The sequence below is a fragment of the Nelumbo lutea genome, chromosome 1 (genome assembly GCF_056320005.1).
Source record: "Nelumbo lutea isolate HS-2025 chromosome 1, American lotus-T2T, whole genome shotgun sequence".
Lineage (NCBI taxonomy): Eukaryota > Viridiplantae > Streptophyta > Magnoliopsida > Proteales > Nelumbonaceae > Nelumbo > Nelumbo lutea.
This window is the reverse complement of record NC_142684.1, coordinates 28,468,124-28,540,212: the sequence shown is the minus strand read 5'-3', so window position 1 is coordinate 28,540,212 and position 72,089 is coordinate 28,468,124. Positions and strand designations below refer to the sequence as shown.

The following is a 72,089-nucleotide window of genomic DNA, read 5'->3' as shown; positions in this document are numbered from 1 at the left end:
CGTATGTGGACGACATTCTACTCATTGGGAATGATGTAGGTATGTTGACTACGATGAAATTATAGCTTTTACAGCAATTCTCCATGAAAGATCTTGGAGAATCCTCCTATATACTAGGTATTCGACTCTATAGAGATAGATCGGAGAGGATAATAGGATTATCCCAATTTGCTTACATTGACAAGATATTTAAGTGATACAATATGGAGAACTCCAAGAAGGGAAATATTCCTTTCAGAAACGGAGTCACTCTCTCCAAAGGGATGTCTCCCAAGACTCCCAAGGAGATTGAGGGCATGAAGGATGTTCCCTATGCCTCAGTCTTAGGGAGCATCATGTATGTTATTCTGTGCACTGGTCCTGACATCTCTCAGGCAGTGAGTGTGGTAAGTAGATTCCAAGCCAACCCAGGGTAGGAGCATTGGACTACTGTAAAAAGCATACTTAAGTACCTTTGAAGGACAAAAGAGTTTTGTTTGGTATTCGATAGTAGCTCACTATAGATCCAAGGGTATGCTGATGCCGACTTCTAGTCAGATCTACATGATAGAAAGTCTACATCTGGGTATGTTTTCATGATAGGTTCATGTGTTGTTTGTTGGAAAAGCAACAAAAAGGGTTCCTAAGTAGCGAAAATAACAGTCCACAACCCAAACCGAACACATTGTCGTAAGTGAAGCTGCCTAATGAATGAATGTGTTCATTCTTAAATTTGGAAATCAACACATCACTCATTCCACTATTGTGTGACAACACTGGATCTACAGGAGATTGGTGTTAAAAGGTAGCATCAGCGGAAAATGTGGCAGACCCATTGACTAAGCCACTGACACTGAAAGTGTTTATGAAACACATGGAAAGTATGGGACTCCGGATTGTACCAGATTGGACCTAAGTGCAAGTGGGAGCTATTAGACAGTGTATGCCCTTGGCTCCAATCAGAATAATGCACTTATGACATTTAGTGTAAATGAATAAAGTACATATTTGATTCGTTTTATTGTGTTGTGTTTCTGTGTACCCTTAAACTGGACACATATGAGACTCATGCTAGTTTAGAATCTTCACAGCCATTGGATTGATCTGGAGAGATCTATCCTGCTAAGGCTGACACTAATGTGCCACCAAGTTGGTTGGGGTAGGTTGTCTCAGTTGCTAGGGTGAGACCCGAGGTACATGCAGTGTGGGTTTACTTGAAACCCAAAACTGGACCAGAATTCTAGTACTGCCCTGGACCTTGGAGATTAGCGGGCAAAACTGTAATGTTAAACCTGACCCCTAGACTCGATTATTATACTGCACTAGGTGTCGGATTGGGCTGTCTTTGATATGCCAATCAATGAGATCCTTAGAGGGGGTCAAAACCTGGGTTTGTTGGGACAGTCCAATAATTCATCTGAGTGGGTGATCATAGTGACAGGATTAGCCCCTTTGTTGGACAAAGTGAATGATTACGGATGCACTCTCTCTGATGGAAACCAAAACTGCCGGTAGTTGATTTCAATCATTGAAATTTGTTTTGCAAAATATGCTTATATACGGATATACATATATATATATATATATACTATGGTTTCAAAATGTATGCAAAAGGTTTTAATTCTTGAGATCCATGTGAGTAGAGAGTGCAACACTATTCCTTGCAACAGAGGCAGAGGTCCTCTCTTGTCGGGTAGTGTTTGATCATTATGGGCTGAGAGGTTAAGTATAAAACCATTGAGGGTAATACCTGATGGGCTAATCTTGCATCTGCCCATAGTCCTTGGGTTTTTATTAGGTGGCTTGGCCCAGGGTCCACTTTGTAAATGTTGAGCCCATTAAGAGCCTATAGCGATGGGCTCAGGGCTTTGCTGATTTTTTCAATGAATTCGGCCAGGCCTTGTAACAGAGGATAGGCTGAACCCATGTAATTGATGTGTAGATCAATGTTTGGGTCCACACTATACAAGGAATTCCAACTAGGCAGCAATTTGGAAGTTAAGTGAGCACACAGACTTAATGAGCCTAAAACAATTTGAATTGGTTTAATTTGATTAATTAAAGAGGGGCGGATATGGGATTTATATTAGTAGATAGGATAAGGAGTTATCCCTATCCACTCATACAGTCTAATTCCAAAGAAAGATTTGGATTAGGAAACTCTTAATAAGATTAGTAGGGCTGATTGTTTTCTGCAGATAAGATAAGGGTTTATCCTTATCTCTTAAAGAGAGTCCAGATCCAAATAAAGATTTGGATTTAGAAACTTCTAATGGAATTAGGAGAACCTCTCTTGAAGGCTATAAATAGAGGAGGAGGGCGAACCCCATTAACACAATTCAGATTATAGAGACAAGAGAGAAGGCAAATTCAGTGAGACTGACGCCATCTTCTGCACTTGTGTTCTCCCCCTGCTGCCGCCATTGCTAGTTCATTCTCTACCTGTAGGACCGATCAAGAAGCATTCTTGATATTAGTTTTTGGTGAAAAACTGATCAGAAGTTGTGTTCACTCACCCTCCATCGAATTCTTGCTGAAGAGTTCAGTTCTTGGGAAGAACCACCTACTAATTCTGCTCCACCCTATGTTGTGTCATATTCAGTGGGAGCAGTCTTTGGCATTTTCCTTGGGCGTGAACACCTTCATTGGGACTTACTATTTCTCTGTATCAGGTACTTCTCTCTCTTACCTTTTGGTTTCAGATCTAATCTGGTTTATGGTTCAAGATTGATCTTTGAAAATGCAGTTTTCTAAAGATGGATCTCTCATCCCTTCACTACCCCCTGATGATACTTAAATACAGGAATGATATTGTATTTACCTGATCTACTTGTTTGCGATAATGATCACTACAGATGTGCCAATGCTTATTTACGATAAAACTCAAAAAAAGTATGGCAAAATTATAGTGAACGTTCGCCATAAGGGCTTTTTAAATGGGAACTACACTAAGAAATTCCCTCAAAACAATTGACTCCAATATTTGCTAGTGGTTAATAACAAGCGAGGCAAATGGCCAGGGGTCATTGCGAGAAAGCCACCCAAGTGTAAAACAATCAAAGTATCATGAAGCAACAATGTAACAAAAAATTCATATTCTAATTAGCATCAGTTCAAATTTTTTACAATGAATACATGTATTGATACATTTCCCCACTCCTTCCTCATAGCGATAATGTTCTCCAAGGCCTGACTACATTCTTCAAAGCTCTTCAGATCATATTTTTCTTCATATTCAGCAAGGATCTTCTTTTTCCTAGCATATTTGTCCATCAAAGCCTCGAGCTTCCCCATTACCTTTGTAATGCTAGCCTCAACCACTTTCCAACAAAGGCGTGAGTCCTTCATTGAGAGAAATAAAATGGATTGTTACACCTTAAGACCGGTCTTCCAAAATGCATGGGCTAGCATAATGACTCATTCATCGATCTGACCCATATCGAAGACAATGACAAAAAAAGACCTACAAGCTTCAAGCTAGCGAGTGAAGTCTGACTATGAAAGTTCTTCCACTGAATGGTTCATTATGCAGTCCATCATGGTCACAATAGTGCTCAGAGTAGGCGCCACAACCCTCAGATGAATGTTCGCAGATGGCAACCATCCAACCCGTATGACAGTTGAAGCAAACTGTCACCAAATGGGAGACGGAGTACTTGTCGCTACTAGGATGACCCTAAACTTGAACAAGGTCTATGGTTGCATAACCCAAGGGAGGGATGCCATGTTTATCATAGTACTCCCCAAGTTCCTGTCGTATCTGAGCTAGGTCCTCCTCATACGTTAGCTCCTCAGTTGGCAAGACAATCACAGATCCCGCATCCTTGTCCCTAGTCTGGTCTTCTATGTCCATGGAAGCCAGAACTCCTTCAATGGGGATCTCTGGCTCAACAGAAGCCCTGACCTTTGAACCCACATGGGCCTCGACCTCAACAATCAGGGAAGGAGCATAAACCTCTTTGTGACAAATTGTTGGCTTGGGCTTCGCGGCCTCCCGACCTTCTTCCTTCCATATCATAGCATCAGGAGTGGTATCACCAACACCAGCATCCTCATTAGCCTTAGGAACTTGATTGGGGGGCTGCGATGATTTCAGATCCTCCACTAGTATGAATGTGGCAGGACCTACATGGAATGGTGGCTGCAATGAGGTAAAACACAAGCAGTTAGCACGATAGACCTGAATGAGATAAAGCAATATATCAATAAAGAATAACAAATCTATGCTTACCTCTTGGCCCACATCAGGGACTCCTATAGTCTTTGTGCTGGGTTGAGCCTCCTTGCCTTCGACACACTTTAGAACAAAAGACTATACATAGGTTAGTTACGATAACAACACATGATCGTGGCTGCACTCAAACACCTCAAAAAAATTAATAAGAAAGCTGCTTACCAAATCCACCCCTTCAGGATGGGCCACCGGGACTTAGTTATTTACACTAAAATCAGTCGATACATCAACAAAACAAAGGGAGCAATAAAATAAATCACATACTAAGTCATTGTCTACAGGACCCCGCTTCAGCCGGGGAGGAGCCATCCTCTTCATACACTTGCTTGAGAAACGAATACAGGTAACCTTAGCAAAGGGCACCACAACCGTTAATTCCCCCTATTCAATGACTAGCATAGTCTTTTCCACAGTGGGTGTTGTTGGAGACTCCTACCTGTACTCGGTATGACACTTGCGCTTGCGATGAGGCCACACCTAAGTCAATAGACTATGGTGCAATGGGAGGTTGAATCAAGCCCGGTACTGTCACAAACCTTGGCTTCTTTGTAGCAAGGGATGAACACTTTCCCCCTCCTCTAAAATAGGTTGCTTCCCCTCGTGCTTCATCTTCACCTTCTTTGAGCGTGATGGAGAAGCGGTTGTATTGTCCCCTTGGTTGGCAGCATGATCTTTGGGGGGGGGGGGGGGGGGGGGCGGGGGAACATGACTGAGGTGATAAATTGACCTTATCAACATTTGAAAACCTCCGAATAATGCACAAATATATGCAAAATGGTGGGACTTGCAATCTTAAACCCGAATACCCTGCAATAGGGAATCTCGAGGTCCCAAGAAAGGCAAGATCATGGCACCGTACCTAGAAAACATCTCCTCCTAGTGATTGTAAAAACTGGGTGCCCATATCATCATAGTCAAATTGACGAAGCACTTGGTCTGGACAATAATTGGCAAACTGAGCTCTACCTACTAAACGATCAAGATAAGCAATGTCACCGGGCCATGATACCAATCGTGCTATACTTGCAATAGAACTCTTTTGATGCAGTGTGGAAGCAATGGAAACTGGAGCTGACTATGCAAACACCAGGCGTTCACTAGCACCTAGCAAATAACACCAATTTCTCTAGGAGAGAGAAAAAGTGGCGAAAGCTAAAAGAAGAGAACTCAAGAAAATCTGAAAAATATGAAGTATGAATTGATGATTAATTCTGGGAAAATAACAATATTTATAATACATTTAGAAATTGTGAAAGAACTAGGAAAGAACATGAATCTTGATCTTGATCTTGATCCTCTTGGGCTGTCTTGATAAGGTCGAACCCTCTTGGCATTCTTCGGCTTGATCTTCCACCATCCGATCTACCTGGCTCTCCTTATGCATGAATCTGGGAGTCTTGGATTTCTTGATGCTTCTTGGAGTCTTTGTTGGATCTTGATTGTGGTCTTGAATTCTTGCTAATCTTGGAAGGGTCTTGATAATCTTGGATTCTTGATAAGTCTTGGAGTCTTGGATTAAGTCTTGAATTATCCTTTCTTGACTTATCTTGGACTCTTGTCCTTATCTCAGGAGCTGCCTCCCCTAGGGGTGAGATGGGCCTTGGGATGGGCCTCCATCATTCTCCCCCACTTGGAGAGAACTCGGCCCCAAGTCGTGACTAGGGTAGGCAAAGTGATATCTCTAGCAGGTACCGGTGAAGGTCAGCAATGTTGAAGGTCTTGGATATACCCATATGATCTGGTAGGTCCACTATATAGGCATTATCATTAATCTTCTTCACGATCTTAGACCATACTTCTGAGGCTTCAACTTGTTGTAGGTACCTACGGGAATCCTTTCCTTCCTTAAGAAGACCATAACCTCATCACCTACATCAAACACTTGAGGTCAGCGATGCTTGTCTGCGGCCATCTTGTACTTGGCATTGGATTGCTCTAGCTTCTGCTTTACGGCCTCTTGGACGGACTGGATTTGTTATGCCGTCTGCTCTACAGAGATACTGGCACTGGGTACTCTGGGTAGCTTCACTAAATCCAGTGCATGGTTAGGGACCTTCATGTATACAATGGAGAATGGGGATCTGCCTGTAGAACTATGCACTGCATTGTTATAGGCGAACTCGGCTTGGGCTATGGCGAAGTCCCACTGTTTTGGCCTCTTTCGACATATGCTACGAATTAAATTCCCTAAGGTCCGGTTTACCACTTCTATCTCTCCATCTGTCTGCAGATGGGCTGTACTACTGAAATTAAGTGATGAATCAAACAACCTCCACAAGGTCATCCAAAAGTGACTGAGGAACCGTGTGTCACGATCCAATGTGATGGTCTTGGGTACCCCATGCAAGCGGACAATCCCTAAAAAATAATTTTGCTGTTGCAGATGCATCTGCTGTTTTCTTGCATGGGAGGAAGTGAGCCATTTTTTGAGAATCTATCTACCACCACGAAGATGGAGTCCATGTTCCTTTGGGACTTTGGCAAGCCTAGCACAAAATCCATGGACAAGTCTTCCCATATAGCAGTGGGAACGGGTAGGGACATGTAGAGACCTGTGTTCTGGGTTTGTCCTTTAGCTGTCTGACAAACATAGCACCTGCTTACAATGGTAGACACGTCCCTTCTTAATTTTGGCCAGTAATATCGCCCCTTAACTGCTTCTACTGTTTTGTCCCTTCCCAAGTGTCCTGCTAATCCACCCCCATGCAAATCCTTGATGATCTTTTCACGGAGGGAAGTGCAAGGGATACACATATGTTCCCCTTTCATAAGGAACCCATCATAAATAAAGAAGTCTTCTATTGGCTGCTTGTTCACACCTTTCTCTCATACCTGTTGGAAGTCCTCATCTTGGGCATATAAGTCTTTTAGGCACTCAAAACCCACGATCTCAACACTAAAGGTCTTGATGAGAGCTACACGCCTATTAAGTGCATCAACCACTTTATTTTACTGTCATGTCTTATACACAATTTTATATGGGAACTTGTCTAGGAAAGCAGACCATCTGACATGTAAATCACTTCTTAATTTCTTTTGCCCACTAAGATATTTTAGGGCCTGGTGATCAGTATAGAGAACAAATTCTTTTGCAATTAAATAGTGTTCCCATGTCTTCAAGACTCTAATCACAGCATAGAACTCCTTGTCATAAGTAGACCATTTTCTCCTGGCTTCACATAGTTTTTCACTGAAAAAAGCGATGGGTCTTTTCTCTTGGGACAATACAGCCCCTATGCCAACTCTACTGGCACCACATTCAACTTCAAATAATTTATTAAAGTCTGGAAAGGCAAGAACAGGAGTAGTACATGATTTTGCTTTTATGAGAGCAAAACTTTGCTCTTGTTCTTCTCCCCATTGAAATTTACCCTTCTTCAAGCATTCAGTAATGAGAGCCATGATACTACCAAAATTCTTAATAAAGTGCCTATAGAAGGTTGCCAAACCATGAAATCGCCTGACATCTATGACAGTGGATGGGGTCGGCCACTCGCTAATGGCTTTTACTTTTTTCTCATCTACTTTCACTCCATCCTTGCTTATAATAAATCCTAGGAATAAAAAATTATCATTCATGAAGATGCATTTCTTCAAATTAGCATATAATTTATTTTCCCTCAATGTTTGTAGGACCTCCCTAATATGTCCCACATGCTCAGTGATAAATTTGTTGTATATCAAAATATCATCAAAATAGACTACCACAAATTTACAAATGAAGGGATGCAATACCTGGTTCATCAGCCTCATGAAAGTGTTGGGTGCATTGGTTAGTCAAAAGGGCATGACTAACCACTCGAACAGGCCATCTCTACTCTTGAAGGCTGTCTTCCATTCATCTCCAGGACGGATCCTGACTTGATGATATCGACTCCTGAGATCTATTGTTGAGAAAACTACAGCTCCGCTTAGTTGGTCCAGCATGTCGTCCAGCCTAGGAATGGGAAATTTGTATGCAATAGTAATCTTGTTAATGGCCCTGTTGTCGACACACATTCTCCAACTGACATCTTTCTTAAGTGTAAGTAAGGCAGGTACTGCACAAGGACTCATGCTAATTTGAATGTGTCCCTTTTTCAATAATTCTTCTACCTTTTCCCATAAGATTTCATTCTCCTTAGGACTCATCCTGTAATGTGGGAGGTTAGGTAGACTAGCACCTGGAACAAAATCAATATGGTGCTATATATCTCTCATAGGAGGGAGTTCATTTGGTAACTCCTCTGAAACTACATCATTAAATTCATCCAGTAGTCCCTGTATTTCAGTTGGAATTTTATTTTCATCATTAACATCTTCTCATTTTACTATTAACAAATGTATTTCATGAGTATCCTTACATTCTTTAACAAATTCAGCATGATGATGGGATGGTAAGGAAATTCTTCTCATGTGCCTTTGGAGTATTTGTAATATTTTTTTCTGCTATGGGTAACAAAGTATAACGTGTACCCTCTTTTTCAAGTTGATAGGTATTCTTCCTACCCATGTGCCTTGCATCTGTATCAAACTACTAAGGCCTTCCTAGCAAAATATGGAAAGCATCCATATCTACAATATCACAATATACTTCATCATGGTACTTACCAATTGAAAAAGGTACCTTGCAGCGTTCTTCCACTCGTATGCCGCCTCCTTCCTTGATCCACCCAATTGTGTATGGGTTGGGATGTTTTTCAGGAATCAGCTATAATTGTTGGATGACATCCCTGAAAATAATATTTTCTTAACTACCACTATCAATAATTAAATTAAATAATTTTCCCTTGACAGTACATCTGATACGAAATAATCTGTGTCTTTGAGAAGTATCCTTATTTTTCTAAGACAACATTAATTTTCTTACCACACAAGTATACTCCTCATGTTCATATGGACCCTCTTCATCCTCCCTATTAGGTCCACAATATACTTCCTCCTCAATATCTTCTTCCTCTTCCCTTTCTACCATATTAACTGCCTTCCTCCTGGGACAGTCACTGGATCTATGTCCCACCTCATTACATTTAAAACATTTAATAGGAGTAGGTCTTGCATAAGGGTTACTGGGTTTAGGAGGGTTGGAACGATTACCTCAAGTATGTCCTCCTGTAGTAGCCTTACTGGCATTACTTGTGCTTGATGGGTGAGAACGTTGTACTGTCGGGACTGATTTGTACCTATCGACAGTTGCCGGTCTATTGTCGCTTCCACTGTACCGGCAGTAATTATCACCACGTGCCTTGTCTTGGAACATTAATTCTGCCTTCAAGGCTAGGTTCCTTGCTTCATGTACACTGAGAACCATCTGTACACCAATTTTATCTCTGATGGACGGTCTCAAACCGCTTAGATAACGGGATGCCTGCTGGTTATCAATTTCAGATAATTGATTTCTCTCAGCTAATCTCAAAAATTCAAATGTATATTCATTAACACTACGAGAACCCTGCGCACATTTCTGATAAGATTTGAACATATATTATTCATAGTTAGGAGGTAAAAATCTACCTCTAATTAATTGTTTCATGTGCCTCCAGGTTCGAACAGGACCCCTTCCTTCTGTCCTCCGGGTCTCTCTCATTTGTTCCCACCAAACAGATGCACCTCCCTTTAATCGGAAAGCTACTAGTTTTACCCTTCGTTCCTTTGGTATCTCCATGTAATCAAATAACCTATCGACTTCTGTGATCCAATCCAGAAGTCCCTCTATACCAAGATCTCCACTAAAAGTAGGTAGATCTACCTTGAGTTTAAATTCATCATTATTCCTATGGGGAATGAAATTACCTTGATTGTGCCAATTTCTACCATTTTTGTCATTGCCGGGAAGAACTGGAGCACCACCAAATTCCACATCATCATCACTGTCGTCATCCACGACTGGTCGTCGTAGCGCAGTATGGACAGGTGGTCTGTCGTGGTCGTCTCCCTCGATTTGTTGTGGATGTTCCCAATTCCGTGGGACAACCTACCGTAACAAGGTTTGCAGTTGCTCAGCCACCTCTGCCAACTATCGCTCAATCTTACGTGTGGTTGTGCGCTGTTCTTCAATCGCTCTCCAAACAGCTGGGAACCCCTGATCTCCGTCACGGGGTGGGTTGCGACTGCTACCATCTGGGTTGGCCATTTGACTGGGCGAACTCCCTGCTTTGATACCACCTGATGCAGTGTGGAAGCAATGGAAACCGGAACTGACTATGCAAACACCGGGCATTTGCTAGCACCTAGCAAATAACACCGATTTCTCTAGGAGAGAGAAAAGGTGGCGAAAACTAAAAGAAGAGAACTCAAAAAAATCTGAAAAATATGAAGTATGAATTGATGATTAATTCTGGGAAAATAACAGTTTTATAATACATATAGAAATTGTAAAAGATATAGGAAAGAACATGAATCTTGATCTTGATCTTGATCCTCTTGGGCTGTCTTGATAAGGTCGAACACTCTTGGCATTCTTGGGCTTGATCTTCCACCGTCCGATCTCCTTGGCTCTCCTTATGCATGAATCTGGGAGTCTTGGATTTCTTGATGCTTCTTGGAGTCTTTGTTGGATCTTGAATGGGGTCTTGAATTCTTGCTAATCTTGGAAGATTCTTGATAATCTTGGATTCTTGATAAGTCTTGGAGTCTTGGATTAAGTCTTGAATTATCCTTTCTTGACTTATCTTGGACTCTTGTCCTTATCCTAGGAGCTGCCGCCCCTAGGGGTGAGATGGGCCTTGGGATGGGCCTCCATCATCTTTGCACCCATGACGTACTATTGATCACCATCTTCAGGAATTGGAACACCAACATAGAATGACATCGCGTGAGGTATATCCTAGGTGTACAGCCTCCAAAGGAACCCATCGAATAGGGACAACTTCAAATCAATTTCACTCATCTTAAACTGTTTATGCCTAGCAGCTTGAAACTAGCATTTTTCCCTGCAAACTTCAACCACCTTCTCCTCATACTCATCTCCCTGCATGGTGGCCACAACTACGTGCATCGGAGAAAGATCGCAAGCTGTGATGCTGAGACTGAAATGTTTACATAGAAACATCCAAAAAAACGAGGCATAGATGTTGCTAATGCACCTTTTACACCTGGGGCCCATTATTTGCTGGACGATGTCGTCCATCTATTCGTATAAATAACCCTAAAACATGAAGGCCAAAGGTAGCTGGTGGCCGCTGGCAGCCAAGACTGCAAGGGGTACCAAGACTGTGCGCAATCCATAGTTTAGGATCCTTGGGAATAGAAACTAAGAAGCAGCATACAAGATGAAGGCAACAAGATGGCACTGGCTGTCTGCCCCACGTACCATCACATTTCCCCTACCATAAGACTCAAACCAATACTCAAGCCATTGTTCTAACTACAACTTTCCCCGAGCGTTAGTCTTGTCCACCTTGATTTTAAATGCAACAATCTCTACAAAAAGCTGGTCACAAAGATCCCTTAGATCATAAGGAATAGGCTCAACATGTTGGAGATATTGAGCGGACACAGAACCCCCAATAGGTAGTGCTAGTAGCGCAGCCATGTCTTCCACGGTAACGATAAACTCATTGGATGCACCGACAAAGGTGTGAGTCCGACAACACCAATGCTCCAAGTGGGGTTTTACATATTTCACTCCTTCTCACCCTTTCAAATTGGTGTAGTAATCCACAAAGCAATGTAGATCAACATCCAGCAACAGTTGATAGTACATTGGGTTTTTGAGCACAAATCCGTCTAGACACTGTAACTGTTTAGGGATTTGGAATTGATAATTCTAGGTTCTTAGCACTTATACAACATCGACTGATCTGGCTGGCTGTAGATGCACATCAGCTTCACACTAGTGATAACATCAAAAAGTCCACCTTCCCCTCTGGACACTAGCATCGGAGGCCAGAACCCTCATCCTCCATCAACTGCCATAGCTGCTTCTCTTTCCAATAATAATTCTGTTCTGTCCACTTCCCTGACAAAGTCAACGAAGGGACATTCATCTTTCTTTTGCTGAGAAGCCATGGACCAAAAAAAGAGAATTGTAGGGTAAGCAAACGGAGATAGAAAGCGAAACAAATAGATTACAACAAGAAGACAAAATGGAGATTCATTGTTACTCCCCGTCCTTTTATAAAAAGCTCACACGTGTTGGAAATGGCAAATGGCATTGGGGAAGATGAATAGGCATGAGTATGGAACCCCAATCGAAGCTTAATGAAAAAGAAACCTGGATAAAATTATAATTATACCCCTCAAAAAGTGGGATGAAACGATGCAATATTTTAAACGAATGGCCATGTCATCGACTACCAATTTAAAGTATTAGATATTCAAAGCGAATCACAAGTGCGAATTAGTGCATTTATTACACAATGATGGTTAAGCAAAAATCCCAATGATAACCGCAACACCACCATCACCCAATACTTCCTCGATTCCCATCTACCATTGAATATGATATGTTACCATCAACTGTACAATCAACCCAGACCATGAATCAACATCCAGATCCACTTAAACACATAGGGGGCTTGTCGTTAGTGTTTTTTACTAATTCCCTTCCTACCAATGGCCAGGGGGGCTGAATTGCACAATCTTGGCATAAGATTGCCCATTGACAAAAAGAAAATCAGAAAAAGGCAAGGGGGCTAAACCATAGAGATTACAAAACTTTGTCGAAGAATAGGTACTTAATGTATGCCTAAGGCCACAAAAACACAATCACTTAAGTAATTGACTCCTAGTTTTTCAACAAATGGGGGGAAGACAAAAGCCAAAATCAAGTTTATACCATCCACACAAAGTTGCAAAATAGAGCAAATACCTAGACCCAACATGCAAGTATCCATTGACACATCGCAAGACCTAAAAGCAAATGTGAAAGCAAAGTGATTATCGATAAACTTCCACTTACTAATATGTAGGGGGGTTAATGTAGGCACATGGTGCTTGCTCAGTCCCTCAGAGCACAATAAACACTGTATTGATACCTCATGGACACTTGCGATCAGCCTGTAGCCTATCTTTCCTCTGCAATGAACCCCTAGTTCATCATACGCTTTCTATGAACCTATTCTTTGCACAAGCCCAAAAGAAAACTTAGGTTGAACTACAATGAGGTTCACACGCACCCAACCCTATGATGAACTCTCAATTGCTACAGGATCCCGGCTCATTAAGAATCATGCCTGAATATTACCTACACATGTAACTTCGAAGTGATGAATATGACAAGGCACCACGTTGGTTTAATAAGATGTCATTCACCAAAAAGTGACATCACTAGTGCCACACCAGTTAAGTAAGGTGCAAAAGGGTAGTAGCACATATGGGTTATGAGGATCTCCATGTGAAAGGAAAGTCACTCCTCAAAAAGATTCCCATAGGGACACATGGCGAAACCCCAATAATACTCCTTAATGATTGACGACAAATCTAATATTCCCTTTCCTAATAGAAAACATACACCTTTTACTCCTTCCTTTCAAGATCATGGGATCTCCCTCATAAATATACATCCTTCTCATAACAAAGATCATTCATATATTACTAATCTCCTTGCTCAATCGTCACATTACTCCCCATTTTCCCTTGCCTCCTGGTTGATAACTAGTCCTTAGCCTTCCTCTGTTCTTTAAAGAGATCACCTCCCTAGACTAGTCACCACCTAACCTACACTAGTATTGAATAGATAAAGGTTGTGTTGTCTCAATAGTTCATGAAGCACCATCAATACTAGAAGAACTACCTGCATGTTTAGTAACCATCAAATTTAGCTTCTTATCTTGTGCTTGTTAAAAATGATAAAGCCAACAGCTGTGACTTGCTTTAAGGTGATGTTGGACCAAAACAATTATTTTCAAAGAAACCATATAATGGATGGAATGTTCAATCATCTAGCGTAGTTGTGAAATTCATTAACAACTTTTCATCAATTTTGTTTCTCTCTTATTTTCTACCAAATCAATCACAACCTAAAAGAATTAAGGTTCGCATATTGTTTTATTGATTCCCTTCTATTAGTTAGAGGCCCAAGCTAGCCTGATTAGTGTTCAAACTTAATTAATGTGTTAATTTAATTGACTAGAAGTTTTCTTCAAATTACTAAATAAATGGATGATTTTGAATTTTTCATTAAATAGATTTTGAATAACATGTTCCTCATTTAGAACCATAATAATTTTGAATCTTGGTTGTATGTCAGCCTTTTAACTACTTGCTTCTATCACCGAAAGGAGCTTTGCAACTCTTAGTAACATTTGCAAACAGTGGTTGGTGCATTTTCAATACTATCTTCTACTTAGATCAACCACAAGGTCTCATATACCTACCTCACTTGAAACCTTTTATACAAATCATATACAAACTAGATTTGCATATTCTATTTTGTGTTACATTTGAAATCTTTTCTATGAAATCTCTCTTTATTTTGTAGTTACTATTTCAATAGAAATTGAATGGAAAAATAGAACTCTTATGGACTCTTATGGATTATTCTTCTTTCTTTGAAGTAGTATATATTACATTTATTTTACCATGTTAAAATACACAATGAGGGTATATAACAAAGAAAACTTGTCAAAAGCATATTGCTCTTACCAGACCCAATCCGATATGAGTCCATCATATCCAATCAATAGATTGAATACTATGAACCATTCTAGACTGGTGTAATTCAATATGTGTGCCATTAGAATACATGATTTTTTGGATCATCTAATGCATGTAAAGATCTTTCTCTTTCATTGAACTTTTCTCCAATAACTGAAGACACCACTCACTAAAATGCCCAATAAGGTGGATCACTTTCAAGCACCCCATTGTTTGTTGAAGTGACTCTTTGTGTTCTTGGTCTGTATGGGAGCTAAAGAAAGATCCACCCTTTTAAATGTGCAAATTTGGACCAACATCATGGGATGGTTTATGCAACAAAACTTCCCCACCATCTTCCTGAAGTATGTAGGATTCCAAATCAATCAAATGGGTTAGTTGCTCTTCAATAGGCTTCAATTGTCTGAACAACAACTCACTTGTAGACAAGCATCCATCACTTATAGAAGTAATGTTATGAGAAGAACTTGGCATGCTAATTGTAGGTGATACATGTTCAACATAAGCTACTAGAACATCCTAACTAGCAGGAGGGGAACGAAATCCATGTATCAACTAGGACCAAATCTACCTCCTTCAGGAAGGTGGCCTAGGGATTAAAAGAACCATGGATTTCAATGTGGCATTCATTGAGAAATGGAATTTAGAGTTAATAGGTAGGTTTGGTAGAGGAGACTAATTGCTACAAAATATGGAATCCCAAGAGGTAACAGGACCCATTCACCTCCTTTGGCAACTCAGTGTGGATGGCTATTATGAAAACATACAATGATTTCTCAAAAGGAATAGAATTTAAGTTGGGAGGTGGAGATAAACCAAACTTTTGGCAAGACAAGTGGTGTTTACAGAGGCCTTTAGAGGAAGTCTCCCTCAGTTATATATGTTTATAGCTAATACATATACTTCTGTGGCCGAATCCTATCGACTGAAAGGTGGAATTGTGACATGGTCTTCTGATCTTCACATAATGTCTACGATCAGGAGTTGGACAATGTGTTAGAGTTGCTTCAGATTCAGAGAACCCATAATGTGAGGTTTGGCCAGGATGATTGGGTTCAGAAATGGAAAGAAGTGCAATTTCTACTATCAATTATTTTGTTAAAAATCTAATGGGCAACATACTTATCCGACTAATGTAGTTTAATGGTTACTTGTGCTATCTAAAGTTGGATTTTTGTTGTTGTTTGCGACTTTAGAGGGGCATTTAACTAAATGATAACCTATTGAGAAGGGCCTTTGGTGTTGTGTAGGAAGGACATGGAGAGTGTTGCCTATATTTTCATCCATGCAAGCTTACTAGAATTTTATGGCTGCACTTTATTAAGACTACTGATTTGAGCTAGGTAGTGCCAAAGACATTAAAGGAGATATTGTTAACCTGGCAAATATAGGGGCTCAGTAGCAAAGGTAGAATAATTTAAATACTATAGTTTCTATAGTTGAAAAGATGGAGGCTTTGGATATTATGTAGAGATGGAGGAATAATCTCTACAAATTTCAGTTGGACCATCCTAAACACCACATGTAAGTATTCTAAAATACTTACCAATTACATATTCTTGATTCCATGATTTATAACATGCCAATATTATGTCTTTCCTTATCTTTAATCTTCCACCTATTTACTATATACTATAATATGTAGATATTTTTTCACCTAGAGAACAACTATCACTAAGTTGTTATGGTTCTAAAAGAAGGTTTATTCATAAACCACATAAACTATGACCTTAAACAATGCTAACATTTATAAGTGAACAATATAAACTAATCTAAGATTTTTTTAGAGGGACATGCACGAAAGTGTAGTATGAGAAGAAGATATGCACACTACCTAGATGAAAGAAGGGAACAAGGTAAATAAAATGACCATCCAAATACAAGAAAAATAAAGAGTTCATTTGCTGAAATAGAAGAAGATACTATTCAACACAACTTTGTTTAAGGTTGTAATCTCACTTACTATATAACTCATACTTTATTTCAATCTATATAAAAATTTAACATTACCAATAACAAAAGTTATATGTAGGTGATTATTCTACTTCCCCCATTATGAATAAGACAAATAAATAGAAGAAAATTCCACCATGCAACTTTTGTGGTGCTAAGAGATTTCAATATGAGCCCCCAAGTTTTTGTTGCCAAAGTGGACAAGTCTTCTATGAAGGGATAGGAAATCCATCACATGGACGCCCAAAGATTGCGGAATAAAGGGCGAATTTCAAAAATTTTTCTCTCCCTTCAACTGGGAATCGAATTCCCCATTTAGAAAATCATATTTTTAAGGATCATTCTTGAACCATAAACTGAACCAGATCTGAACCAAAAGGAGTATGGAGGGATAATACCTGATACAGAGAAACAGTATCTCCCAATGGAGGTGTTCACGCCCAAGGAAGGATCCAAAATATGCTCCACTGAAGATGGCGCAGTACAAGGTGGAGCAGAATCAGCAGTGTTCTTCCAAAAGAACTTGACCTTTCGCAAGAATCAACTGGATGGCTTGTGAATACAACTCCCACCAATCTTTTCTCCAAAAGATTGGTATCAAGATCAAATCTTGATTTTCTCTCAAGAACTAGAGATCGAACTGCTGTAAACGGCGGCTACAGGAAGGAGGCGGAAAGAGAGTATTTGCAGGGTGCAGAATTCACTCTTCTAGTAATCTCAGCTCTGAAGACAAGGATCTCTGGATTGCATTGCATGTGTAAAGGCTGCCGCCCCCTCTTCCTTTTATAGACTTAAAGGGATCAGCTCCTAATCCCATTAGGAGTTGCTAACCCAAATCATATTTGGATTAGAAGTCCCTTTAAGTGATAATGGATAACCCTTATCTTATCTGCAGGTTAGATCAGCCATCTCCTAATCTAATTAGAAAGTTTCCAGATCTAAATCTTATTTAGATCTTGGACTCTCTAAGTGGATAGGGTGTGGGCCCAATCCTATTAGCTGATCCATCTCAGAATTTGCCCCTTAAGTGACTAATCAAATTAGCCCAGTTCGAAATGGGCTTAAGGCCCATTTAAGGTTATGTATTCATTTAGGCTTCCAAACTGCTGCCAAATTGGGCTTCCTTCTATGGCGTGCAACCCAAACATTGATCTACACATCAACCACATGGGTTCAGCCCAGCCTTTGTTACAAGGCCTGGCCGAATACACTGTTATGGACAGTGCACCCCCTGAAACCCATCAGATGGGCTCTATGGGCCCAACACTTTCCCTAAGTGGTCCCTGTGCCAAGCCACCTTGTAACACCCAGGGACTGTGGGCAGATGCAAGATTAGCCCATCAGGTATTATCCTCAATGGTCTTACACTTAACCTCTCAGCCCATAATGATCATACATTGCCCGACAAGAGAGGACCTCTCCCTCGGCTGCAAGGAACAGTGTTGCACTCTCTCTTATATGGATCCCGGGAATTAAAACCTTTTGCAAACCTTTTAGAAACCATAATATATATACTTTTATATAAAATATATTTTGCAAAACAAATCTTAACGATTGAAATCAGCTACCGGTAGTCTTGGTTTCCATCAGTGAGAGTGCATTCCCGATCATTACCTTTGTCCGACAAAGGGGCTGATCTTGTCACTATGATCACCCACTCAGATGAATTCTCAGACTGTCCCAACATACTCAGGTTTTGACTCCCGCTAAGGATCTCACTGATTGGTACATCAAAGACAGCCCAATTCAACACCTAGTGCAGTATCAAAATCGAGTCTATGGGTCGGGTGTAACTTTTTGTTAGACAGTTTTGTATGCCCTTAGCTTCAATCAAAATGATGTACTTTATGAGTTTATTGTAAATGAATAGAAGTGCATATTTGATTCATGTTCCCTTGGTATGTTTCTATGTAATACCCTTAAACTGGACACTTAATGAGACTCATGTTAGTTTAGAATGTTCACAACCAGTGGGTCGGTCTGGGGAGACCTATCCTGACAAGGCTGACACTCTAGTGCCACCAAGTCGGTTGGGGTGGCTTGTCTCAGCTACCGGGGTGAGACCCTAGGCACATACATTGTAGGATTAATTGAATCTTTGAACTGGACCAGATTTCCAGTATTGCCGTGGACCTTGGAGATTGATGGGCAAAATTGGAAAGTTACACCCAACCCTTAGACTCGATTATGATACTGCACTAGGTGTCGGATTAGGCTATCTTTGATGTACCAATCAGTGAGATCCTTAGCGGGGGTCAAAACCTGGGTATGTTGGGACAGTCTGAGAATTCATCTGAGTGGGTGATCATACTGACAGGATCAGCCCCTTTGTCTGGCAAAGGTAATGATCGGGGATGCACTCTCACTGATGGAAACCAAGACTGCCGGCAGTCGATTTCAATCGTTGAGATTTGTTTTGCAAAATATATTTTATATGAGATATAAAAGTATATAAATTATGGTTTCAAAATGATTTGCAAAAGGTTTTAATTCCCGAGATCCATATAAGCAGAAAATGCAACACTGTTCCTTGCAACCGAGGGAGAGGTCCTCTCTTGTCAGGCAGTGTATGATCATTATGGGCTGAGAGGTTAAGTGTAAGACCATTGAGGATAATACCTGATGGGCTAATCTTGCATTGCCCACAGTCCCTGGGTGTTACAAGGTGGCTTGGCACAGGGACCACTTAGGGAAAGTGTTGGGCCCATAGAGCCCATCTGATGGGTTTCAGGGGGTGCACTGTCCATAACAGTGTATTCGGCCAGGCCTTGTAACAAAGGCTGGGCTGAACCCATGTGGTTGATGTGTAGATCAATGTTTGGGTTGCACGCCATAGAAGGAAGCCCAACTTGGCAGCAGTTTGGAAGCCTAAATGAATACATAACCTTAAATGGGCCTTAAGCCCATTTCGAACTGGGCTAATTTGATTAGTCACTTAAGGGGCAAATTCTGAGATGGATCAGCTAATAGGATTGGGCCCACACCCTATCCACTTAGAGAGTCCAAGATCTAAATAAGATTTAGATCTGGAAACTTTCTAATTAGATTAGGAGATGGCTGATCTAACCTGTAGATAAGATAAGGGTTATCCATTATCACTTAAAGGGACTTCTAATCCAAATATGATTTGGGTTAGCAACTCCTAATGGGATTAGGAGCTGATCCCTTTAAGTCTATAAAAGGAAGAGGGGGCGGTAGCCTTTAGACAACACAAGCAAGCAATACACATTCTTGTCTTCAGAGCTGAGATCACAAGAAGAGAGAATCTGCACCCTGCAAATACTCTCTTTCCGCCTCCTTCCTGCAGCCACCGCCTACAGCAGTTCGATCTCCAGTTCTTGGGATATATCAAGATTTGATCTTGATACCAATCTTTTCTCCAAAAGATTGGTGGGAGTTGTATTCACAAGCCGTCCAGGTGATTCTTGAGAAGGATCAAGTTCTTTTGGAAGAACACTACTGATTCTGCTCTACCCTGCACTGCACCATCTTCAGTGGGAGCAGATTTTGGATCCTTCCTTGGGCATGAACACCTCCATTGGGAGATACTACTTCTCTGTATCAGGTATTATCTCTCCATACTCCTTTTGGTTCAGATCTGGTTCAGTTTATGGTTCAAGAATGATCCTTGAAAATATGATTTTCTAAATGGGGAATTCGATTCCCAGTTGAAGGGAGAGAAAAAATTTTGAAATTCGCCCCCTTATTCAGCAATCTTTGCACATGTACATGTAATAGAATTCCAAAAAAGAGGTTTCTCACATGCACATTTACTACTCATTATGAAGGCAACTTACAAAATTATAACACCCGACCAATTTGATAGGTTCGTTAGTGCAGAAATACTAGACCCTTAAAAATATCCAACACTTCATGGCATGGTGAATAATTATAGGATGCATAGACCATGCAAGATATTAAATCAAAACAACCCATGAATAGTAAAGAAGTAATACAAATACCATTATTGTATAAAATTCTCAGAGTATACTGTGCAAGGTATAGATTTATACCCCATATATTGAAGACAAAATAATGGACAAAGTGTAATTGTTTGTAACAGACACTTAGATAATCAATGGATTATTCCTTATAACCCATACTTGTTGCAAAGATATAACTACAACATCAAAGTTGAGATATGTTATATGATTAACACAGTTAAATATCTATATAAGTACATCTACAATGAGCACATCTAAGTTATAAATCTTATTACACATAATGAGGGAGACAATGTTATTGATGAGATTAAACAATTTCAAGATGCAAACTAGGTTTTACTACAAGAAATAATATGGAGAATATTTCAATTTGAATTGAATTAAATTTATCCACGTATACTAAACTTGCAATTGTATCTACCATACCAACAATGCATTTGGAAAATGCATCTACAGTAATTTGGAAAATGCATCTACAGAAATGCTAATAGAGTTCTTCTAGACTTGTTCAAGAGATAAGAATGCAAGGAAATGCTTATACAAAGAGTCCTTGGAGAATTATATTTGGATGTAGCAAGCAAAAAATGGACACCATAAAAGCAAAGAGAGGTTATTGATTGTGTAGTTAGTCCAAACCCTTTTGAAGGAGAAAGATATTACTTGAGGCTTCTACTAAACAATGTACCCAGTCCAACATCATTTAAAAAATTGTTAACTGTTGGATGGAACAAAGTGTTTGACCTTCAAGGAATCATTTGAGAAAAGACACTTAATGAAGTTAGACCAAAGTCTATTAGAATGTCTTTGTTCAATATGCCAATAACAAAGCAAGGCAAATCGGATGATTTTTTACAGTTTTGGCACCATTCTGTAATCTGAGCCTAACTCTCGTATCCAAGATCCGATTGGGCTGATTCAAGACTCACTAGAAAGATAAGAGAGAAAGTTACAACTTTCATATTTTGGGATTTTGCAGATTCGGCCTGCATCGAAGTCAAATCCGGGCCCAAAGTCGGGGCATATTCGTAGGAAGGCCCAATTCCCAATTGAAGCCCAACTTGCAGAAAAGCCTTGCAGCAGCCCAATTCGCAGAAGAAGCCTAATACGAATGCAAGAACAAGAAACTAAGAAGAGCCCTACCAGATTTAAATTTGTGATGTAATCCTATAAAGATAAAGAGATTGAGTTCACTAGATAAAGAGATAAGAGTAGGATTAGACTAGGACTTTCTATTTTTGAAAGATGAACTCCAAGAAGGAGTTGGAGACCACCCCCTCCCCTTTAAGCTATATAAAGGGATGGGGGGCAGACTAGAGAGGCATCAGGAAGCAGAGGAGCAATCAATCAAAAAAGCAAGAAAACTACAAGAAGAAGGTGGCGGCAAGGAGAAGAGGAGATCTCAATTCCAAGGGTGATGCCCTGAGTTCTTTCTTTCCTCTTGTTTGTTTTATTTCTACTAATATGAATTGATTTATTTGTAGTTAGGGTTGTGGAAAGCCTTATCATATCAATGAATATATTTTTATTCTGATTTATTCAAGATCGTTATTTCCATATAGTCTATGAATTATCCTGCTTAATGCTATTAGGAGTGACCATCTCTTAATTGATCAGGTGTATGTGAATGAATCGAGAGAGGAATTCATATAGCTGATCACATAATTCATGGTGTGAATTGAATGGTATATAGGGGTATATACACATGATTCATCTGAATATAATAGTTTTTCCTTGAACTTAATGCATTTCTATCTTGAGAACTCTAAGTCGAGAGATCGATGGATTACCTGATAGAAGTAGTTTTAGTATATCTCGAGAGAGAATATTAAATAAAATTGGAAAGACTTCAGCTTATGGGAGTGACAAATTATCTTGGGTAATCTCATACATTAATATTCATTAGAATGGTTAGGTGGACCAAAAGTCCTAGCGAATTCAATCAATCATTACATACTTTAGCATTGGTTACTTCTGCTCTTGTTTTCTTTTTTCTGATTTTCATTATTTTTTATCTTCAAATCTGAAATTTGATTGTCCAAATAATTAGGGAAGGCTGTAGTTTTAATACTTATTTTGTTAAATCCTCGTGGGAACGATATTTTTATACTACTTGATAACTAGTGCACTTGCTAGGGTTATAATCGTATCTATCAGCTTTTTGCAATAATTTTAATCTTCTATGAAGCAACAAATGTCAACAAGTTATGGGATGATTGCTTTAACTCATTATCAAAATATTTTTAAAGATAAACTCACATTGTTGTAAATATCATATCATGAACATGTTGCGAAATATTAACAACTTGTAAAACATGGGTAAGATAATTATTAACTATGGCTTTCTAACATTACATGACATAAAATAATAGCATCAATTCAAAATAAGAGATGTTGAAGAAGAAATGGAAATTAAGACTTTTGAACAAGATTCCCTCTCAATGTTACGATTAAATCCAGAACAGGAAAGTCTAAGAGCATTTTTCATAGGTGACCTAGGAGGTATAGGAAAAACTTAACTATATCGTGCATTGTTAACAAAAATTAGATTAAATAATGGGATTTATTTAGCAACTATAATATCTGGTGTTGTTGCAATAATAATACCTAGAGGACGAATGATACATTTCATATTCAAAATTCCTATTAATGTAATTGATTCCAACTTGTGTAATATACCAATGCAAAGTGACACAATAGAACTATTTCAAAGAGCAAATCTAATTATATAGGATGAGGCACAAACAACAAAGCGAAAGTTAATTAAAACTTTAGATAACTCTTAAAAACATTATGAACATTCAATTACCATTTGGAGGAAAAATCATTGTATTCAGAGGAGATTTTTAACAAGTCATTTTTGTAATTCGTCGAGGAACATGAATAGAAATAATTGATGCAAGTCTTATAAAATCATACCTTTGGCCATGCACGAAATATGACGGCCACTTTAGATCCATTATTCAGTGAATTTTTATGAGGATTGGAAATGGAATTGAACTAATAAAACAAGGTGATATGATTAAAATACTAGAAAACACGATAATAAAACATAGGAATGATGAAATAGAACAAATAAAGTTGATCCAACAAATATTTACATCATTGGAAGAGAATGTCAATTCACCTAATTACATAATAAAAAGTACGATCCTGGCCACAAAGAATAAGTAGTAAATTTATTGATTGAGAAGTTGATCGAAAAGTTCCCAAGAGAGATGATTACCTACTACAGTTATGACTCTATAGAAGATGAAATTAATGATTATTACCTCATTAATTTTTTAAATTCTACAACTCTTAACGGCTTACCACCACATCAACTCATTTAAAAAGTGAATTGCCCTATCATCCTTCTTTGAAACTTGGATCCACTAAATGTTTTATGCAATGACATAATAATAGTTTGGAAGAGTTTTTAATGCAATGTCATACACACAAATTGTTATGAGACAATATGGTAAAAATCAAGCTTTTCTTCCTTAGATACCACTTTCACCATTTGAGGATGAAGGCATTCCATTTAAATTCAAGTGGAAGTAATTTCTGATTCGTTTGATCTTTCCAATGACAATAAATAAAGCTCAGGGCCAGATAATCTCACATGTATGCATTTATCTTTCAAAACATGTCTTCTTACCTGAATAGCTATATGTTGCTTTATCAAAAGGAGTATTTCTTTAACAACAAAGCTATTCATCAAAGTTGAACAATCAAATAAGAAGAGAGGAACTTTCACAAAGAATATAGTGTATAAAGAATTTTTAACCAAAAATACCATATGAATTTACATCTAAAGACATGTAAGTTTTATTCTTGTTTTTGCAAGTATGACGAGTAATGATAAATTTTTTAGCCCCAATTATCATGGTAGTCTGCTCATAATGAATCTTAACAATCCACTAGGAATAACATAACAATTAACATGGTTAGGAACTTTATTTTCACTTTTCTCTAAATTATCACACCCAATCTTTTGAATCTCTCTTTTAATAAAGAAATTTGATGAAGTGATATTCTCTGTCCACTTTATCTCCAACCTACTGAATAACTCAAAAATGTAGATTTCTTAAAGAATAAGTTGTAATTCATTAAGTATTTACTTAGTTATTTATTCGCAAACAAAGTCCCTTACTCTTTCTACATCCCTACTATAAACCAAACCTCACTTTCATACCAACTTCAATAAATCAATATTATGTAACAACGTAGCTACTTATTTTTTAGCACTCATTTATTATGGTCAGTGCATTAATAATAGCATGTTGGCATCTAGCCAGACTTAGACATACATCACTACTAGGCATGCAATACCCCTATGTGTCATTTGTATTGATGTTGGACTTGTTAGATGAAATCCATACATGTGGGTATAACCTACCTACAAAATCATGTCACAAGACTCTACCTACAATATCCTCATGAGTTGGAACAATAAATTTACCATCTGATTATTTAGTTACATATGCCATAAAATTAGCAATTGACATGGTAGTTAACAATCTCCAATGCCAAATTAAACAAGTGACAAATTTCTAATAACATTTGTGGGTTCTCCTTGCAATGCTGAAAGCAAATGAAATATTGCCACAATTTGGTTTTAGCTATTAACAACCAATGAATCTTGGTGAATATCCATACAAACGAACATACTTCAATGTTTAGAAGGATATAGTCTATGAAATAATTAAAGACAAAGATATATAATAAGAAAATAATTCAATTTTTTTGTCCATGTTTAATGCCCCTTTCTATTTGATAAGTTGGTATTACTTTAACTTGAGTTGTCTTCACTGCAACAAGAGGAGCTTTTCTTCTTGGGTAGTTCATAAGTCAATGATCAATGTTCTATGTATTACTAGGAATTTGCATGAGGTGCTTTCCTTGGTTTTTGCTTGGACTTGATAGAGTGTCCATTATGTTAGTAAGTTCTATGGTTATTGGGTCTTCATGGGGTTTTTTAGATTGATTTTCTTATTTAACACATTTCATATGTTTCTATAGAATGGATAAGGAACCTGAATATGTCTTCATAAACTCACTGTTAGAAAAGATGTAAATTGGACTATAAATGCATTCATCTTACACAAAAGAGTGATCGACAGTTATAAGAACTACAGCGGAATTGAAAAGAAATTCAAGACCATACTACTTGATGAAGAAGTATTCATACCTAACTCGTGTTTTCTAAAACAAATTGATACTAATAACTAGTTTTTCCATTATAGGGAACACAAATGCAAGCCATATTATTTAACTCAATGGTAGAAAAATTTGTTAATTAATTGTCCAGAATAAAACTTACTTCATCACCAATGGCCAATTAAAGAGCATCAAACTGTTATACAAGAATGTCCACAACCACTATGAATTTTGTATCATTGATTTTACCACAATCACAGAAGCAACAATTCCAATCAATTGTACCAACATAAAATACAATTTCATCAATATTAATGACTTTAGTAGGTACATCACAAGTAAAGACCAATTTGGTAAATAATACAATTACCATAACCATACTATCAATTCTTTTGAAAAAATAACAACAAACTAAAGGCCACTAAAAAACACCATTCCTATATAAATGTACTTGTAGTTGTGATTGATGTAGGCAAATTGTATAAATTTCAATATAAAGGACAATTTATGAAGAGAGATATTACTATATCAACACCTCAGTATGCTCAAACAACTATATGAAATTATAAATCTCACAACAATAGGAGCATATTGTACTAATGATAATACATTTTACATGAAACAAATATATGTTAAGATTAAATATATTGGACGACACAAAAGTCCACAATGACATTATTTGAGCCGATAAAAGACATAATTGGATGCACTATATTTTAATACATTAAGGCTCAAAGGGAGGTACTTCAACAAATATCACATACAATTTCTTTGTGTAATTTCAAAAAACCTTTAATTTTAGCACACTTTTAGTAGTTCCTAATTAAACTTAGAGTAATAAATTTATAAAAGAGATACTATCATAAACAAATACACAATATTTTTACTTGTAGGAAAAAAGTGAATCAATTTATCATAAATTCACAATGTCTAAAACGAAAGGTATACTTTTCTATCATTCAGGTGAACAATATAACCAGTGCAAGCCATACTTCTAGAAAAGTCATAGCAACAAACCTGTACAAATTAGACCACTTAGAAGCCACATGGATAGAAGACATCAAAGAAAAGAAGGAAATGAAGATGAAAAAAATCAAGACCAAACAAGAGTGGAAATCATCCAAAGGTTCAAATGTTGAGGAATAGTTTTCAGTTATTGCAAAAACAAATTAAGCTCTAAAGCAAATTGAGTTAGGATTGCTTCCTGGAACTTTCTATAGGGGAATCTTTGGTTCATATATGTGACTCACCTTCAACTTTCAAAATCTAACCAAATAACAGTTACAAAAATTATTATATGAAGGTTTCTCATTTAGCATTGATGAATGATTTTGTTTATATAAGCATTTTGTTGTACATTTCTTTTCATTCAACAATTTTAAACACTGGTACCTTTTACATCAATTTCCTTGCACTGAAAAAAAAAAGAACTACAATAGGAGTATGAACAAATTTAAATATTCATACCTCATTTGCTTTACACCAAATCTTATGCTTCTTAATATGCTTGTAAATTAAGTCTTATTGTGAATGGATTCTTATACTATTTTCAAAACTTTATCTTATATTTACACTTTGTTTATTAAATATTTCCATACCATTGCCCTATAAGCATTCATTAAACCTACATAAATTAATTCACCTTTCACAATTACTAGAATCTTTATTCAAATAGATGTTTAAAGCTTCTATTTTGCTACTATAAATAGTAAGATTTTTTTTATCCTTGCCTTTTCCAGGTTTAGATCCATTCTGAAAGTTGTGGTTTGATTGGTGTACAGATCCAGACTTTGGTTCTTTTCAATCTTTCCATTCTTGAAAAAACAGCAATTTAAAGTTAACTAAATTGCCTTGGATTTAGTGAAAATATCCCATCACATCCAGTCCTAACTATGGGCAGAGTAAGGCTAGGGTAGAGAGCAATCTCTTTGAAAGATAGAGAAGAGTCTTGTGAATAGGGAAGGAGAGTCTTCTTAGGTTGACGATGCAGGATAGACAAGGAAAACTTGGGGTGTGCTCTAGGGATGCTAGGTAACAGATAGCTTGGGATCGAATGAGTTCTAATGTGAGGAGGATCTCAGTTTATGGAGAGGTCTTGAGATCCTAAAAGGAAGAAGATAAGGATATTCGCTCGTATCGGGGAAGGGAATATTTGATTCATTGTTAAATAATGGGTGCACTATTGGGGTATCACCACGTGTCATATGAGGATCTTCTCAAGGATTGGCAAATGAAATATTGCCACAATTTGGTTTTAGCTATTAACAACCAATGAATCTTGGGGAATAGCCATACAAACGAACATACTTCAATGTTTAGAAGGATATAGTCTATGAAATAATTAAAGACAAAGATATATAATAAGACAATAACTCAATTTTTTTGTCCATGTTTAATGCCACTTTCTATTTGATAAGTTGGTATTACTTTAACTTGAGTTGTCTTCACTGCAACAAGAGGAGCTTTTCTTCTTGGGTAGTTCATAAGTCAATGTTTCAATGTTCTATGAATTACTAGGAATTTGCATGAGGTGCTTTCCTTGGTTTTTGCTTAGACTTGATAGAGTGTCCATTATGTTAGTAAGTTCTATGGTTTTGGGTCTTCATGGGGTTTTTTAGATTGCATTTCTTATTTGACACATTTCATATGTTTCTATAGAATGAATAAGGAACCTGAATGTCTTCATAAACTCATTGTTAGAAAAGATGTAAATTGGACTATAAATGCATTCATCTTACACAAAAGAGAGATCGACCATTATAAGAACTACAAAGGAATTGAAAAGAAATTCAAGACCATACTACTTGATGAAGAAGTATTCATACCTAACTCATGTTTTCTAAAATAAATTGATACTAATAACTAGTTTTTCCATTATAGGGAACACAAATGCAAGCCATATTATTTAACTCAATGGTAGAGAAATTTGTTAATGAATTGTCCATAATAAAACTTACTTCATCACCAATGGCCAACTAAAGAGGATCAAACCGTTATACAAGAATGTCCACAACCACTATGAATTTTGTACCATTGATTTAACCACAATCACAGAAGCAACAATTCCAATCAATTGTACCAACATAAAATACAATTTCATCAATCTTAATGACTTTAGTAGGTACATCACAAGTAAAGACCAATTTGGTAAATAATACAATTACCATAACCATACTATCAATTCTTTTGATAAAATAACAACAAACTAAATGCCACTAAAAAACACCATTCCTATATAAATGTACTTGTAGTTGTGATTGATGTAGGCAAATTGTATAAATTTCAATATAAAGGACATTTTATGAAGAGAGATATTACTATATCAACACCTCAGTATGCTCAAACAACTATATGAAATTATAAATCTCACAACAATAGGAGCATATTGTACTAATGATAATACATTTTACATGAAACAAATATATGTTAAGATTAAATATATTGGATGACACAAAACTCCACAATGACATTATTTGAGCCGATAAAAGACATAATTGGATGCACTATATTTTAATACATTAAGGCTCAAAGGGAGGTACTTCAACAAATATCACATACAATTTCTTTGTATAATTTCAAAAAACCTTTAATTTTAGCACATTTTTAGTAGTTCCTGCGAGAAGGATATGTGTTATTTTTAATAAGAAGGTTTGATATCAAATCTTATGATTTCATATTCTTATTAATAAACATCTGATCAGTTACCATTCAAAACAAGATGTTTTTTATAGTATTAGTTTACCAAAAAAAATGGTCATTCAACATGAAAGTATGAAACATCCATTCTTAAGAAAATTTAAAGAAATCTCTTTAATTTATAAACTTATAATTGGACTCTTCTTGTCTTCTGGATGATAATGGATAGTTTACCAAATAGAATTCATATATGACGATAGTACCTTTCGATCAGATTTAGGTAAAGGAAATATTGGTCCCTTAGCTTTTACTGGTGTAGATGCTAGTGCCAATGGTTGAGTTGATGTTGGTATTGGAGCCACCATTGGTAGTTTTGATTGTGATGACCATTTAATTTGTTTTCTAAATAGAAGACTGACCTTGACCAGAGAAACTCCCTCTGTTAAAATTACCTTCATCTCCCTAGTGCCCCAATTGCATCCTTTATCTCTTATCCCAATTATCAATCTTACTACTACCAAAGATGAATTCTGATCTCCACTAGAGCCTATTGAAACATGCACTGAAGCTGCAGGAGTAGTTGTAGTAGGTTGAAGAAGTTGCTCCTCCAGCTCTACTCCCTCTAGTTCTTTTAATTCTGCTTCAATTCATCCTATGGTTTAAAATGTTTTACACTCTTTAGTGAAAAACAAAAAAAAGTAACTTAGTGGGGGGAAGCATTTGGAAAGTGGGCAATGTTAGATAGTGTATGCCCTTAACTCCAATCAGATTGATATACTGGTGCATTTATTGTAAATTACTAATAGTACATAATTGATTCATGTTATATTGGTGTGTTTATGTGTAATACTCTTAAACTGGACACTTATGAGACTCGTGTTAATTTTGTTAGACAGTTTTGTATGCCCTTAGCTTCAATCAAAATGATGATGTTCCCTTGGTGCCACCAAGTCAGTTGGGGTGGCTTGTCTCAGCTACCAGGGTGAGACCCTAGGCACACACAGTGTGGGATTAATTGAATCTTAGAACTGGACCAGATTTTCAGTATTGCCCTGTACCTTGGAGATTGATGGGAAAAACTGAAAAGTTACACCCGAACCCTAGACTCGATTATGATACTGCACTAGGTGTTGGATTGGGCTGTCTTTGATGTACCAATCAATGAGATCCTTAGCGGGGGTCAAAACCTGGGTATGTTGGGACAGTCTTAGAATTCATCTGAGTGGGTGATCATACTGACAGGATCAGCCCCTTTGTCGGACAAAGGTAATGATCGGGGATGCACTCTCACTGATGGAAACCAAGACTGCCGGCAACCGATTTCAATCGTTGAGATTTGTTTTGCAAAATATATTTTATATGAGATATAAAAGTATATAAGTTATGGTTTCGAAATGATTTGCAAAAGGTTTTAATTCCCAGGATCCATACTTGAGAGAGTGCAACATTGTTCCTTGCAGCCGAGGGAGAGGTCCTCTCTTGTCGGGCAGTGTATGATCATTATGGGCTGAGAGGTTAAGTGTAAGACCATTGAGGATAATACCTGATGGGCTAATCTTGCATTTGCCCACAGTCCCTGGGTGTTACAAGGTGGCTTGGCCCAGGGACCACTTAGGGTAAGTGTTGGGCCCATAGAGCCCATCTGATGGGTTTCAGGGGGTGCACTGTCCATAACAGTGTATTCGGCCAGGCCTTGTAACAAAGGCTGGGCTGAACCCATGTGGCTGATGTGTAGATCAATGTTTGGGTCTCACACCATACAAGGAAGCCCAATTGGGCAGCAGTTTGGAAGGCTTAATGAATACATAACCCTAAGTGGGCCTTAAGCCCATTTTGAACTGGGCTAATTTGATTAGTCTTTAAGGAGCGAATTCTAAGATAAGATCAGCTGATAGGATTGGGCCCACACCCTATCCACTCAGAGAGTCCAAGATCTAAATGAGATTTAGATTTGGAAACTTCCTAATTAGATTAGGAGCTGGCTGATATAATCTGCAGATGAGATAAGGATTATCCCTTATCTTAAAGGGACTTCTAATCCATATGTGATTTGGATTAGCAACTCCTAATGGGATTAGGAGCTGATCCCTTTAAGTCTATAAAAGGAAGAGGGGGTGGCAGATTTTGGTAGGAGTTGTATTCACAAGCCGTCCAGGTGATTCTTGGGAAGGATCAAGTTCTTGGGAAGAACACTACTGATTCTGCTCCACCCTGCACTGCGCCATCTTCAGTGGAAGTAGATTTTGGATCCTACCTTGGGCGTGAACACCTCCATTGAGAGATACTATTTCTCTGTATCAGGTATTATCTCTCCCTTTTCCTTTTGGTTCAGATCTGGTTCAGTTTATGGTTCAAGAATGATCCTTGAAAATATGATTTTCTAAATAGGGAATTCGATTCCCAGTTGAAGGGAAAGAAATTTTTTTTAAATTCGCCCCCTTTATTACGCAATCTTGGGCGTCCATGTGATGGATTTCCTATCCCTTCAAGTTTAAAATCTTCACAACCGTTGGACAGACCTATGGAGATTTATCCTACCAAGGCTGACACTGATGTGCCACCAAGTGGGTTCAGATGGTTTGTCTTAGCTACCAAGGTGAGACCTGAGGTACATGCAATGTGGGTTTGCTTGAAACCCTGAACCAAACCAAATTCTATTATTACCCAGGACCTTAGAGATAGATGAGCGAAACTGGAATGTTACACCTGACCCCTACACTCGATTATGATACTACATTGGGTACCGGATTGGGCTGTCATTGATATGCCAATCAGTGAGATCCTTAGAGGGGTGTCAAAACTTGAGTATGTTGGGACAGTCTGAGAATTCACCTAAGTGGGTGATCATAATGACAGGATATGCCCTTTTGTTGGACAAAGTGAATGATCGGGGAACGCACACTGTAGAGAGTGCCCTTGTTAAAATTTGTTTTGCAAAATATATTTATGTAGAGATATACATCTATATTATGATTTCAAATTGTTTACAAAAGGTTTTAATTCTTGGGATCCATGTGAGTAGAGAGTGCAACACTGTACCTTGCAGCCGAGGGTAAGGTCCTCTCTTGTCGAGCAGTGTTTGATCATTAAAGGCTGAGAGGTCAAGTGTAAGACCATTTAGGGATAATAAACTTGATGGGCTAATCTCACATAAGTCCATAGTCCCCGAGACTTCATAAGGTGGCTGGACTTAGGGACCATCTAGTGTAGATGTTGAGCCCACTAAGAGCCCATATTGATGGGTTTAGGGGTTTATTCAGCTAGGCCTTGTAACAGAGGTTGGGCTGAACCCATATGTCTTTTGAGGAGATTAATGTTAGGGTCCCATGCCATACAAAGAGAACCAAGTTAGCCAGCAGTTAAAGGAAGTGAGCCTAAAAGCTTAATGGGTCTTAAAAGCCCATATCGAATTGGGTATTTAATTAGATTAAATAAGAAGGTCGTGAATTAGGTTTATAATCAGAATAGGATTAGCTAATGGATAAGATAAGTCTTATCCATTTAAGAATCCATATTCAAATACAGATTTAAATTAAAAGAATTCTTTCCTAATTAGATTAGGAAGCTTATCCAAAAGAATATTATAAATAGGAGGGCGAATTCTCTTCAGTACAGAGCATTCTCTTTCTGCTTTTTTCTCCCTCTGTTCTTGCTGCCACCTACCCTATTCGATCTCCACATTGGACTGATCAAGATTTGATCTTGATATTATTTCTTGCTAAAATAAATAATCTTGAAGCTATGCTCACATCCGTGGCATGATTCTTGCTGAAGAATTGGGGTTCTTTCTAAAGAACCTCCCTGTTGATCCTGCCTCATCCTAAACTATGTCACCTTCAACAGAGGACCAATATGGAACTCTCTTTGGGCGTGAACACCTACATTGGGAGGAGCATTTGCGTGGATTCCGTATTAGGTACCTCTCTCCCTAATCCTTGGTTCAGATCTGGTTCAGTTTGTTTCAAGAACGATCCTTGAAAAGTGCAACTTTTCTAAAGCTGGGAATAGGATTCTCAGAAGGGAGAAAGAATTTTTTTAAATTTTGCCCAGCCTTCCTACATGGTTCATCCATCCATATGATGGATCTCCCTTCCCTTCAGTGGTATCAGAGACAGGTTCAATCTTGAACCAAATTAAACTAGATCTAGCTCTACGCAAATTGGTAGAAGGAGTTTTACCCGATTCGCGTAGATAGTAGTTTTTCTAGGAATTGGTTCCTAAATTTTTAGGCGTATGATCTAAAAAATAAACCTTTATTATTCTGATACTTTTCTGAAAATGTTCTGTGAATGTTTTTTGAGTTCTTGGACTGCACATGTGATGGAGATCAATTCCTTATGGTGCCAAGATTTGCGCACCTTGCTATTTCTATTCAATTCAATTTGGCCTGTAAATAATTTTTTTATTTTTAGACAAATTGTATCAGATTCAATGTGATGTAATAATAGAAAAATTAGGTTTTTTCTATCTTATTTTATCTAGAGATAGCTGGAGCACGCGATGGAGGAGAAGAAGATTTTGTAGATAGGAAATTTGCGATTTGTGATTTGCATATTAGAATTCTGTAATCTGCGATTAATTTTTTCTTTGCAAGTTTGCAAGATGTTCAAGATTGTCATAGTGCAGCCCTCTGATTTTGTTTTCTTGATAATTATGATTATCTAGATTTAATTTACTTATCAGTTCATTAATCTTGAATTAAATCTTGAACTAGACACCAAAACTTGGGCCGATTTGCAGCAGATTTGGTCCAAACTAGTTGGACCGAATTCTTGGTTCGATGGGGTTGATTTTTCTTACCCAAATTTGATTTTTGGTCAAAGATTTGATGGCCCACTTCAAGTTTTAATTTGGCCCACCTCTATAAAACCCAATTTTAATATATTAAAATTGCATTAGCCCAAATCAGCATAAATTCTATATGGACCAAACTGCACTTTGCAGTTCAGCCCATATACCTAGATAATGTTATTTGGGCTGATAATGTTTTAATTTTATCTGGGTTTTATAGATATTTAATTGATTGGATTAATTATGTGAATGTGAATGCATGTGATGTATGTTATGTGATATGCTGCATACATGGGCCATAAGTACTTGGCCCATGTTATTTCGATAGTGGCTCTTTCGCACACCATGGCTGAATGCACATCATTGCCATGGTGTTCTTATGATCATTGGATGATCTACCTTCTTGATGGACCCCATTTCTGCTTCCTCCCCAAAAGGAACCGTGTCAAAACCTAGCCATTTAGGGTCCATCCTAATCTGACTTTAAGAAAGTCAATGGGAGCTACTTTGGTTTGACATAAATAAAAACTAGGGCATAATTATTCGTTCCCTCCAGTAAAATATAAATGCATGTGATAGGGAGATTCATATGATGAACTCTCTAAAGGCCTTCCATCAATAGCATGAAGATGGGCCCTTCAGAAATGAGGAGATGCACCAGAAAATTGGGCTATTTATTTGTTGTTGGGTCTATTGGATTGTTTCATAAGATGATAGGGGTGTCATAGACCAATATGGGAGGGGCCTATCCTAAAATGGAAGACTCTCACGGTACCTTGGTGTTCACAAATATGACGGGTAAGTACTTACTGGACAGAAAGGTTTAACTTAAAATGGCAATGAACCTTGTTTGATAGAGGCCAAAGGAAAAGCTCATAAGATGAGTGGATATGATCCTTCACAGAAAGTGGTGGAGTTATCCAACTAAAACAGTTGGCTCCATGCATTGTATGTGATTTCCCACATTTCCAGAGACATACTTCGTAGTCTCTGTCACTAAGAAATGAAGAAAATCTCAGAGATGAACAAATGGAAATGGAACATGGATTAAATAAACATGAATCAATTTAGGTTGTGGACTAATAATCTGCATTGCCTTTTATCAAAAATGGCAAATGAACAATTCGCTAAGTTGTTGAACGGTAATAAGCTTAAGGGCCCAAACTATGCTGTCTTATTCCATAAACTTATGCTATAATTAACATTCGAGAAATTGGACAAGGTTGCTAAGAACCCTACTCCGGATCATCCTAGTGATAGGGCTTCTAAGGCACGTAGGAGAGAGTATCAAGAATGGGAAGAATAGAACACTCTTGCCCGGTGCTACATCATAGCCTCCCTCGACAATTCGATACAGAGATCATTCGATCAGATCGAAGTGTCCAAGGATATCCTAGATAGCCTGAGGACCATGTACAAAGAGTAGAATCGTTCTATTCGGCAAAAGGTCTTAAAGTTGTTTATGACTTCTAAAATGACCAGAGCCAGATGGTTCATAACCATTGTCTTAAGATGATGGGTTACATTAATGAACTAGAAGCATTCGAGAGATCATGTCACCAAAGTTAATGCCATCCTAAACTCTTTGCCTCCCTCCTTCAATCAGTTTATTATGAATTACAACATGAATAAGCTAAGTGTTAGCTTTCAGGAACTCAGCAATATGTTATAGAGGGATGAAGAACATATTAAGAAGGACAAACCAATAGCCTTGCTTGTTGAAGGTGGCAATTCGGGTAAGAAGAAGATGAGGGCAAAAAAAACTTTAGAAAAACACTAGCAAACTGAAAAAGCAGAAGGACAAGGCATCAGATGCATGTCACTTTTGCAAACAGGTCGACCACTAGAAGAGGAACTGTCCTCAATATCTGGAGACCAAGAAATAAGGCAACTTTAAATCCTTTGTCATAGAAACCAATATGTTGGTGACTTCTATGTCTTGGTGTATTGACTCCAGGGCTTCTACTCATGCATGTAATATACTGCAGGGGTTCAAGACAAGCAAAAAGCTGAGTGACAAGAAAGTGATGCTTTACTTGAGGACTTCTTCAAGTGTTACAGCTACAGCTATAGGAACCGTAGAATTGTATTTCAGAGAAGGAATTATTACATTAAAAGATTGTCTTTATATACTCAAATTGAGAAGAAATTTGATTTCTGTTTCAAAATTATGTATGGATGGTTATTTTGTTCTTTTTAGTAATGTGATTACTATCAAAAGGAATAATAAATTCCTTGCATATGGAGAACTTGAGAATGGTCTCTATGTACTCCATCCTTATCTGAAAACAAATTTAATCGAAATTACATCGGATAATATCCCCAAGAAAAAAACACGTGAAACGGTTAATCCCACATGCCTGTGGCATTACCGACTTAGCCATATTAATTTAGAACGTATCACAAGATTAGTGAAGGATGGTCCTTTGGATTTTCTAACTGTAGAAGGTCTTCCAACTTGTGAACATTGCCTTTAGGGTAAAATAACTAAATGGCCATTTACGGGAAAGCTTGAAAGATCTACAGGCACACTTGACATTATACATACTAATGTATGTGGTCCCTTGAATGTTAGGATACGTAATTAGCATGTTTGTTTTATAGCTTTTATTGATGATTATTCATGGTATGGTTACATGTACCTAGTCGCCTCTTTGGCTTAGATAGACAAGTCCTAGTCGCCTCTTCGGCATGGGTAGACAAGTCCTAGTCGCCTCTCCAGCATATGCAGACAAGTCCTAGTCACCTCTCTAGCATAGGCAGACAAGTCCTAATCACCTCTTCGGCATAGCAGACAAGTCATAGTCGTCTCTTCGGCATAGGCAGACAAGTCTTAGATACCTATGAGGCATAGACAGCTCGGGTGCAAACCCTATGGTGTCTAATTCACCTCAGCATACAACAACGTAAGGTTAATCCTGCCTGCAGTCAAGCTCGTTAGCTCGACACTTAGGGATAACCAACGCTTAGGCAAATGAGTAACCCAGACATAGATAGATCAGGTATATACCTTACAGTGTTTGTTCGCCCTGGCATATAATGGCGATTAGATCATTCCTACCTCTCAAGAGTAACCTATACTGAGAAAAAGTTCACTCCTATTTGGTTTTGTTCGCCAGCTCGGCAGTGATCTACACTAAGAAAATTTTGCAGACAAAGATTACAAAACACTTGTATTTCATTGATATAGAACTTCAAGTACAAAAAAAAAGAAAAAAAATGACAGAAAGATTACAAATGACCGAGCTCGGAGGCTTAGAACATTGAGAATTACAAAAAGAGGGTGGTCCAAGAAAAGAAGCTTCAATCAGTTCGGGGCTCTTCATCCTTATTGGAGACTTCGATAGGAGGATCTGTCTCCATAAGGTCCTCACCAGCATCGGTCTCCTCTTCCTCGTCAAGCAAGTCACCATCACTCTCCGCTTCGGAGTCCGGATCTTTGGCAGGTTCGATGGCCATCTCCTTGGTGATCTTCGACGTGGTTATGGCACTGAGGTCAAGGTGAGGAAATTCATGCCGGCTTAACCACCTGCTGAGTTTGAACCCCTTGTGGTAACCCGCTGTCCCTGCCTTGACCAGCCTTTCCCGAAGCTCCACTGAGGACTCTCCTCAACAGCCTTAACCTTGGCCTCCTCCATCACCTGAAGCAGTAGTTTGGTTCATTCCTTCACATGGGCCTCGAGGTTCTTGACCTCCCTCTTTAATGTCGTTTCATGCTCCTCAAGCTCCTTCTTCTCTGACATCAACAGAGTTAGTAGCTGCTTCTTAGCTCGCGCGTTGTTCTTCTGTTGGTTGATCTCGTTGCGAGTTAAGTTTAGTTCAGCATGAGCATTTCAAGAAGACTCCTCGGCTTCAAGAGCTCGCTTCAGGTTCACCTCAATTTGATAAGCCAAAGCGTGGATGGAGGAGTTCACCTACCAAGAGAAGAAAACGAGTACCAGTAGACAAAAAATCTAAGTACGAGACAATTTGAAAGACATGTTCAAGAACATACCACCATACAATGTGTAGCCGCACGGGCCCCGAGCTAAGCAACTGGCAAGTCGGCTTAATGAGCAACCTCCATAGTGAACATTGCATCCTTGCTCTTGAGAAGAACGAACTTTGGAGTCAAAATGCTTCGAACTAGAGCATCGATGCCCAAAGAAGTGGTGGTCACTAGGACGGGCACTAAAGACGTAGCCTCCTCAGGCATGCGGGTTGGGGTGGGCTTGCCCAAGTCCTCCTCAACCAGATTGATTACGGGAGGCTGCTCGGCAACTGGTGGGTGCTGGGGTTCAGGAACGGCAGCCTCAGTTGTGGCTGTTTAACTCTCAATGTGAGCCTTTTTGGAGACCTACCAAGAGAACTTAGGTTGGCCTGCACGAGCTTCTCCTTGGTCACGAAGTTTTCAAACTTTAGGCCGAGCTCTGCCTAAGATCGGACCTCCTCCCTTATCTTCAGGCCCAGTCTAACGTTAGGGTCTTGGATGACTGCCCTCCAATGAGTCAAGAAGAGCCACCCCTTGGTGTTGCAAACCACGAAGTAATGCCTCTTCCAAGCTGGGACCTTATTAGAGAGCTCGTGCAATAGTTTTTACCTAAGACAAGGTGACAAGTAGTAAGTTCGCTTGTGCTAGGGCAGAATGCAGGACAAATTTTTCTTGATGGAAAGGATCGAAGAAAAGACATCGAGGTCAAGGGGACGGTTGTAATCATGGAAAAGAGAAATGGTCCCTACGATATTACGGATAGAGTTTGGGTGTAGTTGGTCTATGGTAATGTTAAAGAATTTGACAATCTCGATTATAAGAGGGTGAATTAGAAGATGTTGACCGACTACGAGCTGCTCCTCGAAGATCACAATTTCATGGTGATCATGATCCCAAGGAAAGTTGCCTAAGGGGATGCTATATACAAGGTCGTTAGGGAGTCTGTACCGGGCTACTAAGGCTAGGAGCCTATCCACCGTCGTTATCGATGAGCCGAAGTTGTTTGACAGCCGACCTCGATGTGAGGTGGAAGCTAAGTTACTAGAAGCCTCTTGCTCTCGCCGAGGTGAGTTCACCCCGAGCGGACTAAGGACCGCATCCTATCCCGAAGTGACCACATTGGTAGGATGAGGATCCACAGTCTGAGCCGAGGTACCCACATCAGTCCCATTAGACTCACCGCTCTCGTCTAAAAGACTATCTAAGATAAGGCTAGACATATTAAAGGAAAAAGCAAAGGAAGGTGGACTCACCAAAAGGAAGACTGAAGAAAAGAAGGCAACCTCAGACCTAGAAAAGGCTGATACCGTACTGGAAGACTTGAGTGGGACCTCAAAAATTGCATATTTGCGAACTTGTGGTGAGGAAAATGGGCCCTTTGGACCCTATTCATAGTTAGTATATCCGGGAATCGACGGTCAAGATCAACATGATCCGATGGCTCCTAAGGAAATTGGTTGCACGCCCCCCGAGGTTGTAATCGATTTAGCGCGTGTTTTGACGTCCATAGAGTTTTTAAACAGTGTGACTCCGCACGGCTAAGACGCGACCTGGGTCATTCCTTGGTTGAGCTAGGTGGTTGAATAGGCTCGACCAACGGTTCACCCTTCAAGTCGCCTAGACTTCGTGCCAAATCCACCTGGACTCGCCATGAACTCCCCACACTAGGTTGGGACCCCTGGCACTCGGAGTGGGGGGCAATTGATGAAGGGTGATTTGGCATGACCTAGCAAGAAGGGGACACATAGGAGTGATCTGATCGAGGGGTGACAACTCAGCCAAGCGAACCCAGTTTGCAACATTCAGAACTCGGGTATTCAGCCACCTCGGCCCAAAAAACCACCACGGTATAGAGGCACCTCGACACCCAATCCAGTTCGGGACTAAAGAATCGAAGTGACAGTTCAGGTTTAGAGAGCCAAAACGTCACATGATCGACTCCAAAGGCCTCCCCAACGGGTCCCAATTTTCTTTGGATCACGATAAGACTCGTCTTAGCTCCGCTTGAGTCAAAGGTAAAATGATAAAACTTATCAACATACTACTCTCCTTCAAAAATGGAACAAACCTTTTCTACACAGCCCAGAGATCTCGGAGATCTTTCGTAAGGCCCACGACTACTCCAGTATATAAAGACATGAAAGCTCAAGGCAAAGCTACGCATGATTATTCTATTCACTAGCACTCAAGTTCTCAAGCATTCAGTTCGCATTCATAGCATAAGTATTGACTTAAGCATCGGAGAGACCTTGCCGGGTTAGCTACCCTAGGTTCTCTGATCCACTGTTTTGCAGAACGGTCTAGCTCGCCTCCCAATTGGAGTTCGGATCACCTTCTAGCTAGGAGTAGCTAGATCGCGCACCATCACGAACTAGTACTACCGATTTTTGGAAAATTAGTAACCGAAGTCAATCAATTAAATGGTTGATTGGTTTGGTTGATTAGTTTTTCCATTTTCTGAAATTTATAAAATATATAAATATATAATAAAAATACTAGAAATACAAATAAAATATTATATAATGAATAATAAATAATATATTATCTATTATAAGTATACGTAATGCATACATATATATTCATTTATAATATATAGATAGTATAAAATGTATATGGAAAATAGATAATATACATATAAATATATATAATATATATAAATATATGTATACTGGTCAGTTCAATTAACCACAAATTTTGTATATTGGTTAACCGATACCTTCGATTTTTTGGAAATATCAAACCGAGTTCAGTTATTTGGAATTTTCAGTTCGATATCATCAATTTGGTTGAGTTTTTCAAATTTTAATGATCACCCCTACACATGGCACCACTATCCCCTTTACTCAAGTCTCAGTCCAACACCCCTTTATTCTCTCCTCTACTTTACCATAAAAAAAAATGCTTTAAGAAATTTTATCTCCAAAAAAGCACACCCATTAGGCCATAAATCTTGCCTAAATTATCTCTAATTCCTATTTATTCTCTCCCCCACTTTCTCATTTATATTTATCTAAAGAAAGTTTTAACTAAAAGATTTAAGAATTATTAAAATGGTGTAATGAAATTATGTCATAATTTTACAGATTTATTGGAAAAACAAAAAAAATATAATGGAAAATTATTTAAATGTTCTTTAAATAATAAAAATTTTAAAAATTAATAAATAAAATATTATTTAAATACATCAACAACTAAATATTGTAAATAAAAAATATTAAAAGTACCTAAATCATTATATAAAAAATCTTGAATATTATGTAATAAATTTAAAGTAAATAAAAATTAAAAAACAAAAAATAAGTATAATAGATTTCATAATATTCAAATTATTATATTTTACAAATTTAATAACAAACTTATGAAATAATAGTACAAATTATACTTTTATGAATTATCCAATTTCACAAATAATTAATATTTTAAAATTTTAAATAAAGAAATTATTTAAATAACTAATTAATATATTTAATAAATATTATTAAAAGCACAAAAGTAAGTATAATATATTTAATAAAAATTTGCTAATAAGAATATAAAATATAAATTATTTACAAAAAAAATTAAATATCATTGAAATAATGAAAGTTAGATTTAATAATTTAGAAGTATTTAAGCCTCAAAATAACAAAAATATGTAATCACCTTCAAAAAATAATTTTTAATATATATTAAATATTAGAATAATAATTACAATTATTACTTTGCTAATGATAAAATCATTACTTCACTTTTATCAATTAATAATGTAGAAAATAATTTTTAGAAAAATTAATATTTATTAATAATAGTTTTAAAATATTTATCTAATATCTATTATATATTTATATATATACAAATTTTTTTGTATTTTTAGTAATTATTTATTATATTTTTGATAAACATATTTTCAATAAGTACATATAAATCTATTTTTGTTTTTTTATTTAACAGCAAATTTTCAATAATTATTGGAGATTAAACTATTGTTAGTTAAATGTATTATTATTTTATTTTGTATTATAAATATTATTAGTGAAAATTCCCGATAGGTACCCTATAATTTAGGCCAAGTGCTAATTTAGTACCCAAACTTTAAAATATGACGATCTATTATCCCAACTTTCATTTTACGATGATTTAATAGTTGATGTTAACTCACCGTTAAATTTCAAAAAGAGTAAGTATCATCTAATTTTCTTTATCAACCTTCTGTTTTATCCAATTTCAGTCTCTTTATGTATTCGAGCAGCCCTAGCAGTCCTTCTGGATCCAACGTAAGTGATTGTAGCGTTACGGTGATGTCATCTCCTCACGTCTATCGACCTGTGGCGAGGACAGGCGGTATCCTACCTACCTCCTTAGCAGCCGTCGCAACCACAGCTGGAAACATCATCTTTCACCAATGATCCTCCAACTTGTCTGAGTCTTTCCCTTCCCAGAGTGTGTGAGGTTTTGAATCATGTCTCCGGGTCCAACCATGCGCCAAACCCGCCAAACCCTAGCCAGCTAGTATTGCCACTATCTCTTCCACTGCCGGCGGCCGTTCTATTGCAACAGGTGTCCCCGGCGCCTCACCATACGCAGTTCAACGAGTTCGCGTCAAAAGCGAGCTCGGTTGAGAAGCCGTTCATGCCGTTTGGTACAGAGTTTCTATCAGTGATGCAGGAGATGATCAAGATGGAAGTTAGGAACTACATGTCCGGGCTTGAGCAGAAAGGCCTATGTTTGCGCAGACTGACGGAATTAGAAATGCTGAAGTGAAGTGTATCGGCATCAGCAAGATCGAGTAGTAGAGAGAAAACGATGACGCCGAAGCCTCTCCTTCTCCATTTACATCTTGAGATTCCTCCAGCATAACCGCATCGCAGCTATCGGATTCCTTGGAAGAATCGCAAACAGACGGATCAGATAAGTGACCCTCCTGGTCTTGCGATTCAGAACCTGGTTCTTTTGACGAATCTAGGGTTTCAACAGGCAAAACATAAGGAATCCATTGAGAATAGGTACAAATACAAGCCCTCTTTCCAAGTCGGTTCTGTTTCCATCGTGCTCACGTTCTAGCCGTAATGAGAAATTGAAAGCAAAAAGTTGGACTCTGTTTCATTTTCTACATAGATGAATAGTGTTTTATTTTCAAGAGTAACTTTGTTATTTTAAAAGTAAGTGTTAAATTGTCTATGAGGTCAAGTGATATACATAACTGGCCGTCCATTAACAATAGGTACTACCGAAGGTTTAGATAATAAATTATCACATTTTAAAGTTTGAGTATTAAATTAACAATCAGCTTAAAGTATAAGATATCTATTGAAAATTTTTTTAAATTATTAAAAATAGTATATAAATATAAATAATTATTAATTATTTACAAATTAAAATATAAAAAACTATTTACTCTTATACATTTCTAATGTCTCACTTTCTGTTAAAAAAATTCATACATTGCACAAATCCGTCCTAATACTTTAATAAATGGTGAAAGAATAGCCACACCTCTATATTTGATCACTCAAATTAGGCTAGTTTTGTATATGGATTATTATAGTCAAAGTGAGAATTCAAGAATGTATTTACATGTTTCATTACATTTGTATAGTTGCATATACAAGTATCAACGTGAAAATTACTCATCAACCATTAGATTCACAATCTTGATATGATGTTATCTTCAACAACCCTAATGGGCTATTGTTTTCACAACAGAAGAATAATTGGACTAGCATTTAGTGACAAAATGTGTTCATTCTAATTTATTTCAAAAACAAAGTTTTTGATTTTCAATATCTGAATATTTGTCTTTCAAATTTTCAAAACCTGAATATTCCATAATTTAACAATGTCATGGCACCAAACAGAAATGGCAAATCACGTAGCCGACCCCATATATAGTTTGGGATAAGGTTAATTTGGATGATCAAAAAAAAAAACAAGAATACTAGCCGACCCCAAACCGACTAGAGCAGACACAATCCCCATTTATTTAAAATTCAAAATGCTGAATCATCTTTTTTTTGTTTTTTTTTTTTTTTTTTTTTTTTTGGGGGGTGGGGTTGTACTAAAAGGGTCAATTGAAAGAGATTTTTCTGCGATAATGGTCGCGGCAGATGCAGACTTATATGAAGTAGAGTAGTAGGGTCCATGGGAAGGACCTTTTCTTTCGCTTCTCTCCATTGGATGTACTTCTCACCTCTCACTTTGTCAGTTTGCAAAGCACCATCTTTCTTCTTCGAGTAAAAAGGTATTGTTATATTTGAATATTTTTTTCATGTTTTGGCTACATTTTATATATAGCCACAATTTAGTCCATGGTTTTCAAAATCGGACCGTATAAGATGGTCGAACCCGAAAAGCAGGAACCGATCAGGTGACCGGTTTTGGTTTTTTCCAAAATTAGAATTTCTTCAAAAACCGTTGATTTTGGTCAGTAAACCGTTGATCCGAGTGATTAATCGTTCAAACGGTTTTGATTATTTTGTATTTTTTAATTCTTTTGTCAGAACGGGCCAACCGTTTGATCTGCTAACCAGACCCCTGACTAGTTCGGTCTCCGAGTCGGTTTTAAAAACCATGATTTAGTCCCTTTAAATTTGTTTTGAGACAGAAACCCACTGAACTTCTGGATTCCAACACTTTGCCCCTAACCCACTAATAGGGTTTGACGGTGAGAGTAAAAATATTAAATTGCCCATTTGAGATTTTATGGTCTGACAACAATGAATCGGTGTTTTCAAAACTGGACCGGACCAAAAAAACCAGGAACGGTTATTTGATCGATTCCATTTCACTCCAAAACCGTCTTTTAGCCAAAAAACCATTGATTTGGTCATGAAATTGTTGACCTGGGCGTTCGAATCGTTGAACCGTCAATTCGGACAACGGTTTTGGCCACTTTTTATTTTCTTTTGTCAGAACAGGCCATCCGTTCAAACCGTTCAATCTAGGAAATGGACCCTAGAACCGCACCCTATCCAGTCTAGTTTTAAAAACCTTGGAACAAATATCAAAATAATGAAAATAACCATCTGAAAGCACAATTTATTCTCATGGCATTGGTGAACCGGTTAATTATTCTAAAGATGTTCCCAAGGTGAACTTAATTTGTTATAAAAATGAGAAAAACATGTGAGAGGAGAGTTAAGAATTTAGAAAAATAAATTAAAAGGGAAAATGGTCTAATAAAATAACGTAAAGGTAGTTTGTGGTTTTAGAAATATTTAACAGAATTAATACCCCATGAAGTTAACGGAATCCTCCAACTTATAAGAGCTTGAATTTCTTCTGCCATTGCTTTCTGCCATAGAGGGTCAGTAATAGCCTTGCAATAGGTACAAGGCTCGTATAAAGATACAATGGTAGAATAACAATTAAAATCACGAAGAAGAATGAAAGGTTTAGTGACCCTACCAGAACGACGGAGTAAAGCATCAGAATGATTAGGGTCTAATTCATCAGGATGAATCAAGGGCTCAGAAGAAGGCTGAGCTGGAGGATCCATAGCCAAGGTTGATGTATCAGGAGAGGTTGCAGGTTGTGCAGTACTGTTAGAGCTATCAGATGAAGAAGTAGTCGGACCTACAGGTAAATCATTAGGAAAAAGCAAAATAGTAGGATCAGTAAAAAAATGTGAAGATATCGTGGTAACTCGAAATGGGGAGAGACTTGAGAACATTTTGTGTTCCCAAAAGGTAACATGACGAGATATGCGAAGTCGTTGGGAAAGAGGATCCCAACACCGATATCCTTTATGTTTAATACCATACCCGAGAAAACAACATAAACGTGCTTTTGGTTCTAATTTGGTATGTTCATGAGGTTGTAATAGAACAAAACAAGCATAACCAAATACACGAAGAGACTGGTAATTAGGGCAATGGCCATACAACCGTTCATAAGGAGGAATGTTACCAATAACAGGGGAAGGAATGCGATTGATGGTATAAACTGCAGTGAGGGTTGCTTCCCCCCAAAAATGTTCAAGACAAGAGGAAGAGATTAAAAGAGCTCGAACAGTATCAAGAATATGTCTATGTTTTCGTTCTACACGCCCATTTTGTTGAGAGGTACCGGGACAAGATCTATGAATGATAGTTCCATTTTGTGAAAGAAATTGGGTAAGGATAGAATTTCTATATTCCATGGCATTATCAGTGCAAAAAATCTTGATGATAGAAGAAAACTGAGTTTTGATCATGGTGGCAAATTGAATATAAATTGCAGGTAATTCGAATTTATTACGCATGAGATAAGTTCTTGTATATCGAGAGAAATCATCAATTAAGATCACAAAATAACGCGAACCACCCATGGTATTATGAGGCAAAGGTCCCCAAATATCAAAATGAATAAGATCAAAATGTGCAGAAGAAACATAATCACTTAAGGCAAAGCATGATGTTTTGAAAGATGACATGAAACACAATCAAAGTGTGTTATTTTAACAGGACCCAAACATCCATTAGAAATTAAAGATCCTAATCTAGAGGTAGAAATGTGACCTAGGCGAGAATGCTAGACACTAGAGGTGACAGTAGCAGCATGAGATGGTAATTGAAGAGATGATAGCTCAAACAGTCTCCCAACCTTACGCCTGTCCCAATGATCTTCCCTGTCCGTGGATCCTGCACAGTACAACAACGACTTTAGAAATGTATTTCAAAACCAAGTTCACATAATTGTCCAACAGATATAAGATTTAGAGATAATTGAGGTACCAAAAAAGTATTAGGTAGTGACAAACAAAGTGTTGAAATAGTTCCTACACTTTTGACAGTTAAGTTTGAACTATCGGTTGTATGAACAATTGGTGTAATAGAATGATGTGACTTGGAAGTAAACAGGGATGAATTGGATGTCATATGACTGAAATAGGCGGAATCAAAATACCATGATGAGGTAGTACCTAGAGTGACGGACAAGACTGAATTAGAAGGCATACCAGAATCAGGTTGGAGCTGGTGAAGAAGAGCTTGGAGTTCTCTAAGTGAAAATTTTGGAGAGGTATTATCAGAAAAATCCTCTGTGGCAGCAGCTGCAGTAGAACTCAAAGCCTAAGAACCCATGGATGAGGACTTTTGTCCAGACACCTTTTTGGCTTGCAAGCAACGGCACTCAGAAATAGTATGACCAGTCCTATTGCAGTAATTACAGAAATTCCTTTCTGAAGACTTAGAGGAAGTTGAAGAAGTAATAGACGTACCCGGGGTGATTGGAGTAGCAAGAACAACATCAGCAAATAATAAAGATTGCTCATCTCGAAGTGTTTTTAGTCGAATTTGTTCAGAGAGCAAATCTTTGATCACAACTTCAAGGGAAGACAATGGGCTACAATAAAGTAGAGTACCACTAATAGGTTCATGCTCATCCCTAAGAGTCATCAGAAGATGCTAAACACGTTGCGCGAAGCTTAGAATAAGTAGTAGCTGCAGAGGTACTATCCCGTTCAGTTTTACACTGTGCTAATTGATCCCAAAGAACTTGTAATTCAGAGACATAACTGTGAATGGTCTGTTCAGGTTGCTGCTTCATACGGTGAAGACGCCTATAGAGTTAAAACTGATGTACATCATCAAAAATAGAATAACGAGCTTGTAAGAAATTTCATACCTCTTTAGGAGAGTCATATCTGCGAAATTCCAACTTGATGCTTGCAATACAGGTATTGCAAAATCATGTCAATATTTGATGATTTTTCCTGTCCCATCTTTCTACGCATTCAGCAAACTTATCTTCTGTTTCATCAGCAACTTTAGTAGGTTTGGGAATCTCACCAGTCGCATATCGCCATAGAAGTCATCCCTTGAGAAAACTGCACATCTCTTGGGACCATAAATCAAAATTTGAGCCATCGAAGGTAACAGTGATGGGATGAGAGATATGTTGAGTGGCTTCAGATGAATCCATGAGGAGAAACACAGAACTTTGTAGCAACACGAATCAGGGAAAAACCTAATACTAACTTTGGAAAAATAAAAGGAGAAATTGGAACGTAGGTATTGAACTCAAGAGGATCAAACGGGGCTAAGTGGAAAAAAAAATCACCAAGCTTTTGTAGAGAGGAGCTTTGATACCATTATACGAAAAATAAAGAAGATAAATGGAGAAAATAATATTTCTTGATATTGAATTCAATAGGTTACAACCTATTTATAATAGAGCTAGGGATACAATCAGGAAACAAGGTCAGTGACCTAAATTAGAATACAAAAAGGAAAGAAATTGGATATATACAACTAATTAGATTAGAAATATCTCTCCTAGAATTAAGGAGATAATGATAGAAAACTAAATTTGATAGAATACACTAACAAGGTGTCCCCGGCACCTCACCATACATAGTTCAATGAGTTCGCGTCACCAGCGGGCCCGATTGAGAAGCCATTCATGCCGTTTAGTACAGAGTTTCTATCAGTGATGCAGGAGATGATCAAGATGGAAGTTAGGAACTACATGTCAGGGCTTGAGTAGAAAGGCCTATGTTTGCGCAAACTGACGGAATTAGAAATGCTGCAGTGAAGTGTATCGACATCAGCAAGATCGAGTAGTAGAGAGAAGACGATGACGCCAAAGCCTCTCCTTCTCCATTTACATCTTGAGATTCCTCCAGCATAACCGCATCGCAGCTATCAAATTCCTTGGAAGAATCACAAACTGACGAATCAGAGAAGTGACCCTCTTGGTCTTGCGATTCAAAACCTGGTTCTTTTGACGAATCTAGGGTTTCAATAGGCAAAACACAAGGAATCCATTGAGAATAGGTACAAATACAAACCCTCGTTCTAAGTCAGTTCTGTTTCTATCGTGTTCACGTTTCAGCGGTAATGAGAAATTGAAAGTTCATTTTCTCGAATAAAGAAGATGATGAATAGTGTTTTATTTTCAAGGGTAATTTTGATATTTTCAAAAGCTTTAAATCGCACATGAGATTATGTGATATACATAACTGACGGTCCATTAATGATAGGTATTAGATTATCGCAAAACGGAAGTTTGAATACTAGATTGTCGCATTTTAAGGTTCAAATACTAAATTGACACTTAGCTTAAAGTATAGGGTACCTATTGAAAATTTTCCTAAATTATTAAAAATAGCATATAAAATATAAATAATTATTAACTATTTAAAAATTAAAATGTAAAAAATTATTTACTCTTATACGTTTCTATTATCTGCACAAATCCCTGCTAATACTTTAATAAATGGTGAAAGAATAGTTCGTTGTGTGCTTACCACACCGCTACATTTGATCACTCAAATTAGGCAGCTTTGTATATGAATTATTATAGTCAAAGTGAGAATTCAAGAATGTATTTGCATGTTTCATTACATTTGTATAGTTGCATATACAAGTATCAACATGAAAATTACTCATCAACCATGAGATTCACAATCTTGATATGATGTTATCTTCAACAACCCTAATGGGCTATTATTTTCACAACAGAAGAATAATTGGACTAGCATTTAGTGACAAAATGTGATCTTCTAATTTATTTCAAAAACAAAGTTTTCGATTTTCAATATCTGAATATTTTTTTCTTTCAAATTTTCAAAACCTGAATATTCCATAATTTATCAATGTTATGGCACCAAATAGTTTGGGATAAGGTTAATTTGGATGATAAAAAAAAAAAAGAATACTAGCCGACCCCAAATTCTTACAACCGCCCACGAGAGCAGACACAATCCCCATTTATTTAAAATTCAAAGGTTGTACTAAAAGGGTCAATTGAAAGAGATTTTTCTGCGATAATGACCGCGGCAGATGCAGACTTATATGAAGTAGAGTAGTAGGGTCCATGGGAAGGACCTTTTCTTTCGCTTCTCTCCATTGGATGTACTTCTCACCTCTCACTTTCTCAGTTTGCAAATCACCATCTTACTTCGAGTAAAAAGGTATTGTTATATTTGAATATTTTTTTCATGTTTTGGCTACATTTTATAGATAGCCACAATTTAGTCCATGCTTTTTAAAATCGGATCAGAAAAATTGGGAACCGATCAGGTGATCAGTTTCGGTTTTTTTCAAAATCAAAATTTTTTTCAAAAATCATTGATTTTGGCCAGTAAACCGCTGATTCGAGTGGTTAACTGTTCGAACGGTTTTGACTATTTTTTATTTTTTAATTCTTTTGTCAGAATGAATCAACCGTTCGACCCGGTAACCAGACCCCTTACTAGTTCAGTCTCCGGATCGATTTTAAAAACCATGATGTAGTCCCTATAAATTTGTTTTGTGACAGAAACCCATTGAACTTTTGGATTCCAACACTTTGCCCCTAACCCGATAATAGGGTTTGACAGTGAGAGTAAAAATATTAAATTGCCCATTTGAGATTTTATGGTCTGAAAACAATAAATCAGTGTTTTCAAAACCGGACCGGACCAGAAAAATCGGGAACGGTTACTTGACCAATTCCATTTCACTCCAAAACTGTCTTTTAGCCAAAAACCATTGATTTGGTCATGAAATTGCTGACCTCGGCGATCGAATCGTTGGACCGTCAATCCGGACAATGGTTTTGACCGCTTTTTATTTTTTAAACTTTCAGATTTTTTTTTGTCAAAAACAGGCCATCCGTTCAGACCGTTCAATCTGGGAACTGGATGCTAGAACCATTCCCTATCCAGTCCAGTTTTACAAACCTTGCAACAAATATCAAAATAATAAAAATAACCATCTTAAAGCACAATTTATTCTATGGCATTGGTGAACCGGTTAATTATTCTAAAGGTGTTCCCAATGTGAATTTAATTTGTTATAAAAATGAGAAAAAACATGTGAGAGGAGAGTTAAGAATTTAGAAAAATAAATTAAAAGGGCAAAATGGTCTAATAAAATAACGTAAAGGTACTTTGTGGTTTTAGAAATATTTAACGGAATTAATACCCATGAAGTTAACTGATGGAATATTGATCTTGTTACAAAGTGCTGGAATCCAAAAGTTTAATAAGGTGTTTATTGCAAGACAAAGTTCATCAGGGAGCTAAGTGTTACAACCTCGCAAATACAGGGTGGCTGTCCGTAACTATCTCTATCCATAGAGGTGTATATGGACTGATTTTAGACTGGATCTCATCCAATCCAAAATCATTTTGGATGGATTAGACGGACCAACAGAACATATTGAATTGGATCAATCCGATCCAAAAAAATTATTAGATTGGACTGGGCCTGGCCTGTTCGTAATAAATTTATATTGGATTTGATTGGATTAAGCCAATATCTGATCTATTGACCTAAGATAAGAATATGTGTTAATGGACCAGGTTTAGGTTGAAACCAATCTAAATTAAAACAAATTTGAACAGATTGAATGATTTAGACATTAAATTAAATTGGTCCAAAATAGTCTAAAACATTCATTGAATTGGATTGGACCTGGTCCATTTGTAATAGATTCCCATTCGACTAGATCAGATTGGAACAAATCTTGGACACCCCTATCTATCCTTAATAGATGTGCTCAATTACTTTGCTAATTTACAGTCATCTACTTGTTTAGTTTTCTTGGTGAAAAAAAAAATTCAGACATTTTCCACCTGGACCACCTAGAGTATGGTTTATTGGTTTGGGCCCAAAAGGGTCCACAGTCATCCTATTCATGGAGCAAATTCTAGCTTACATCTCTCTTCATCCCTGTGTAGCCAAATTAATTGTTGAAATATGGAGTATGGAGAGCCGATATGGACCGATAAGTAAAAAGAACATGTCATAGTTCAGATGGCCCACTAGCCGGTGAATATTTCATGTCAGCCATAGATGTGGCAGATATAAGTGAGGTCAAGCAGCCTTCCCCATTTGACAGAATAGAGACTTTTCTCCTTGAAATAATTTTCCCACTTCCTTCCATTTCTCTTTTCACACAGGTAGCTGACATCGTCCAATCAGATTCATTCAAAAAAGGAACAAAGAAATACCAAGAAGCAACTTATAGAGGATCTAGAAAATATAAAAAAGAAGCAGACAGAAGTTTATTCACAGAATTATGGGATATGTAATGCTGCAACGATTAGAACTGTTTATGGGTCGGGCTTCGGGTCCAACTTTATACTGTTTTGGGCTCGAGCTTCAGGCAAAGCCCATTAGAATTTTGATAAAAGCCAAATCCAAACCCAATTTACACATTGGCTAAAAATATTAGAAAAACCAGATGAATAGTCACAAGTTTATATTTTTCAACTAGAAATTAGAGTTTATTTTACATGAGAAGGATTCTATATTAGGATTCAGGAGTAACGAATAAATCTTACATAACTTTTATATTTCTTACACAAAGAAACCTACTAGCTAGCAGTGGATCATGATCCCACTGCTATTACTTTTTTAAATTTTGGATGTGTAAGATCATCATATTTAATTTTTATTTTTCCTTGTAAAGGGATGGAGTAATGGGTAAAAGCAAAATTTATGATTCTGACCTTTCTGTTTATTTTCAAGAAATGGCACATCTAGTATCAGAAATGTACAAAAAGTCTTGAAAAGCAAAGCGCTTTTGAATTTCAAAAGCAAAATGCTTTTCGATTTTACATTCTTCTTAAATCAGTACATTTTTAAACTTATTAGAGTTGCAGGGGTGAACTCAGCACTGCTTTCTGAAAAATTGGAAAAAAAGAGACATAAAGGTAGACTAAAATTAGATGCATTCATGCATTATTACATGGGACCAACTGTACTAACAGTTGGGACTTGGGAGGCCCACTCGAACTGATACAATGTTTCAGATGCATGATGTTCAGTGCATTTGTAAGATACAAAGAAAACAAGTTTGTATGCTTAGCAGTTAGTATTGCCCTTTGTATTACTAGTTTATTACATGTGGAGGGAGTGGGGCTCATGAGAAAGATTTTTTTCTTACTCTCATCTCCATTAAGTACTTTTTCATTTCCCCCTGTGCAAAAGTAGGGTTTTATTGGTCTGAGGTTGAACATTTATAACTTGACACTAAATAGTTTGCAGGATAGATGTGATGCACTAGATTAGTCATGTTTGATGGGGTCCTACAGTCCTCTGACTTTTCTATGACTTGTGTGGGCCCATATCCAAGTTTGCCCCATTAAGAATAAGGATCTAATGCATAGGTTTATGCATTAGGCCTACAAATGGATTATTAGATCCAATTCAATATACCTAATCCAAATTTGATTCATTAATGCTTCAAACATCATTGACCATGTATCTTGGTGGGTTTGTCAGACATCATTGACCATGTATGTTGGTGGGTTTGTCAGGTGGACTCTTGGATGGTATCTTCCAAATTTTCATTGGTTCTAGTCTAAGGAGTTTCAAATAAAATTCAAAACAAATCTTATCTATTAGATTTAAACTAGTGGGGACCTGTGGGATGTATGGCATTGTTAAAAGAACTTGAGGCGAAAGGATTGGATAGGTCCAACCCGAGCCTGATTTAGCTCAACTAAAGCTTTTGCATAGATTGGGTTTGAGATTTTGAGTTGGGTTTGAATTGGGCTTGAGTTGAAGCCTTGAGTAGTTCAAGCCCGCCAACCTGACCCAATTTGTGTCTACCCAACATTTTATGAAATACATATCTACATATTATCAATCTATCTACCCAGAAATTGGGTTAAAACATGCCCAAGCCCATGCCTAGTCTGAGATGTGTTGGGTTAAGCTTGGGTTAGGCCTGGGTTGGTAAACTCAGGCTTAACCTTGAGCTGGGCCAAGTTTGAGCACAAGGTTTGAGACTTAGGGTTGGGCATAGGTTGATCCACAACCTGACCCAACATGCATTAGTTTTTATTTTTTATTTTTTATTCACTTTTAACTTTTACTAAATTTTTATTTAGTATTAATTCTGTTTATTTTCAATGGATCAGGGGATTTTAAATTAATAGTAACTAAATTTAAAACTAATAGTTTTGTTAATCTTTTAATTTTATCAACAAAATTGTAGTAGCATTTTATTTTTTTAAATGGATATGAAATTATAAGATTTAATTTCAAAACTATAACTTTCTTACTTATTGCTGTTTTATTAATAAACATGTATTAATTTGTATTAACTTTATTTTGAAATAAAAACTTGTATTACTAAAATAAATTTTATTAAATCATATTGTTTTTATCATATAATTAGTGTAATTATAGATTATTAAAAAATTGATGTAATTAACTAAAATTATAGTAATTAAATAAGATTAATTTTCAATATTTAAATAATAGTAATTGAAACTTATTAAGTGTAATGGATCAAACCTAAGCTAGATAGAGCAAAGATCTGACCCATTTACACCATCACCCTGACCCGTTTCGTATCTACATCACAAAATAAACTACTCGGAGGAATGTTTGATTGTTCTCAAACCTCAACCACAGACTCCCAACACTCAAGTAACAACATGGCAATCCAACTTGGTGTAGAAAATTACAGAAAATATAGTTTCACTTGTGAAAACTTACCTGTGGAAATTGATTTCCAAGGTGTTAGTGAGTGGAGGTTGTAGAGAAAGATCATTGTACCGAGTAGTAGATAACCATACTGTGTGGCAATGAAGTTGTAGAAAAGTGATCAATCTCAAACTAGAAGAAAATTCTATTAGAAACATAATGGGGTCAAGCCCTATTTCAATGTCTTGAAGGAAAAGGGTGGATCCCCTGTTTAGATGAACGGAAGAAGAAAGGAAGATGAACACATGTACTTGTGCTTCGATGTCTAAGCATTGTCAGTGAGATGAGAAATTTAAAGGGTTGTCTCTAAGACCGGAAAAGGATAAGAAGAGAAGTAGAAAATGAAAGGAAACTTTCTAAGTAATCTAAGAAGGTTTCCTAAATACTGTATGGTTACGTAAACTTGGTTGGGTAGGAAGGTTTCCTTATAGAAATTATAAGAGTTATCTCTTGTTTGGGAGTATCTTTTTATCATGTATCCTATGTGCTATATAATTGTATATTGTTTTATTTGTTCTTTTATTCTTTCTTGTACTTGAATTCTCATCTTTTGTATCTCATTAGTATGTAATACAACTTGCTTGGGCATGTGGCTAACTTTTACACACCCTTCAAACCTGTTTTCTCTTCTCTTGTACAAACCCTAGCTACCATGGTATCAAAGCAAGTAACTTGCATCAACCTTTGATTAAGGTTAGAAGGGTTGCATTGAAGCTTTCTAACACTGCTATTGAAGATTGATTTAAAGACTGTTTGGAGGTTGTTTTGTTCAATACAAACTCAGCGTTATTTTTCTGGATTCTTGCCTTTTAGGTTGAAATTTTTTCCTCTTTGATCAATCACTATGTGCTTTATCCTTTCTCTTGGACCAAAGATTAGACTATTTTTGAAGGGTTTTGATCCCTTTCTTCTAATTGTTGGGCTTACAACTTACCTATTATGGATGTTACATATTGCATCAATTTTTCTAAAGTTTTTATTGAAGGTTTTGATCCTTCTATTTTTCCCTATCATTTTCCTCTTGTTATATCATTGGGTTAGTGCTTGGATCAATTGTTCCGGAGGGTTTTGATCCACTTTTCTATTTCATTCAATCTTGTACCTTCCTTTTTTGGATGTTACCAAAATACTTATTTGAGGTGATAATGTGACGACTAATTTCACCATCAGATTTGATTTTGATTAGTTTATAACAAGTTTTCTTCCTATTATTTGCTTTGATATCTATTTTACTGCCTTGGAATGTACGTACTTGGTTTTTCCTTGCTGGAATGGCCTTAGATAAGAGAGATATTCTTGCCATAATATTTGATGGAAGTAATAATTCGTTATGGAAGTTCCACTTCTAGTTTTATGTTGAGCGATAGGGTCTTTGGAGTCATATTGATGATTTATCGCCCAAAACCAATGAATTTGATATCAAGGGGATTAAACAATGGAAGATTGATGATGTCAAAATTGTTTCTTGGATTCTTGGATCATTTAAAATTGATATAGTTATTCCAATGAGAAGCCTAAAATGATCAAGGAGATATTTGAATACATGAAAAAAAAATTATTAAAAATCTAATCTTTTCAGACGGTATTAGATAGAGATTGAAGTCTTCTCTTATAGCCAAGGGGAGAAGAAAATTCAAGAATATTATATAGGCTTTATGAATTTATAGGTAGAGCATGGACTAATAAATATGGGTGGGTCTTTAATAATATATTGTGTCAAGGCTATAAAAGAACTTTTTGATAAAAGATCATGCATTTCTTGATGCACTTGTAACTCAAATATGAGGTGATCAAATTAAACATTTTGAGTAGAGATACTACTCCATGCCTAATTAAATGTGATTTTGAGAGAACTTCTAAGAGAAGAGACAAGACTTGTAGCTTAGTCAACTATCAGCAGGAAGCAAGATTTGGGGGCAGAACCAATTTACTAGAAAGCAAGCCTATGCCTAAAAATGATCTATCCAAAATGTAGTGCTACGAATGTAAAGAGTACAGTCATGTGGTTTCTCATTGCAAAAAGAAAAATTCATGTACTTATTGCAAGCACAAGGAACATATAATAACTAAGTATCCTATGCATCTACCTAAGGGAAGCACTTCTACTTACACAAAGGGACAACACAAGGCTTTTTAGACTAGTATCGAGAATTAAACTAGTGGTAGTATAGTTCCCTCTTCTCCAACTAGGCTTTCAACTAAGAGTAAGTCTTATGGAATTCTTAGTGAGGAGAAAGTACTACAATTACTTTATACCGCTATTTCTTCTACATTTTCAACCATTGGATTGTCTGGTGAGTCTTCTCTTTGTTGTTCTTTACCCAATCATGTTTGGATAATTGATTATGATGCCTCTAATCACATGATAGGGGCACATTCTGGTCAATATCTTAAACACCAATCCCTTAATAAACATACCATTACAGCCAATGGTGAAAAATTAGAAATCATTAGTTGTAGTAATTTGTCTTTACATACTTCCTCCTAATTTCACCTTCCTAAGTCACTTCTTATCCCTAAATTTATTATTAATTTCATTTCGATTAGAAAACTTGTTGAGGATGGTAACAATCTTTTTACACCAGTCCCTTAATAAACATATCATTACAGGCAATGGTGAAAAATTAGAAATCATTAGTTGTAGTGATTTGCTTTTACATACTTCTACTTCCTCCTAGTTTCACCTTCCTAAGACACTTCTTATCCCTAAATTTACTATTAATTTCATTCCGATTAGAAAACTTGTTTGAGGATGGTAACATTGTATGTTTTTCTTGTGATGGTTGTCTGATTCAGGACTAATGCTTTAGGACAATGAAAGAGAAGGGGTGTAAACTTGGATAGTTGTTTGCTTTGAATTTCCAGAAGACACTTGCATCACCTAGTCCATCTTGTTTTCTCTTTACTACACCTAGTTTAAAACTAATTTACAAAAATAATGAGTGGCACTTATGGTATAGACGCCTTGGCCACCCTTTCACTAATAAACTTGAATTTTTGTTTTGTTCTGGTTGTTTGTCTTCTAAATATACTTCTTTTGCTCAAGTTAATAAATCTTGTATTTCTTGTGGCACTTATGGTGTAGATGGCTAGACGCTTTGGGCACCTTTCTTTTGTTTACTCTTGCCTTTTCCTATTTCTATTGCACATTATGATGTTCCTTTTAAGTTGATTTATAGTGATGTCTAGTCCTCCCCTATGACTTCACATTTGGGTTATAAATATTTTGTGATTCTTGTTAATGATTGTACCCACTATACTTGGATATATTTCCTTGGATAGAAATCAAAAGTTTTTTTCTATATTTAAACTTTTTCTATCTATGGTGAAAAACCAAATTGGCACAATTGCAAGAATATTCCATTCAGATTTAAGGGAGGAGTACATTGATGGGCACTTCCAATTATTTTTTAGGAAACATGGAATACATCCACAAAAGTGTTTCCCTAGCACTCTACAACAGAATAGGGTAGAAAAATGCATAAACAAGCATATATTGAAGGTTGTGAAAACTTTGTTGCAAGATTCCTATGCTCCAACTTTATTTTGGGTAGAGGTGACCAATACAATTGTTCATCTCATTAATTTTATTCCTTTCTCAATTCTCCATAATACATCTTCATTCCAAAGTTTATTTCATTAGCCACTAGATGTCTCTTTCTTTTCATATTTTTAGGTGTGTGCATCCTTTGTCCACCTTCCTTCCCATGAAAGGACTAAGTTCACTCCTCAGTCTGCCATGTGTGCTTTTATAAGATATAGCTTAGATCATAAAGGATTTCTTTGTTATAACCCTCAAGCTCGTTGAATCAAGATTTTCAGAAATGTTATGTTTTTTGAAAATATCTTTATTTAGTCATATTGCAAAGCACCTTGCTCCTTCCATTTCAGTTCTATGCTCCTTTGAACTGCAAATTATTTGGATTCCTCATTAGCTCTTGCTCCACATTTCCTTCAATATGTTAGAAAGTGGGTAGCTACCCAAGAACCTACTGTCCCAACCCCAACATTACCAATTCAAGGTCCTTCCTCCTTGAGCACTATAAGTTCAGTATTTATCTTTTATTTTGAAGCTTTGCCCTCTTCTCCTTCACATTTTTATCATTCTTCTCACATCTCTAAGCCCCCTGACCATTATTGCTTCTCTTTATACCATAGCTCATTTTCCACCATTTTGTAATCTATAGATATTCCTAAGACTTATTAGCATGTTATGGTTGTTTTGCATTGGAAAGAAGCTATAGACACTAAAATCCAAGCCCTTCTGGAAAATGATACTTGGGATTCCCGCTCCTCTAGATGCTTCTATCATTGGCAATAGATGAGTACATTCTATGGAATTGAACTATGATGGCAATCTTGATAGGTACTAGACTTGTTCATGAGTCGGGCTTCAGGCCTGACTTACACTATGACGGGCTCGAGCTTCGGACTGGGCCCCATTCAAAATTTGGCAAAAGCCAAGCCCGAGCCCGGTCCATGAACAAGTCTAATAGGTACAAAACATGTTTAGTGGCATAAGGATATAAATAGAAGTATGGCATTGATTATGATGAGGCATTTCCTCCTATTGCCAAGATGACTATGATTCGCATTATGCTCGCAATATTAGCTACAAACAATGGGACATCCATTAAATGGATGTCAAGAATGCCTTCCTACATGCTCATCTAAAGGAGAAGTTTATGAAGCCCCCTCCAGGATATTGTGTTGATCCTACTATGATATGTTGTCTTAAGAGATCCTTGTATGGTCTTAAACAAACTCCTAGAGCTTGGTTTGCAAGGCTTTGCTTTGTCATTACAAATGTTGGATTTATTCAAAGTCTTTTAGATTATCTACTCTTTGTCTAGTTGGCCACAAGGTATTTACTCTCTTACTATTATACGTGGATGACATTCTTATTGCTAGAGATGATCTTTAGGGTATTACTAATCTAAATAATCTTCTCGATTAGGCTTTTAAGGTGAAAAAATCTTGGTCTTCTTACCTATTTCTTAGGCTTGGAGGTAACTCATTCTTTTTGGGGACATTTTGTTAACCAGTAGAAGTATGCTACAGATTTAATCAAATTAATCCATCTTACAAATGATAAGCAAGTTGATACAACTCTTGAGGTTAAACTGAAGCTATCTAAAGATGATGGTGAATCTCTTATAGATGCTACATTATATCAGTAGCATGTGGGCTTGTTTCATGGAAGTGCAAGAAGAAACACATAGTCTCCAAATCTTCCACTAAAGCAAAGTATCATGCTATGTCATCTATTTGCAATGAGATTGTATGGCTACAGGCTCTTCTTTAAGATTTACTTATTCTAGCCTCCAATTTGGTCTTCATCCATGATGATCATGTTAGTGCAATTAAGATAGTCTCAAATCTTGTGTTCCATGAACATACAAAGGACATTAAGGTTGATTGCCGTTATATTTGAGATAAAATCCTAGTAGGCTAAATTTACCTTCCTCATCTCTTATGGCCTTCAACTTGCAAACATATTCACCAAGGCTATGAATTGGCCTCACCCCAAATTGCTTGTTGTTGATGATCGGATTAGTCAAGGACAACAAGGTAATTTTGCTCCCGAGCTCCAAGGTAGTGGACCGAAGGCTTCGAAGGTCCGAAGAGAGGGAGCCAAGGCCGATGGATATGTCCGAAGCGGTAGGTCTCTTCGAGTACTGTAGAAGACGAGGGCTGATGTTGAAGTGGATGCCTGAGGGGTCCGGAGGAGGCCTCGGTTTGAGTCCTGCGAGGAAGGAAGTGTCAAAGGCCTCGAGTGGGTACCTGAGGTGAAAACTCCAACGATCAAGTTAGTACACAGGTAAAGTTAGCCGAAGGTCTGGAACCGAAGGCTCCAAACGAGGTCTCAAGTAAAGCTTAAGCCCTCAGAGAAAGTTAATGCTCAGAGATTGCTCAAGTTTTGGATCCCTTACCTCATGGTAGGTGAGTCGTATTTATAGTCGAAACTGCCTGGGGGTAGTTGAGTTCGGATGGTCCAAATGCAAGCCGTACAAGGGCCTGGCGAGATCTTCCACCAGCGCCACACGGCACCCTGCGTATGGGTCCATTCAGTCTGTGCCTACTAGTCTGAGTGTCCTTGCAGTACGCTCAGACTGGCGCCCTGGGGTTTGACATGTGCCAGCCTTTTACAAGCTGGCCCGATGAGCCTACATCGATGGCTAACAAACTAATGTTTCTTCTCTAACATCATTTGAGGGGGTGTAGAGATTATAAGAGCCAATAGGGTTGCACATTCACTTGCAAGTTTCTTCTTGCCATATTTGGATCCTCTGCTCCAAATTTCCTTATGTTCACATTGGTCGAAGACATCTTTTCCATACTTCCTTTTGTCTAGATTGGTTGAATAATAATGTAAGCCCTGATTATTTGTTGAATGGAATCGGTTTTAGTGATTTAAAAAATATTACATAAAAAATAGAATTACTTGAAAATCATCCAAACCAATTTTACTAATTTATACTACTTTGAAATGTATGAATGACATGTTAAGATTTTTGGACTTTTCTTCTTGATAGAAATTAAATTGTCCATGTTTTTTAAGTTGTCTTCATTTGAAGACGATGACAATAACATCAATTGATCAACTGTAGCATTTACTTTGGAAAGTATTTTAGTAGACATGCCCATACTTTTGAAGTTATCCTTGTTTGTCTAGTTGGGCAAAAATGTAAATTGTTATAACATTTACTTCTTCATATAGTGCCTTGGTTGTTTACAAAATCACACTCACTACTAACCACCAAATAAATCTATATCTATATCTATGTATACTACTATTAAAAGTAGGAATCAGGTTTAGATTCCAGATTTTTTCCTTGACTAAAATACCTCCATTGTTGAATTTGGCCCCTCTTTATTATAAGGGCAAAAACATAATTTGAATTACTACTTATATTAAATTCGTTCCATTTCCTCTTATTAAGTCTTATATTTAAGGTATTAGCTTTCATCCTCTCTCATTAAATCATATATTTAATGAATAACTTTTGTGAACTTTTTCTTGAGTAAAACACCCCTACTTTTGAATTTGATCCTTATATAACTGTTAGGGTAGAAAATGTAATTTAAACTATTACTTTTCACTTCATTCAATTCCTATGTTAAGGTGTGAACCCCCATTCTCCCCCATAATCCTTTATTTTAAATTATTTTTGTTTATCACCAATAAATACTACCAATTAAATATACACCAAATAATTTTAACAATACAAAACATATGTTTCTACCCAATAGGAATGGCAATAGGACGGAGCACCCCCTCCCCGTCCCCGATGGCAGAGTGGGTTCAGGTGGAACACCCTTCCCTCATTGGGGATAGGGAATCCCCAAAATTTCCCCACCATAAAGAAATTACTTAAAAATACATTAAATTACAAGGGTATTTTAGAAATAAAATTATGGGAAATTTGGGGAAAATTTGGTGTGCTAGTGCTTTAACCTTTGGTGAATGTTAAAAATATTAAAAATATAGAAATACAAAAAATGTGAAAATATAAAAAAGATAGAGATAACAATTAAACACGTCAACTAGTATCTTCTTAAAAATGAGATCATGACTTAATGTTGGGAGGGGTAGACTCGGTATTGCCCCAACCTCTAGCATTTAATCATATTAGTGTAAGAGCACATGTGCAAGTGGTATGTGCAAGTAAGTATTAACCATATATGATATATGGTATTGGGATTTAACTTTTACAACCAGCACAAAAAAAAAGTATTCTTTATTTAATTTAGATGAAATGGCCTTAAACTCAAATCTTCATTCTCATTACCCTACCCAATGGGTATCCACCTTGATGGGATGGTTTTCTATTCAAAAAATTGGTTTAAGGGACAGAGATAGTTTTGGGGATTTTGAAACGTGTACAAATACATGTAAGGTATCGTATTAAACTAAATCGTATAGGTTGTAGATCCAACCTGCCCCACCTTCAAATGTGAGGAGAAAGGCTAAATGATTGTACTTACATATGCAGAGGGGATTTAGATTTTGAAAAAATGGGATTTACTCCTCACAGCCCCATCCCACCATGTATTGGGAAAATCTCCCTTGAATAATAATATACAAATATGGGGGAGATGCAAATAGAATGGACCAAATTCGAATCAGGGGTATATCTGAATCTGATCCGACAATACATATCCGAGATACGATTAGATCCAAAGATTTTATCGGATCTCACAAATGGTGATTTGAATCCGAATTTGTTAAGGATGTCGGATATTCGAAACTGATCTGATCTTATTCAAATTCTGAAAATTTTAATTAATTATCAAAAGAAAAAAGCATAACAATTTATATAAAGAAAAACAAAAAAAAAATATAAGTATTTTTTCAAATTTTTATCATATATATTAATACATACATGTCTTTCTATGGGTAAATATTTTTATAAATATATACATATATAAGCCAGATTGGATTGGATCATTTTGGATCAGGTATGGAGTGATTTGAATTCGATCTGATTTAATTCTCAATAAGGTCTTATTATCTGATCCAAAAATCCAACAAAGAATGATCAAATCCAACAAAAATAATATCAGATCCAATCATGATTCGATCCATTTGCACCCCCTAAATGTTCCTAAGGCTTAGTTTGGAAGCAGTACAAATGCAAACATGTATAGGGTGAATAAATACAAAATTTAAGGTTTTATGAGCTATGTATTTACATTTGTACTCCTTCCAAACTGAGCCTAAAAAGTATAAATATAAATGCGTAGAGTGTAAAACTTTATATTTTATATTATTTTCTATGTATTTATACTGTATATATTTCTATTTATACTCTTTCTAAACTGAGCCGAGCCCGATTTTGAAAATCCAACCGACTGCATATTTTGGGAGTTTTTTTTTTTTTTTTTTTTTTTTTTTAAGAAAAGCTTTTGAAAGGATTTGGTAATAATGACCCCTAACTGCATATATATGCATGTTATTTTCTTTGATAGAAATTAGTATGGGCAAATTCTTTGCAGAAATAAGTTTGGAGTAAAATCTAAATTGGATCCATTTATAAACAGATTGAAATTGGATTTACCTTTATACATTGGATTTAAATTCGAATTTGGATAAACTGATATCATTTGCAGCCCTGACAAGCATCCCTCCCGTACAGGAATCTCAGGCTGAATTCACTAGAGGTATCATTTATCACAGGCAGCCAGGAACTACTGCTTCATAGGCGTATAGTTTCAGGCAACGCGCTCCAATTATTGTTAATTTATTATTTCCTCCATCCCTTCCCGACAATCCACACAGCGGAAGGTACGCTTATTTTTTGCTTTTAAATTATCCACCCAAATTATATATATATTGTTTGCTCGAAAATCAAAATCAAGATTAATTAAAAAGCAAACTATATATTGTTTTTTAATTTCCCGCTAAAAATAAGCCGCGGGAGTTAGTTATATGGGTAATTGGTTTGGGTGTGAGTATGACCGTATGACAACGTCTGACCGCTATTTATCTGTATTTTCTGGGTCTGATTCGAACCAGGGTGAATCGGTCCTGAACCGATTATTACTCAATTTATATTAATAGATTCAGAACCGAAGTAATTATTATTATACTTGATATCTATGATTATATAGCAACTTAAAACTTTACTTTTGATGATATAGTTTAATGAAAATAACACTAAATAATAAAATATTTATATATTGATAAAACAAGCATTTTTAATAAAAATTACAAGAAAACTCGAAAAACTTTTACATATTATTAATTATAGAATTGGTTCGAAACAGCATGAATCAGTCCCAACCCAATTGTTAATTGAGACACAAACCACAAAACCAGAATCAACATTAGACCCGAACCGTTGATAGCTTTTTTCTGACTTGAGTATTGATTTTTGACCCCCCAAAAAAGAGTAAAATAAATTTAAAACAAAAATATCCATATTAATTTATTTTTTATTTATTAAGGGTATCTTTATCTTTTCACTAGCACTGTGAGAGATTAAGCTTTCTTAATTCAGTGGAAATCGGGCTTTTATTGGAAAAATCGACTTTAATTAAAACAACTTTCCTAAATCAATTTCATGTAATTAGACTTTCTTACTTTTCTAGAGGGAAAAGAATTTGAAAAAGCAGTGATGTCAGAAGTAAAAAAGTATTTCTTACCATTTGAAATGAAGGAATTTCTTGTTTAGCTTTTTATAAAGGAAATGTGAAGAACAAGAGAATCTATCTAATTAAAGTATTAATCTTTTAATTCTTTGTAGGGGTCTCGCTTGATTTGGAGGCAGAAGGAATCAAGCACAAGCAGCTTTTCCCAATGAGAGGGGAATTATAATGTCGTTAGTCTCGCCCTTTTTTTTACTCTAGACCATACTCTTGGATGTGCCGAGGTGTTTATTTAATCCAACAATTGAACGGCCAAGATCCTTGGATTGGTGGGCCCAACCATGATGATCAACCTTTTGGTGAATTCAATGTTCTGGGACCATCTCCTTTGTGGGTACCACTAGGGTGGGACCCCTTAACTTTTAAATGTAGAGAGCTTGACTCAAACGTACATGGGTCCCAGATCATCATGACCGTCTGATAGATACCTGTTTGTCTTTCACATTATTGCCAAATGCCATCAATTGGATGGTGACGATTCTCTGATTGATTCGCCTTTGGGTCCAGGGTAGATCTGGATGGTGGGACCTCATCATGTGAAGTGGAGTTCTAAAGTTGTTAGCTCTTTCTAACCCCAGCTTCTGTACTTACGTCAGTTGCAGCACAAGCAAGGAACAAGATTGAATAATCAGATCCTCGTGTAGCATCAGAAGATTTCATATTGGGTTAGCGACAACTAATCAATGAAATTAATGGAATTTATATTCCACATAGCTCCACAAAAAGGCAAGCCTCCTCTGCAACTTCACCTTCCCACCTATCTCATGCTCTGAAATCAGAATTCATGTTTCTCTGAAGCAACCCATCTCTCAGAAAAGATAAAACCAGAAGAAGAAAACCCACCTCCATTTCCTCTCCAATGGCAGAACCAAGAAATCCCAGAAAACCTATCAAGAAAGCCCACCAGGATCAGAACCTTCAACCCCAGAAGCCAACTGAAAAACCTCCTCCTTGGGCAGTTGTTAGGAATCTTCTTACTTGTAAATATGTGCAACCAGTAGAGCAGCAAGCTGTGGTAGCAAACAGTAAGAGGTACAAGAAAATGAGGTGTTCTGGTTCGCTTTGTAATGATACAAGAATCATGCAAAGGCCTGATTCATCTTTACCTGAAGATTGTAAGAAATGGGCTTCAATCTGTTCTTCCACCAATACTGCTTCTAGCAGATCCATGAAGGTTCCTCTGAACGAGATCAATGGAGTTGTTCCTACTCCCTCTTCTTCTTTTTCATCCTCGTCTTTGTTCTCCTCTGGTTCTTCTGTTGGTGGGCCTTTCAGAGGAATGCCTTTGAGGAGGCTTTCAGGTTGTTATGAGTGTAGAACGGTTGTTGATCCCATTAATGGAGTCCGAAAAGCTCCTGCTCTTAGAACTACAGTTTGTTCTTGTCCCGAATGTGGAGAGATTTTCAGCAAAGCTGAGAATTTGGAGGTCCATCAAGCTGTTAGACATGCGGGTAATGCAGCATTCATTTTTCTTTTTTCCTTTTATGTGATTCTTATTTCTTTTATCCATTACTGTTCTTAAATCTCTGCTTTCTTCTTTTATATTGTTCTTTATTATGGATTTCAGAATAGATTTTGTCTTTCAGTCAGCAGCTACAACATGTTTATTCCTTTCTGAAATTACAAGTTCATTAACCAAAACCCAATTGATCTCTTGCGTTTCTTTCTGAATTCTGAGATGAATCTATATAAATTCAATCCCATTTCAGCAATCTAATGCTCCTCTTTTTGGGTGCAAAAACCACAGTTTCTGAGCTGGGTCCTGAAGATACTAGCAGAAACATAGTAGAGATCATATTTCAGTCAAGTTGGTTAAAGAAGCAAGCATCAGTTTGCAAGATAGACAGGATTCTGAAAGTTCACAACAGCCAGAAAACCATCACTAGATTTGAAGATTACAGAGAGTCCATTAAAGCAAAAGCAAGCAAGCTTGCCAAGAAGCACCCCAGATGTGTAGCAGATGGCAACGAGCTTCTGAGGTTCCATTGCACAACCTTCGTCTGCTCAATAGGCATGAACGGGTCCTCCAATCTGTGCAACTCAATTCCCCAATGCAACATCTGCAACATTATAAGGAATGGGTTCAAGGTCCCCACCGGCGACGCCGGAGCCGGGATCTGCACCACGGCCACCAGTGGAAAAGCACATGACAATGCTCAAATTAAGTCAGAAGACGATAAGCGAGCAATGTTGGTTTGCCGGGTGATCGCCGGCAGGGTTAAGAGGACCCAAGACACCAATCCAGCAGAAGAGTTTGATTCAGTCGCCGGTCCGACTGGAATCTACTCAAATTTGGATGAACTGTATGTGTTCAATCCCAAGGCTATATTGCCATGTTTTGTTGTAATCTACAGAGGCTTTTAGTGGTTCCATGGTTCCACTGATCAGTCATTGTTCCATATACAGATTTGGTTTAAGTAAGTAATCTTGATTTTGTTGGTTAATTAGTTTTGGTTCAATAAACGCTTGGCGTTTCTACTTTTTTGTGATTCAGTTCTTAGTTTCTTAATGCTTACTACATGCATGGATGGGTCATGTTCAGATTTGAGTTCTTGTTTTATTAGATAATTTTGACTCTTGTTTTGTATTTACTGGTATAATCTGGATTTTCTTTTCAAATACAGTTAGCAGCTTTGGTGGGTGGTAGGCCAATATGTGAGATTTTAGAGAAATGAAAATGGGACACTTGATCAAACCTCGTCCCATCCAGTTTTTGTCTGGATTTGCTTGGTCTTCTGTCATTTTCTGCCTGAACCAAGTTGGTCCGGAGTGTGTAGGCTGTCCCCTCTCTCTCTCTCTGGCAGTAATGTTTTGGAAACCGGTTCTGGGTCATGGTCCAACCATTTCTCTTGATGAAACCTCGTCTCATCCGGGTTTATTCTGGAAGACTGGAACTGCACTCTTTGCTGTCATTTTCTGCCTGAATAAAGTTGGACAGAAGTAGTGGGTAGCCTGTCATACTCTCTCTCTCTCTCTCTCTCTCCAGCAATATTTTGGAACCCGGGTCTGGGTCCTGGCCCAACCATTCAAATGCTGGTCCAAACCACTTATAGTTGAGTCATAATTAATTACTAAAAAAAAGGTCATGATGGATGAAAATTGAAACCGGTTGTTTTTGAATATTTACACCAATCGTGTTTGATTGTTAAGGCTCAAATTGGAAGGAGTGCAAATGCAAATTTGTAGAATGCAAAGCCTTCTAATTTTTTCGAAATTGGAATAGACGTTAGTGTGAATATAGCAAGTAGCGTATAGCTACTACAACCTGTAGCTTTAGCCTGCTACAACTTGTAGCTTGTAACAAACGCATCATTGCTCACCGGCTCTTTCCTCCATGCTTCTCTTCACAGTTCGCTCTACTACAACACCAAATGGGAGAGAGAGATCTAGAGAGAGTGGTAGTGGAACGAAGAACCACCGGAGAAAATGGCGGAGGCATCTAAGAGGCCGTTCAGGCAGCAAGGAGGAGGCGCAGCTCACCCACGGTGCCCTTTATCCTTCTCTCCGACGACCATGGCTGCCGAGGGATTTATTTTAGTAGCTGCCGTCACTTACTTCACCTTGCATGCTAAAAAGAAGCCTGAAGCTTCTGCCGTCAATGTGGCCGCTAGGAAGGCCGACTTTGCCACCACCCAAGTGAGTGAGAGAGAGAGAGAGATCTAAGGGTCGTGCCCAATGAGAGAGAAACCACGAGCAAGATGGAGGTTGAGACGGAGCAGATGGGGAAATGGAGAAGAGAGACGTTAGAGTGAAAAGAATTTTACTTTGGTGGTAGAAAGGGTAAGTTTTACATTTTTTTACATCAATTATGGGTGTAAAAATATTTTAAAATGGAGTTTTACACCGATTATGTTGTAAATATACACTCTATCCAAACATTTGCAAAATCGAAATGGGATATAAGATTTACCTCGATTTGATTTTACACCTCAAACAAATGCAACCTAAAAGTAAATTAAAATCTACGATGCTAAAAAAGTATGATACCGGAAAGACTCTGATCCATCAAAATTCTTATGTGAATTTTGATGAAAATCCACCTGACTGGTTATCAATTTTATGATGCCAAATGATGGTAGTATGTCTTTTGAATTTCAACATCACAGTTAAATCCGAAACAAAGACATGTACAACATGCACCAAGTAATCAATCAAGAATAAACTCACAATACACGATTGGGATGTGCTGTGGGGCGCACTGTGTAAGGTGCTAATGTGGTTTTGTGATTCACTTACGTGGATAATGCTATTTGAAGTGGTTTTTTTGTGATTGCTGAGAAAGAAGCCAAAGAGGGATACTGAAAAGATTTCAAAATTTAAAAATGTCATTTACATTACCGAATGAAGAAGCATAGTTGTTGAGGTAATTGTTTCACCCTTAATGTTAATTAATTATCAATAATATCCTTGAATTTAAGCCATTTTTAAGTTTGAAATCTTTTACACATCTCACTTTTTTCTTTTTAAAGAAGTAATTCGTTTCAAAATAATTTATTGGTACAATAGTCAATTTTACAGCCATAGTTGTTGTTTTGAAAGACCTTTTTTTCTCTTCAGTCGTAGTTGAGTTTTGTGACCAGAAAACAACAAACTAGAGATTAAAGTTATGGGGGGAAAATTCAAACACTGTAGCCCATGGATTTTGTTTTTGAAAATCTGATTAGTTTTTGCCAATTTGAGTCAAGTTTTGAGCTTAGAAGGTTCAAATGTTTGGTTTAAGACAGTTTGTTTTTGTTTTCCCGTAAAATCTAACATCAATTTTGGGGTTGGGTCAAGTAGGGTATAGTCTATTCACCATGGCCCTAATTTAACAGACCAACCCAGCTCACTAAGCTGGTTGAATAGTACCTTCTTCAAATGGAATGGGATCTGTTCCTCACACTTGGGCATCTCACATGTATATTGACCGAGCATTAAGAATATTTTCCATAAAAAATAATTTATAAGTACGAAAGATGTTCCCAATACATGATAGGATGTGCATGTGAGATGCCATATATGAACAGCATCGGGGTGATTATGGGCGGAATTTTACCCATCATTGCCACTAGTTCCAACTTTGATCACCGAATTCTCTTTCAAAGCGTAAACCAATGAGATGAGGATCGCTTTCAATACTTGAGAATTATTTAACGGGTTTGGTGAAGCCCTAAATGGCCTTACTACTAGTACCTAGGAACAGAAGAAATGAGAGGTGACCACAAACAACCACTTTAACGTGCTTCGACTACAATTAATTGGTTATTGATTTGGTGTCCTTCTCAAAGCCAGAAGGGTTCCCAGGTGGGACCCATGAAATTTTGAATTTTGTGTCTACCCACATTGGACTTTGGTGAAAGCAAGTCATAAAACTGTTTGACATTGATCTCCATCAAATGGTCCATGTGATCTTCATCAACTGGTCCATAGCAGCTTGAGAAAATAACATGAAAGAGCAACTACTTCATGTGGGAGAAAGGACCCTTAATTTCTTGTTGAGGATCAGAACCTGCAATATCAATAAATAGTTTTAATATTGGGCACCAGTTGTGGGACTCACCTACATTGGTTTAGAGTCTGACTTGAGAACAAACCAAAGGGAACCCAAATGCTAAGTAGGGCCTTTTGCTGCCACATTTATTTGATTATTGAACGGGATGATGAACTCTTTGAGCAAGGACAAACAAAAGCCAGATGAGGCGAGTAACATCAGCCCCCCACAAGGGGAAGCCCCACAAAGTACTGTGGGATCAATTACTTTCACAGCCCCACAACGTCGCACAACGGGCGCCCCCTTGTGGGAAGGGTGATGTAAACTCAACTGAGGTAACATGGGGCAAAGAACCTAAGCAAGACAGGATCAATTACTTTTACAAATTAATCTATTTCTTTACCTCTCCTTCAGTATAGCCTAAATTAACGTCTATTCCTTTCTAAGAGATACCTCCATTTACATATTTACATTTCTAATAATCTATCTATATCTATATCTATATTATTTATAAAAGTACGAATCAGGAGGTATTGTTTTCTGGAAATTTTCTTTATTAAAATACCTCTCTTCTTGAATTTAATTCATTCCTATATAAATGGAAGAATATGTAATTAAAAGAATATCATTAAGTACATTCAATTACCTTTCATTAAGTCTCACATTTAAGTCATTAAATAAATCACATTCTCTCTCATGAAATCTAACATTTATACTTTTGTTTATCATCATTAAATTCCACTAATAAATCTATACACAATAATTATTAATACAATATATTTTTAAAATAAACATAGAAATGAAATCATATTTTTCATCTAGGTGGTGGGTAAGTAGTTCACCATTTGGGTCAAATGGATAATTTCATGATGTCATAAATAAATAATAAAAATTTAGAAATATAAAAAATACTTTTGTTTATCATTATTAAATTCCACTAATAAATCCATACACAATAATTATTAATAGAATGAAATTTTATATTTTTAAAATAAACCCAGAAATGAAATCATATTTTCCATCTAGGTCATGGGTAAGTACTTCAACCATTTGGGTCAAATGGATAATTTCATGATGTCATAAATAAATAATGCAAACTTAGAAATATAAAAATACACAAAATATAGAAAAAAAAAGTTTTGAAAAAAAATGGACATGTTCCTATTATTATATATTTGTCATATTAAAAAAATAAGTATGATAAAATAAACATAATTTTATTACTGATGGACATCAAATATATAACTTAAAATCAATGGGAAATTAAATCTTCTTATCTAAGGGGTGGGTTAGTGGTTCAACCTTTCAAGTCAAATAGGTTAACCCATGATATATAATTAAAAATAAATTTCTTAAAATAGAATATTACAAAAAAATATGAAACAATTTTGGGCACATCTATAATATTATATACTAATAATTAGACCTGTTCATGGGCCGGGTAGCCCGATGGCCCGGCGCGCACCCCGGTCGGGCTTGGTCATGTAATTAGGCCCGCGGGCCTGACCTCGGGCCTAACACACTAAGCCCAACTGTGTTTTGGGCCAGGCTCGGGATTTGAAATATATATATATATATATATATATATATATATATATATATATATATATATATATATATATATATATATTCTTTTATAATTTAATATATACATTTTTTTCTTTATAATTTCTCTCTCTATTCAATTGCTTCAGCAGTAGTAACAGCATGGGCTAAATTTTGGGCTCAGGCCCAAGTTGTATGCCCAATGGTCGGGCCAGGCTCAGGCTCAGGCTCGGGCCTTGGAAAAATCTATTAATACAGAGTGAAAGCCCTGCCCATCCCGGCCCATGAACAGGTCTACTAATAATATAAACAA

General features: G+C 37.0%; 1 protein-coding gene and 1 pseudogene across 2 annotated transcripts; both read left to right on the top strand.

The window, feature by feature from the left end:
• The first annotated feature begins 37,705 nt into the window (after window positions 1-37,705).
• LOC148874104 (transcription factor MYB44-like) lies at window positions 37,706-42,993 on the top strand (annotated as a pseudogene).
• Window positions 42,994-65,344: 22,351 nt separating this feature from the next.
• LOC148874103 (uncharacterized) lies at window positions 65,345-68,684 on the top strand. Of its 2 annotated transcripts, XR_016110038.1 has the most exons (3): window positions 65,345-66,212; window positions 66,509-67,178; window positions 68,112-68,684. XR_016110038.1 is itself a non-coding variant. In XM_088978630.1 (2 exons), the coding sequence occupies exons 1-2, from the start codon at window positions 65,621-65,623 to the stop codon at window positions 67,123-67,125; spliced, it is 1,209 nt and encodes a 402-aa protein (XP_088834756.1). In that variant the 5' UTR covers window positions 65,345-65,620; the 3' UTR covers window positions 67,126-67,302. The 2 variants fall into 2 exon arrangements, 1 of the variants encoding a protein (XP_088834756.1); XM_088978630.1 differs by lacking the exon at window positions 68,112-68,684 and having other exon boundaries at window positions 66,509-67,302.
• The last annotated feature ends 3,405 nt before the right edge of the window (window positions 68,685-72,089 follow it).

Bases quoted from the DNA above. Each gene is read 5' to 3' on its own strand.
- LOC148874103 (XM_088978630.1), top strand. From the start codon at position 65,621: ATGGCAGAACCAAGAAATCCCAGAAAACCTATCAAGAAAGCCCACCAG. The intron at 66,213-66,508 runs GTAATGCAGCAT...CAAAAACCACAG, and splicing joins TCAAGCTGTTAGACATGCGG to TTTCTGAGCTGGGTCCTGAA.